At 37.4% G+C, this 72,089-nt stretch overlaps 1 protein-coding gene and 1 long non-coding RNA gene across 9 annotated transcripts; one reads left to right on the top strand and one right to left on the bottom strand.

Annotated features, from left to right (window-relative positions):
• Positions 1–22,335: 22,335 nt before the first annotated feature.
• LOC107787479 (ethanolamine-phosphate cytidylyltransferase) lies at positions 22,336–30,971 on the bottom strand. 4 transcript variants are annotated; one of them, XM_016609060.2, is made up of 10 exons: positions 30,839–30,971; positions 28,997–29,419; positions 27,131–27,366; positions 26,494–26,663; positions 25,774–25,845; positions 25,211–25,278; positions 24,706–24,826; positions 23,718–23,783; positions 23,453–23,575; positions 22,336–22,688 (listed from the first exon to the last, which is right to left on the bottom strand). In XM_016609060.2, exons 2-10 carry the CDS (start codon positions 29,347–29,349, stop codon positions 22,617–22,619), a joined length of 1,281 nt encoding a protein of 426 aa, XP_016464546.1. In that variant the 5' UTR covers positions 29,350–29,419; positions 30,839–30,971; the 3' UTR covers positions 22,336–22,616. The 4 variants fall into 4 exon arrangements, with proteins under 4 accessions (XP_016464546.1, XP_016464545.1, XP_075081584.1 ...); XM_016609059.2 differs by lacking the exon at positions 30,839–30,971 and adding an exon at positions 30,651–30,836; XM_075225483.1 differs by lacking the exon at positions 30,839–30,971 and adding an exon at positions 30,532–30,555.
• A 4,558-nt stretch (positions 30,972–35,529) lies between these two features.
• On the top strand, positions 35,530–45,801 carry LOC107787478 (uncharacterized). Of its 5 annotated transcripts, none has more exons than XR_012696775.1 (5): positions 35,530–35,622; positions 36,592–37,591; positions 39,530–39,623; positions 40,115–41,727; positions 45,583–45,801. It is a non-coding gene; the product is annotated as an uncharacterized LOC107787478 (long non-coding RNA). The 5 variants fall into 5 exon arrangements; XR_012696772.1 differs by having other exon boundaries at positions 36,592–38,656; XR_012696774.1 differs by lacking the exons at positions 40,115–41,727; positions 45,583–45,801 and adding an exon at positions 38,587–38,656 and having other exon boundaries at positions 39,530–39,820.
• Positions 45,802–72,089: the final 26,288 nt, after the last annotated feature.

The raw sequence follows: 72,089 nt of genomic DNA, 5'->3' as shown, positions 1-72,089 counted from the left end.
GAAGGTAGGCTCCCCAAGTGTTACTGTCCAAAAGCTGCTCCGGAATCTGCACATAGTGCAAAGTATAGCATCAGCACAACCGATCCCAGGTGTTGGTAAGTGCCTGGCCTAACCCCGGCGAGGTAGTGACGAGGATATGACTAGACTCCAGATAAACCTGTGCAGTTATATAATATACAACGGAAAATAAACAGGAATAAACAATTAATATGGGAGGGGTACATGCTATGTGGGAAATATCAAAATATCAAACAGTTATATAACATCTGTATGTGCACTTGTGCTCAAAATATTATAAAATGTGATGATTATTGGGTGTATCTCTCTAGGTGAGGTTGTGAGTTCAAATCATATGTCAATCTTGTTATTTTTTTCTTCTCTTTTTTCTAGAACTAGACGCCAACGGGAGATGGGCGTATCTGGTATTATTTTTTGCATATTAATTAAGTACTTTTTTTATTTCTTTTTTGTTTGGTTTATTCTTCAAATATTTTGTACATTGAAATTCCTATTCTTGCACCAGGGATCAACACTTAGCCCATTTTTATTTTCACCGACGATGGATTCTTTGATACGTCACATTCAAGGGGAGGTGCCTTGGTGCTTGTTATTTGCGGATGACATAGTCTTGATTGATGAGACGCGAGGTGGCGTTAACGAGAGGCTGGAGATCTGGAGACATACCCTGGAGTCTAAGGGTTTCAAGTTGATCAGGACCAAGACAGAATACTTGGAGTGCAAGTTCAGCGGTGTTACCCAGGAGGCAGACGGGGATGTAAAACTCGATACGCAAGTCATTTCCAGGAGAGAGAGTTTCAAGTATCTGGGATCTATAATTCAAAAGGATGGGGAGATAGATGAGGATGTCACACACCGTATCAGAACAGGGTGGATGAAATGGAGGCTTGCTTTCAGTGTCTTGTGTGATAAGAATGTACCATTAAGACTTAAGGGTAAGTTCTACAAGGTAGTGGTTAGACCGACTATGTTGTATGGGGCAGAGTCTTGGCCAGTCAAAAACTCCCATGTCCAGCAGATGAAGGTAGCGAAATGAGGATGTTGAGATGGATATGTGGGCATACTAGGTTGGATAAAATTAGGAATGAAGTTATTCGAGATAAGGTGGGAGTGGCCCCTGTGGAGGCAAAGATGCGTGAGGCAAGGTTTAGATGGTTCGGGCATGTTAAGAGGAGAAACGCAGATGCCCCTATCAAGAGATGTGAGAGGTTGGCCTTAGGAGGTGAGAGGAGGGGTAGAGGTAGGCCAAAGAAGTCTTGGGGAGAGGTGATCAAGCGGGACATGGCGCAACTTGAGATAACCGAGGACATGACTCTAGATAGAAGGGTGTGGAGGTTGAAGATTAGGGTAGAAGGTTAGTAGGTAGTCGTGCATCTCCCTTTGTCTTCTCTAGCTCGATAGTATTAGCGCTAGTACAGTACATTTTTTTCCTTAGTTTGCTATATTCGCATGTCTTGTTTCGTTGTTACTTGCCATTGGCATTTCTGTAGTTTGCTAGCAGTACTTTGTTCATATTCTCGTCTGCTGCCTTGGAAATAGTTTTCTAAATATGTTATTTTGCCACTACTTGTTATCAGTAACCCTTTCATATTATCTGCTGCTATCTTCGATTTAGTTTTCTAATTAGTGTCTTGTTATTACTTTCTACCAGGGCTTCTCTCACCTTCTTTAGCCAAGGGTCTATCGGAAACAGTCTCTCTGCCCTTCTAGGGTAGGGGTAAGGCTGTGTACATCCTACCCTCCCCAGACCCCACTTGTGGGAGCACGTTGGGTTGTTGTTGTTGTTGTATTAAAATTCATATTCTTCTTTTATCACTATAAAATTTTATATGATTAAACAAACTGTGTATATTAAAACTAGTAGTAGTGTATGATGTAGCATAGTCAATAGGTTCAATTGATCCCACTATTTTCAACATGGAAAATAGATATAAATGTGAGAAAGTTACTATTTTAAAAAATTGAAGTTATAATTCTAAAAGTGTAATGGGTGCTCAATCGTAAGAACTAAAGGTTGAACCCATAAAATTTATATTCTAGATCCATCTCTTCTTAGTAATACACCCATCCTGTTAAAATTCTGGATACGCCTTTGAATATATACGTCAATGTCACGATCCGGATTTCCCACCCTCGGGAGTCGTGATGGCGCCTACTCGTAGAAGCTAGGCAATTTTTTTTAACTCTTTCAGTTTTAACCCTTTTTAATAGTCTGAATTAACATGTATCCAACATTTAGATATTAACGATAAGTGAAATCAAGCGGAAGACTTAATCTAATATAATAACCACGACCAGTACGATAATGACAACACGCATCTCTACTAGGAATTCGGTGTCACAATATCATGAACGGACTAAGATTACTACAACAATTGTTTTAAAGAAATACAATCTATCTCGAAATCTAATGAAAACAGAGTACATAATAAAGTAGAAGAGAACGTCGGGCCTGCGGATGCCTGCAGGACTACCTCGGGATCTCTGGCTGCACTGAAGGCAGGCTCCCCAAGTGCTACTGTCCAAAAGTTGCTCCGGAATCTGCACATAGTGCAAAGTGTAGCATCAACACAACCGACCCCATGTGTTGGTAAGTTCCTGACCTAACCCCGACGAGGTAGTGACGAGGCTAGGACCAGACTCCAGATAAACCTGTGCAGTTATATAATATACAGCGAAAAATAAACAGGAATAAACAATTAACATGGGAGGGGTACATGCTACGTGGGAAATATTAAATCCAGCAGAAACTTAAGAGAAATATGAGAGAACAATTCAAGATTTACAACAAAACCAGAATAACACTGTTGCGGCGCGCAACCCGATCCCTATCATTTAACACTGTTGCGGCGTGCAACCCGATCCATTTATATCACGGTTGCGGCATGCAACCCGATCCAATATAATATTGTTTCGGCATGCAGCCCGATCCAACAAAACATTGTTGCGGCATGCAACCCATTCCAACATAACATAGTTGCGGCGTGCAACCCGTTCCATATATTGTATTGTTGCGGCATGCAACCCGATCCAACATAAAATTGTTGCGGCGTGCAACCCGTTCCCAATATAGTATTGTTGCAGCGTGCAACCCGATCCAACATAACATTTATATACCTTTAGCAACAACCATACCAAGAGTCCCGACAAGGGACCAACAATAAGCTACACTATCCCGGCAAGGGATTCGACAGTAAAAGTAAATACGTCCCGGCAAGGGAAAAACAGCTATAACCAATCTTAACCCAACTTCTACTCATCTTAGCTAACACCAATACTCAATCATAAGTAATTTCCATGAAAACAAACTTAATCCTTGCTTAATATCGAGAATCATCAATTAAAGCATCCGTAGTACTATTTAAGAACACAAAATAAAGTGCAATTTAAGACTCACGGTCATGCTCGACACCAATGTATAGATACTCCCTACCATACCTATACGTCGTACTCAACAAGAAACAAATAGAAAATAGGCCACCACTCTTAATCCCTCAAGCTAAGGTTAGATCGAACACTTACCTCGAACTTCCACGGCCAACTCAAGCCTCAAACACCGCTTTTCCCTTTGAATTCGGCTCCAAATCAATTATATCTAGACATAATCGACTTAATAACATTAATAAACGCTAAACAATCCAATTCCAATGCTTAATTATAGCTTTCCAATCATTCTTTCCAAAAAGTCAAAAATTGACCCCGGGCCCGCTTGGTCAAAACGCGAGGTTCGGACAGAAACCCGATCACCCATTCACCCACGAGCCCGAATATATAATTAGTTCCAAAATTCGACCCCAAAACGAGGTCTAAATCACAATTATACAAAAAGCCCTAAGTCTACCCAAATCCCTAATTTTCTACCCTTAAGAATATGATTTTAAGCCTAGAAATCTAATGGGTGTTAATGAAAATTGAAGAAAATGAGTCTAAGATTACATACCTATGAATTGATGGTGAAATCCTCTTTCAAAAATCGCCCAATTTGGAGTTTGGAAGAAGAAGTTATGAAATTTTGATTAAATCTCGATTTGGCTTCTATTTTAAAATCACTGGACATGCCTTCATCGCGTTCGCGATAGGCCTGTCGCGTTCGCGAAGAGTTGGGCCTAAGTGACCTTCGCGTTTGCGACATTGGGCTCGCATTCGTGGAGCTTTGACTCCTCGAGCCTTCGCGTTCGCGGGCCAGTGGCCGCGTTCGCGTAGCACAAAATTCCCTTCCCCCTCCCCAGGCCCAAATGCCTTCGCGTTCGCGAAGGGAAACACCCCCAAGGCTTCGCGTTCACGTCCTGTGCCTCGCGTTCACATAGAAGGAGATTTCCTTTAGCCTGACTAACCCTTCGCGTTCGCGAGAGTCCTTCCGCGAACGCGAAGAAGAACACACCAGCACACCAGAAAACTGAAAACCTGCAATCTTTTCCAAGTTCAAAACCTTCCGAAACCCATCTGAAACTCACCCGAGCCCTCGGGGCTCCAAACCAAATATGCGTACTAACTTAAAAACATCATATGAACTTATCCGTGCGATCAAATAGCCAAATTAACCCCCTAAACAACGAATTAAACCTCAAAATCAATGAAATATTTCAAAACTTCTTAAAACATCAAATTTTGCATTTAAGGTTTGAATCACGTCAAACGGATTCCGTTTCTTACCAAACTTCACAGAATTATCTTAAATCACATATAAGACCTGTACCGGGCGTCGGAACCAAAATACAGGCCCGATACCAACATGTTCTAATCAAAATTCATTTCCAAATCCTTTAAACAATTTCAGAAAATAATCTTCTTTAAAAATTTATTTCTCGGGCTTGGGATCTCGGAATTCGATTTCAGGCATACGCTCAAGTCCCATATTTTCCTACGGACCCTGGGAGACCGTCAAATCATGTGTCTGGGTCCGGGTCCGTTTACCCAAAACGTTGACCGAAGTCAAATTAATTCATTTTATAGTCAAAATTTACCTTTTTTCACAGATTTTCACATATAAGCTTTCCGGCTACGCGTCCAGACTGCGCACGCAAATCGAGATAATGTTAAAAGAAGTTTTAAGGCCTCGGAATGGAGAATTCAATTTATCACCGTCAAATTTCTCAAAGATTGTGAGGAAATAGCTCATTTTTGCTTTTGATTGAAGGTAATTGTCACAAAGACTTTATTACATCTATCAAGTTTTCGTTGTCATGAAATATTCGGTATGTGAACCTTCAGTAGAATATTGAAAAGATGGTCTGCGTAGCTCAGTTTTCATGATAAGACTCTTTGTTTTCTGTAACCTTGAGAAGCAGAGTCACTCCACACAGCTATGTAAGAGCCAGGTCCTATTCATAAAGTTCGTAGTATGATTGTTAATGTCCTTTCTTGGGGACTCAACTCATCTTCTCTAATTAATAGAAACATGTATTATCAGTTACAACTCTTATTAATCGATATTATCTTCTTCATAATTTTAGATATTTCATAAAAAATAAATATGATGAATCCTATATGAATGTTTAATATCGGTAGAAACCTTGGGCATAAATCACTCTATAGAGTCTTAATGTCCGTAGAATCCAATGGCATAAACCACTGTATAGAGTCTTGAGTGCCTTAAACAATAATATGTTGGAAAAATCAAGATGTTATCTATACATGTTCAGTTATGCTTCAGTGTTGTTCATTTTTTGTAGTGTTCGGGAGATATTAAATCATCTTGCTTCATTGAGATATATGGACACCAGCTTCCCCTCAAGTTTTCCTTGTTTTGGTGTGCAACTTAAAACAAGAAAACAGAACTTCTACCATTTTGAACTAAATCTTGAATAAAGGTAATTTGATATGGAAGCAGAGAGAAGTTGGTGTCTTGGTGATGTGCAAACTTGGAATTCCTCATTGAGTAGAGATAAAGACACGGATAAATTATTCCATTTCAAGGTGCGTCGTTCCTTTACGTGCTTTGGAGTTTGAAAAAGCGAAAAAGATAAAAAGTAGGATTACGAGGTTAATTTCACCTATAGTCACTCAACTATGTTTTAATTTCACTAAAGTAACTCAACTATTTTTTGTCACTTAAAAGTAACTAAACTTTCACATTATTACTTAAAAGTCATTTTGGCTCAAACCCCTACCATAAATAGGACATGACATAAAATTTAGTGAGAAAAATCCAAAAGTAAATGTCACATAAGCTTAAATGGATTATACTCACTTTAGATCAATTTCTTTCTTAATGTGATTTGACTCATAACCCAAGTATTTTCCATAAAAAAAATATATTAAATTTCACATTAGTTTAAAATGATTATCCTATACTACATAATTCTTGCCTTTTCTGTTACATAATGCCCATTTATATTATTCTATACTAAAAAAATTCTTATCTTCTTTGTATGCCACATCCGAGTCGTTTTATAATTTTACTGAAGTTAAAATACTACTATTTCTAACTCACATAACATATTTATAATTTTCTAGTGAAATTAAATAGTATTATGTTCATCTTGCATAACATATTAATGTATCATAAGCATACAAGAAGTCAAGAATAATAATAAAGCTAATAAGAGTCTATTTTCACAATGAATATGCAATCACAGACAATCTATTGCAATTGTTTAGGCAAAAGAAATATTGTATTTGTACGATAAAAATCCCACAAAAAATCACAAGACCTAATTTTATTAGGGGTGTGTGTTTTTTCCCCCGTTGAAACCCATTTGGGTTATGAGTTAAATCACATTAAGGAAAAAATAGATCTAAATTTTAGATTTTTCTCATTAAACTTTATGCCATGTCATATTTATGGTAGGGGTTTGAGCCAAAATGACTTTTGAGTGACAATGTGAAAGTTTAATTACTTTTAAATGACAAAAAATAGTTAAATGACTTTAGTGAAATTGAAACATAGTTGAGTGACCATCAGCGAAACTAACCCTAGGACTATGCTACTCTTTTAAGTTGAAGTATGCTACTCTTTTAACCCTAGGACTATGCTACTCTTTTAAGTTGAAGTATTATTGTTAAATATTATTTTCGCATCAAAAATGGCTAAAATTTAATTAGTTTTGGAACAATAATGTATTTTCAAATTACAGTTGTAAAAGTGGTTATTGTGATATTTTCAATGGAAACACATCTTCGAAGCCGAAGGGTGTTAATGTGTAAAAATAAAGAAAAGGGCATCTTTCTTGATTGCAGAGAGGCGAGAGAGGTATGCGGAGCGTGGAAGTACGAGCTGCATGTGGATAGGGTTAGTGTGATGAGATTCTTAGCTATGTGATTAATGACTCACAGTTTTTAAAGGCTCGACAAACTTGTGCCGTCCTTCGAATAATTTACGCCACGAGGTGATGAGGAACAAATATGTGTGGAATGGTAAAGTTTTTCCTCCTAATTATGTATTATCTCAAGCTCTGAACTTTTATAGTGAGAAGGAATCCTCCTACATGGAACCTGAAAATGAAATATTGATGTAGCTATCTTCCTTGGTTCAGAGTGCAACGGAGTAGGGTTGTTGTATATGATTTAGCGGATCACTTTGTAGTTGCAGCTTCTTTGATGTTTCAAGACTGTGTCAATCCTAGCATGTTGAAATTAGGGGTGTGTTTTGCTCTCGGTTGGTTGTTCAAATATTTTGATGGTCCAGGTATAGTTGAATGTGGTACCCACGAAATTGTGCTTTCCTGCTACTCGTCAAGTGAAGATTTTACAAAGTTCCGAATGTTGTTATATGATAATCATTTTTTGTCAAAGAGAAATTCTAATGTTCTTTTGGTTTGGGTTAAGAGGCAAGCAAATGTAGTTGCTCATGGCCTTGCAAGAGAATCTAAAAATTATGCTAGTCCCATCTGTTGTGAGCATATTACTAGTTTTATTATAAACTTGTTGGTGCCTGATTCAATTTATTAGAGATGTTCGTTTGAGTTAAAAAAGAAAAGTGTATATTTTTAGCTGCTCCTAAAAATAATCGCCGATAAAATATATATTTTCTGATATATGTATATTATACACAAACAATATTCATATTTTATATATTTTGTAAGGCCCCGAAAAATTTCGCTAAATAATTTAAGATTTCGTGGTGCCAGGTAGGCTAATTATAACATTTACGTGCTATTAACATGATGGACATCAATTGGATTTGGTAAATATGTGAATAAGTCATATAATACGTAAATTGGGGTCCAAGGAAAGGTCTAAGTGTAAGTCAAATTGAAAATTTTCATAATAGGCTAAAATTCCAAATGAGTTCGCGCAAGTATACACTTTGGACGAGAATATCTAAATATATATAAGGTTTTATATGATGAACAACCTATCAAATGAAAGGTCTTCGAGTCTAGTTTCTAACGCCTCAAACCGTTTGTCATTTGGACATTCCTACGCAAAGTTATGAACAAATTACCAAAGGCTGGATTTGCAATCAATGTTGCGATCGCAAAACGACTCTGCGGACCGCATACGGGTCGTATAGTGAAGCAGAGTCGGGAAAAAATTAGGCTGTCGCATATTGATTATGTTGTCGCATAATTGATTATGCTGTCGATTATGCTATCGCATAATGATTATGCTGCAAGTCTGCTGTCGGGGGTCATTTTTGGAAATTTTCATATCCGAACCCACTTTGATAAATAAGCTTTGGGGCTTCATTTGAGGCTATTTTATACTAAATCTAGAGAGATATGAGAGCATTTTAGAGAGGGAAGGAGGAAGCCTAACATTATAACCATTCAATCTTTCATCAATCTTCAAGAATCAAGGAAACCAATCACAAGATCTTCATCTAAGAGGTAAGGTTCTATACACTAGATTTTAATTTCGAGTTTTGGGTATAAGATGGGTTATTGAGGTATGATTCTTGGGTGTAATAGTATTATGTATACATGCATATACAAATTAAGTTTGTGGAAAGATTGTTGAACACAAATAAGTAAAGATTGGGTTGGGGAATGAAGAAAATCTTGTAGAAGAGCTTTGAAATCAAGATGCACAACTAGTGTTTAATAAAATGCTCAAATAAGCTGAAACTACCTAATTTGTGTTTGATTTTGTTATGTCTCAAAGTAGATTGGGATGGAAGTAAATCGATTTTGCCTAGATTTGCCATACTCTTTCCAATTCTTATCCATACTTTTTCTAATTTTATTGCTTCTACGTGTTCCTCCATGGCAGTTGAAGTAAATCGATTTTGCCTAGTTTATCTCGCTTCTTCTAGTTTATCGCCTGATTTGATGACATGAATCTGAAATTGCATGTGATGAATATAATATTTGTCATTGAATATTTTGATGCTTGAATCTGGTCATATAGGTTGGATTGAGTCTTCTTAGTGATAATTTTTGTTTTTGTGCTTGATAACAAGTTAGATTTGTTAGAATTAATGATATGCAGAATAAGAATTGGGACGTGGGAATTGGGGTAAAATACATGGACCATTAGTGTTGATTTGCCTACATATTTAGGAGTTGAGCTAGTTTGGTTTAAATACATGAAATAAGAATCAAAAGGAACTGAGCATGCTATGAATTTTCCTACTTAGTTTACTTTTACCTTTTCTTACTTACTCGCTAGGAATATGCTTAGGCCGACCACACCTGGATAGGCAAACTTTAGGATTTTTGTTAGTTTTGAGGTGAGAGGTAGTTCCCTTAGTTAAATTTATCCGGGGAATACCCCGAAGGATTTGTACATATTTTATTCCGGGGAATGCCCCGAAGTAAATGTAAATGAAGGCCAAAGACCGAACGGTTCGAGAAAGCATAGAATAATATTTTATTTTTTCTTTTATTTTTGTTTTATTAGGTGGGGACGACATCGAGCCTCTTTTGATTGTTTATTTTCTTTTTGTGTGTTTTTACCTCAATTTGAATATCTTAAAAGCCAACTTGATCGAGTACGCAACCGTACTAGTTACGGGACTTAGGGAGTACCAAACAATTTCTCCCCGAGTCAAATGAACCCCTTTACCCGAATCTCTGGTGCAGACTTAGTTTTGGAGTCTCAAGTGGTTTGAAAAAAAAAAATATTTTTAAAAAAACGGTGACCTGACACACCGAAATCAAAGTCAGGTGGCGACTCTGAAAAAATCCTTTTGAACACAATTTTGTCACTTTTCAAATTTGAAAACTCTTTTGAGCTTTACAAAATCTTTTTATTATTTTAAGAGGGTTAGTGAGGTGCAAAAAGGGGTGTGACATCTCTGGCGACTCCGCTGGGGAGTTGCAGGTTCGAGCTAGTACTTGATCTTGTTGGCTTTTTAGGATATTCGGTTGAGGTTTTTATGTGTTTTGTTTGCTTTATTCGATTTTTATTTTGTTTATGTTGTTTTATTTGCTTTAGCATAATATACAAGAAAAATCAAAAAAAAAAAACCTAAACCTAGAAATTGGCATCAACCATTTTTTTTACATTTTGGAGACCTTTCATCTTCTCAAAACACACAAGAGAAGGCAGTCATTCATCAGATTTTGAGAGGAGAAACAGAACGCTAGGCTCCTTCTTCTTCATGGAACTTTGGATAAAACCCTAAGAGCTTCTTCTTCACCCTAAGCAAACACCCATGAACGTTCCCTCTCTATCAGTTTGAGAAAACCAAAAACTAGCCTCCTCTTCTCCACAACGCCATTCACCACCCCGTTTCTCGTCGTCAAACAACCTTCACCACCCCTCACCAGCCATGCTACTCGCCGAAACAAGACCTTGCCGTCAACTAGCCCTCAAACAAACTACGAACACCCCTAAACAGATTCTCTGACCCTTGAACACCCTAAGCAGCGACCTAACCCCACCAACCTGAACCAAACAACCATCTCCATTCCAACACCCTTCAAGCAGCGGTTGCTGCTTCTTCGCACCAAATACCACCACAGTCGTCACCCTCAACCCCATCTCCACCCATGCCGACGTTTAACCATAAGACCAATTATCGACCTTTCTATCTCTAATGCATGCGGCTGTCTCCAGCCCAAAACAAACGAATCAGTTAAAAAAAAGTCAAAGCTCTGTTGAAATTTAGTCGAAGTAGCCGTTCGAAGTGTGTTTTGAGAAGATGAAAGGTCTCCAAAATGTAAAAAAAAGACTGATGCCCAACTTCTAGGTCTAGGTTTATTTTTATTTTTCTTGTATGTTATGCTAAATGGGTGTCTAGGTTTGGGATTTTAAGTTAATGAGTTAAGAGATTGGTTTAATTGGGCTACAAGCAAGACTAAATTAGTCAAAAAAAATTAATTATATTCCCTCCTCTTTTTTGTATATAAAAATAATATATCAAACAAGATAAATTATTAAAAATACTACTTAATCTTACTTAAGAAAACAACTATTAAAATAACATTAACCGTTTAAAGCAAACCTATTTTTTATTTTTTTTTTCAAGATTAAAAATGACTACAAAACCTTAATGAAACTATTTTTTGTAATTTTTGTTTTTTGTGAGAAAATAAAGTAAAAGGGTCAAACCTAATTAAAATTGCAATGTTAGGTCTGAACTAAATATTTAAAAGCTAAAATGTGTAAAAATTCGGGGAGGGTAAAAAATTACATGTCTACACTCTTCAGTTGTATTTAGAGGCTCCGTAGACAGGTTGTGGGTGGTGTCGGGTATTGAAATTAAGATAGAGATATTGATATTTGGCAAAGATGTATAAAACTTGTTATATTTTGAAAATTATGAACGAAGTTGCTAATGGAAATGAAATGGAAATCGTTAATGATATATTTACAAAGTATGATTAATGGAGTTCATCTCCTCTTTATTCATGAATTAGTTTGGGTAGAATAAAATTTAACGGGCTTGCTCAATCGGGTTTATTCGGTTGAGCGCCGGTCTCGCTCCTCGATTTTTGGGGCATGACAAACTTGGTATCAGAGCCTAAGGTTTTAAAGTGTCCTAGGATGTCTTGGAGCCATATCTAGTAGAGTCCTTCTTATCGGTGTGTTGTCGACCACATCTATAAGTTGGAGGCTATTCAGATATTTAGGAATTTCACCCTTCTTTGATACTCCAAATCGTGCGGTAGAGCCCAAGATAGGGAGCTAATTTCCTTGCTATGTCTTATTCTCAAGATGAGTAATCTTGATACCATAATCCATGAGTTTGAAGTAGTAAGGAGGGAATGACCCCACCATTGAATCTGAGGGAGATTGCCCAAGAGTTTGTTAGGAGAATGTATCGAGCCATGGAGGGATTGGTAGAACTTGTTGCTAAAAGGAGTACCCTTGTTCCTATTAATGTCACTGCACCTCCAGATCATGTAGTATATCAGTATGTTACCAATGTATGTTACAGATGTGGAGTCAGGGTGCATCAGTTAAGGCATTGTCCCGCCAATCTAAAGTTACCAAGTAAGTCACTCCTTGCTATATCATTATGAGCACCGCACGGTTTCCTTTTTGTATATGTGCACCTATATTGAAGAATTCTCATAAACACGGTCTTAACAAGATGTTGAATCACAAAACATTGCATGTATCGACTCTTTGAACGAGACGTATTATTCATGAAGCCTCCTGATCACAGTTCTCTTACTTACAACCCATTATGGAATTGAGCTCTATAATTATGTTTTTGAAGTGAGTTATAACACTATTAATACTTCTCATTTTCTTTCCTAAATTCTAAACAAGGGACTATACCCGATAAATTTCTTACAACATCTCTTAATTTAAATGGACAACATCTACTCACTTATACCTATGCATGCACCGTCGTAAAGTTTACTTATGTGGTGTCAAGTTCCATGTAAAGCATCACATTGTTGCGATCCTTCTCGAGTAACTCTTTTACTCACTGGTGTATATGGATTCTATGGTTTGAACAGTCACTCTACTCTCTTTCGAGTATCATCACGAAACCTTCTCACTGTCAAGTAACATAAGAGCATACATCAGCACCTATCATATGAGTGTATGTCAATCGAAATGGTCACTGTGTCTCTCTGAAAATTGAGATCCTCACATCTCCATCATAGGAAGATCTTGTGTCTCCATCTTAGTATAACTTTCGTGTCCACGTGGGACATCCCGCAGTAAGTAGCCCACTTTGTTCCTAGGATTATGGTCGCGCATGACGTGGTCTTGTATTGCTGTTTGGGAGATAGTATAGCAGAGGCATGTCCAGCTCATAATAAATGTTTATTTTCTCTTTATACCTCCACAACATGCATTAATTGTGTTCCTTAGTTAGTGAATTCATTGTGCTAGTTTCCCAGCATCTGTTCGATAACCATGAGAGAACGTGCCCTTCTATGTGTCACTATAACACTTCATTTCTCATGAGGACCCTCAATAGTCTCTTTGTCAAGACCAAATGCGTCTTTGGGTTTTATCATAACACAATGCCTGCTTCTCATATTTTCCTGTCTTTCATTAGCATCTGGGTATTTCTCAAGTCAAAATCCATGGAGAACTCATCATGAACATCCGCAAACCTTCCATGATTATTTTATGCTATCTTATTGGGTTCTGTTGTCTTTACACACTCGACTTGTAGAATCATTAACTATGTCATTGTCATGTGTGGGGAGTTTTGCTATCCTTGGCATTCCACCTCCCTGGGTGGATTGGAGTTTTAGTTGTCTTTCTCCCCGGAGCATCATGTTAACCATTAGAACCCCTCTATCCAATACATGATTTCATCCCAATACTAAGATGTCCTAGCTATGTGGTCTCACTCGTGAAAGGTTGAGATTAAATACATTCAGATTTTTGCACATATCATGAACATATTGATTTGGAAGACAAGTTGTCGTATCTTTAGTTCTCTCATATAGGATCAACTATCAGGAAGGGTTAAGCTATTTGAAATATGATAATTTCATAAGTGTTCAACTTCTTTTCATCCTCATGGGCTTGTAGCATAGATTTCTTGTGTCAGTTAACGTTAGGGGTGTAATTCAACTTTATTTTGAAACCCATATCGCATTCAAGGTGCCAGAGTATTCTCATTCTTGATAAACGGATTTTCCCTACACTCCAAGAGATGACTGGGTCACATACTTGAATATTCCTCCTTAATGATTCCTATTGCCAATGTACTAGTTACCCATATTGCCTCATTTGTCTAATAATTGATGTCGTCTCTATGATTAACCATGTCAGTATTGTTAGTAGTAATCTTCGTGTCTCTTAGCATATAACCTCATGAAATACTCTACTCAGCACATTAATGGATTCCTGAATAATTCCAGCCTGATCTTGAACTCCGTTGCTCCTCATTGTATTAAATATATTGGTATTGAAGGTTCAAACATGTCAAAGAAGAAGTATCCCCGTGTGATAACATATATTCAATCGGTAATTTTTATGGTTAGTTTGTGATAGCACATCTTAGAGTAATTATTGAAGGTCATCAAAGTTTTAGCGTGGGTGTTCGCATAGAGATTTAGAGTTTAGAAAGGTGAATGGGCTGTTCTCAATATTTTCCCCCTGAAGATGTTACGTGAATTGATAATGGAGGTGAAATAAGTGTAGTTCACATTAGGCCACGCTATGAGTATGATGTTTCCCCATCATTGTTCTTCATGTAATCTGTGTTTTCATATGTCTATGTCTAAGAATGTAGTTGAAAATCCCTTATGCATCATTTCGGTGGAAATTACTGAAGGTGGAGGTAATGGATAGTTGGCCTATGAAGGATATCTATTTGCCATCCTTGTTAGGTAAGTTTGGGGGTAGAGATTGTTTCCGTGAATGTGTTATGGCGAAGTTTGTAAGTATAAGAGGCCACATTGAAGGCCGAGAGTGTTGTGGAAATAAGGTATTTTCTCTTGATTGTATAGCAATTGGTTTTAACTTGAAAGGTACCTTAAAGGTATTAGGATTTAGGAATGTGCAGTTTATGTCCAGGTATCCTTATGATAATGTAGTGCTTGTAATGCTAAGATTAGTATTATTGATATATACATTGTAGTGCTTTGTCTAGTTGTGGATGTATTGTTAGGACGATTTTAGTGATTCTCTGGCAGGTGGATAGGCCTAGTTACAAAGGAGACTCTGCCGAAATTTCTGAAAAATTTGGGAGTTAGTCAAAATTTAGGGACTTGAGGTATGTGAGGAAAAGAGATATATTATATTAAGCGCTTGGAGCGGACTCTACTCCTCATTCGAGGATGAATGATCCTAAAGGGGGAGAATGTAAGGCCCCGAAAAATTTCGCTAAGTAATTTAGGATTTCGTGGTGCCAAGTAGGCTAATTATAATATTTTACGTGCTATTAACATGATGGACATCAATTGGATTTGGTAAATAAGTGAATAAGTCATATAATAAGTAAATTGGGGTCCAAGGAAAGGCCTAAGTCTAAGTCAAATTGGAAAATTTCATAATAGGCTAAAATTCCAAATGAGTTCGCGCAAGTCTACATTTTGAACGAGCATATCTAAATATATATAAGGTTTTATATGATGAACAACCTATCAAATGAAAGGTCTTCGAGTCTAGTTTCTAACGCTTGAAACCGTTCGTCATTTGGACATTCCTACACAGAGTTATGAAAAAATTACCAAAGGCTGGATTTGCAATTAATGTTGGGATCGCAAAATGACTCTGCGGACCGCATACGCATCGCATAGTGAAGCAGAGTCGGGAAAAATTAGGCTGTCGCATATTGATTATGTTGTCGCATAATTGATTATGTTGTTGATTATGCTATCACATAATGATTATGCTGCAAGTCTGTTGCCCACATATCGATTATGCTATAGCATAATTGCACCATATATTTGACTTCGGGGGTCATTTTTGGAAATTTTTATATCCGAGCCCACTTTGATAAATAAACTTTGGGGCTTCATTTGGGGTTATTTTATACTAAATCTAGAGAGAGGTGAGAGAATTTTAGAGAGGGAAGGAGGAAGCCTAACATTATAACCATTCAATCTTTCACCAATCTTCAAGAATCAAGGAAACTAATCACAAGATCTTCATCTAAGAGGTAAGGTTCTATACACTAGATTTTAATTTCGAGTTTTGGGTATAAGATGGGTTATTGAGGTATAATTCTTGGGTGTAATAGTATTATGTATACATGCATGTACAAATTAGGTTTGTGGAAAGATTGTTGAACACAAATAAGTAAAGATTGGGTTGGGGAATGAAGGAAATTTTGTAGAAGAGCTTTGAAATCAAGATGGACAACTAGTGTTTGATAAAATGCTCAAATGAGCTGAAACCATGAATATCTATCTAATTTGTGTTTGATTTTGTTATGTCTCAAAGTATATTGGGATTCTAGAATTTTCGGAACATTGTAGTAACATAAGGAAAGCTCTATTGAGGTATGTATGGCTAAAACCCCCTCTTCTTAGAAATTAAGCTCCCATGGTGTCCATGCAAATATTGTAAGTCCGAAATTTGATTGATGTAGTTCTTGTTATTTCAAGAAAATTGGTGTTGCAAGAATATATGTGAAAGGTGTGTCTCAATGTGTATGCTATTCTTAGTAAATTGAGGATATGTGAAGAATGTGAACTATGTGCTAAAATGCCTAGATTCCAAGTCAAGTTTAAATTGTGATTATTATGCCAAACCATGTGAATTCCTCTCTATGCTTACAACTTGAATTGCTCTTGTATGTGCTCATTATCTTAAATTGCAAGGTTAATATTGAAAGTGATGTGAAATGTGAGTTATGAAATATGGTCTAGTGCCAAGTATGATGTGATAATTGTGGCCCCAAGTGCCGACGAACTGATATATGTGAAATAAAAATTGAAATGAGATGATTGATAGAAAAGGAAAAACGTCTTGGTAAGACAGCCTAGCCGATCGGGCCGTGATCTGACGTCATGCCACACGCATGGTGGTATTGTGCTGATATTGGAACCAGAAAGTGAGAATGAAATTGTGACTGAGGTACATGTCTCAAATGGGGCAACCTAACCGATCGGGTCGTGATCGGACTCCGCGCAAGAAAGCGGTGTTATTGTGAATGATGATGCAACAGTATAAAATGTCCCAACCTAAGGCTATGGCAATTATGTGAAAGCTATGTGATCCCTTTTATTTGATGATGTGGTGATTGTTTAAAGCTTTTGTTGATCCTTATGATTTATTTATTCTTGTGTGGATGTTCTTTCTAATGAGATGGTATTTAATTATACATATTAGTACTATTCCATGGTACTAACGTTCATTTTGCCGGGGGCACTACATCTTTGAATGGATGTAGGTGGTTCCATAGCAGAAAGTGTTGGTCGCATCTAGCGGCGCATCCTCTTTTCAGCCGACTTGGTGAGCCCCACTTCATTTCGGGGTCCTGTATCATCTGTTCATCATGTACTTGTATATTGAGGTATAGCCGGAGCCTTGTTGCCGGCATTTTCATATTTCTCTTATGTTGTATTTAGAGGCTTCGTAGACAGGTTGTGGGTGGTGTCGGGTATTGGAATTAAGATAGAGATATAGATATTTGGCAAAGATGTATAAAACTTGTAATATTTTGAAAATTATGAACGAAGTTGCTAATGGAAATGAAATGGAAGTCGTTAATGATATATTTACAAAGTATAATTAATGGAGTTCATCTCCTCTTTATTCATAAATTAGTTTGGGTAGAATAAAATATAACAAACTTGCTCGATCGAGTTTATTCGGTTGAGCGCCGGTTGCGCTCCTCGATTTTTGGGCGTGACAATTTTTTGGCTAGCTAATGCAATTAGTTTCGATCGACCAACAAATTCTATATTTTGCCAAAAAAAAAGGTGAAATTAAAAAATAGCCAGATTTACAACTGGTAATTGAAAAATAGCCACAATTTTGAAAGAAATCGAAATTTAGCCACTTTTAATATAAAGATAAAATATGAACAAAAACACTCTTACATAATATGTTGAAGTTCAAATTATCCACTCTTATCCAATGCCAAAAATGGATGTAAGATACGATTTTTGATGTGTCGATGGGCATTTGTATATGGTTGGCTCTCCATACGAGAGACGGCCTCAATTAATTGACATATTTGAACTAAGGGTGTTTAACAGGTGGGTCGGGTCGGGCTGGGTTGGGATTTTTTGGACCCGTACGGGTTATGGTCCGGGCCGATTACGGGTTGGGGTTACCGAGTTTAATGGGTTCGGGTTCATCCGGGTAAAAATTGAACCGTAAGGGTTATGGGTTGAGAGGGCCGGGCCGGGTTTAGTGTATTTTTTAATTTTTTTTATATTTTGTATAACTATTGTAATTTATATTAATACTTTGTATTAATATAAAGAATACAAGGAAGATGGGAAAAATTGCACTTATAAATTGCAAGTGCTACATTTATTTCAAAATTCAAACTTACAAATTGAAAGGTTTACATTTAATAACAAGTAAATTAACCAAAAAAGAGTAAATTCAAAGGTTTTGCATTGCCTTAGTAAGTTCTTCATAATCAATATGAACTGAGTGACCTTCTTCTAGAGTGTTAAATTCAGATGGGTTACCATGTGTTAATATATCTCCAAGTTCCACGTCTTTTGGCTATCAACATCTTCACGTCCTTGATTTCTTCGTTCCGATCTAATCCAATCTCTGAAACATACTAAAACTTCCAAAGCATTGCTTCCCAATGACGGGTATCTCCAAGTTGTTGTCTTGCTTGGCTAAATGCACCCTCTGATGCAACAATTGAAATTGGCATATTCAGCACGTCCCGAGCCATAGCGAAAAGAACAGGAAATTGCTTTCCATTCTCAAGCCACCATCCCAATGGTGAAAATTCCTTTGTGTGAGGCTATTTTTGCTTCTGCAAGTAGAATTGAAGTTCATCAATGTTCCTGCTACTAGTTTGAGTGTTAGAAAATGTAGAAAAAATATTAAAACTATCAAGGCCTTCTTCATCATCCATAGTAGCAGAAGTGGTACAGTGCATAGTGGGATTAGCATTGCCTACATTAAGAGCAACGTCATCAATTACATTTGCATAATAATTATATAATTGTTGTAAATATTCATTTAGCCTGTTCATACAAGTATATAAATCTAGGGTTTCAGTTGGTCCAATCTCCATATAAGTATATAAAACATTCATTAATTGGTGACAATCAGACATCTTAATAGAAGGATTTAAAACAACACCAATTAAGTAAATCGGAGGAATTGGAAAGAAATATTTTTTGAATTCTGCTTGCATTTTTTCAACAACATCCCTATATTTTTCTTTCTTCTTAAATTCAAAGAGTAAAAAAGAAATTTCAGCTATATGTACTAAAGCCACAGTAATAGTAGGGTAATATGCTCCAGAAAACTCAACAGTAGCTGTATAAAATTTATATAAAAATTTAACAACATCATTAATGACCTCCCAAGTAGTAGTTGTTAACATACGATTTGAATCAGTACAATGCGCATTAACAACTTCAGTTATTGGGAATCTATATTTGTAGCAACATTTTAAAAATATATATATATATAATTCCATCTAGTAACAATTTCTTCTGGCATGAATCTAGGTTTAAGGTTATACTGGACACACTTATTCTTAAATTCCTTTATTCTAGATTGTCTATTATTTCCTTGAATAACACCAACTGCTCTTCTAACATGAGTAATCTCAGTTAAAAATAAATCAAGGCCACTTTTAACAATTAAATTATAAACATGACATGCACATCTAACATGAAAAATTTCATCAAGAGGTGGTTGCAAATGCAGTTTTAATATTGAAATTGCAGCATTATTGTTAGAAGCATTATCAAAAGACATACACAATATTTTTTGCTTGAGATTATAAAATTCAACAACTTCACAAATAGTACTACTTATAAATGCAGCAGTATGACTTTGATATTCATCATATTTAAAAGTGAATAATACGTTTTTGCATACAAGTAGTATCATCTATCCAATGCCATGTAATTGTCAAATAATCACTTTCATTAACAGCATGACCAATATCAGAAGTTAGAGAAACTCTACAAGGAAGGTGGCTAAACAAATAACGTATATATGTTTGATATTGTCCATGAAGTCTAAAGATATCAGATCTACAAGTACTTCTAGGGATACCTTTAAATAAAGGATTGTAAATCTTTTGAATATATATAATAAGATATGATAAAGAAGCAAAAGAAAAAGGTAGACAACCCAAAACAATCATTTTTGCTAACTCCTCACGATCCTTCATTTTATCATATTTCACAAGACCTCCAGTAGTAGGGTTTAGAGTTGATTGATTTCCATCTCCATCAAATCCCCATTCTATAGGATGCTCAATTCTCATATGTCTACTGAGTGTCCCAGTCCCCCCTAATTGTCCCCCAGTCTTATGTTTAAAAGTATCATTACAAAGTTTGCATTTAACTCTATCAATACCTTCTATTTCCTCAAAAAAGATTCAAACCTTACTTCTTTTTCTACGATTACTAGTCGGGGCCACAGGTGGTCTACTACTAGCACCACGACCACCACCCCTGCTAACAGCTTCAACACTACTAGGTGTAAGTGGTATCTCATCTTCCATTTCTAATTCATTATCATCTATACCAAAATCTTCCTGCAATTGTTCATAATCTATATTATTATCAGGTAATGTTTCAGGAATATTTGGAGAGGTATTTAAACTACTACCAGATACTGAAGCTGAAGTACTACCTCTTTTTTTATTTCCCTGATTAGTAATTTTGTTACAAACTCTTTTTGCAGCATTAAACATATTGTAAAAATTTAACTACTAGCAACAAAATAAATAAATATGCAAATAAAATAGTAAATAAGAGAAAGAGTTGGACGGAGTGCACCGAATTCGGCAATAGTTGAGCACTTGATGATTTCGCAACTCCAATGTTACCACGAAGAAACGTCAATTGTTCCAATTTTGAAGTTCAATTGTTCAAACTTCAAAAAATAAATACTACGATAAATTAAATTCCAAAAAAAATAGCCAAATAGTTGATTGCACTTTAATAGGTGAAGAATGAAGATTGAAGAATGAGAGAATATGAGAATTGAGAGATGAGTGAAAAAATGAGGAAGAGGGGAGGGGGAGGGGGGGTGTATTTATAGTTTTTTAAAGGGGGTTAATTTTTTTTAAAAAAAAACAAAATTGGGCTATTTGTGCAATTCACCCGTTGGGCAACGACCATTTTCTGAAATGGACCATTGCCAACGGTCAGATCTGGCCCAAATTTTAAAAAAAAATTAATTTTTTTTTATCGTTAAACCGGGTCGGTTAACCGGTTTACGAACACTGTTCACCTAATGGGTTGTACCGATCCGGGTAACCGGTATTTCAAATGTGAACGGTGCAACCTGCATGTCCCCCTTAACCCAGCCCAATCCGTCCCCCTTGTACCGGTCTGGGCCAGTTCCGCTTTTAACCGGTCTGGACTGACCCGGCCCGTTTAACACCTATAATGTGAACTGGGAAATGACTACTCCTCTTGGAGCCTAAACTCTAAAGTATCACATTGATCTACAAGAAGTTGTAGGCTCAATTGTACCAATGGTTTATGTTACCAAATTAAGCCCAAGAAATTTCTCTCTCAAATTTATTGTGCTTTCAATTATGGCAAGAGAAGGTTATCAGGAACCACATTTGGCCCTCCTCATACGATGCAACGTTATATTAATCAGTAAGATCATACTTGCAGCAAGATATGCAAGTTGCCGTTACGTTCTTTTGCTGTGAAATGGCTATCCTGCAATTCTTCAAGGAAAGTTTATCATCTGATTGAGAATCCGTTTGCAAACTTAGTAGCATAGACCAAGGGAGAAATTCAAAAATAGCCAGATTTACAACTGGTCGTTCAAAATTAGCCCAGTTTCAAAAGTAATCAAAATTTAGCCACTTTTCATGTAAAGATAAATCTGAGCGAAAACACTGTTCAAAACTCGAAAAATACGCCAGTATATCATATTGGAATTCCAGTATAAGTATGCTTGAACTCCAACATATTATACTGGAGTTCCAGGATAAGTATGCTGGATAATATGACGGAGTTCCAGTAAGTATAATTGTCCAGTATAATATACTGGAGTTTGGAGCACCGGTGCTCCAATCTCCAGTATATTATACTGGAGTCAGCAAAGTATACCGGTCCAACATAATATGTTGGAGTTCATACACAGGTGCACTGAACTCCAGTATATTATGTTGGACCGGTCTTTGTTGCAGCAAAATAGTGGCTATTTTTCATTAACTTCGTAAACGCTGGCTATTTTTAAATGACCAATCTGAAAAATGGCTATACCGTGCTGTTTTTACTTAGACCAATAGTTGTATAGGAAATGTGTCTTGACACTTTTGTTGCTCTATCATATTCACAGTCATTGGGCATAATCACCACAAGTAATAAGGCATAATTATGTACAGTCGACTAATCAAGCAAGGTTTGCTAATAGAAATTGGAACTCAGATTTACTATAGAATAAGAATAGAAAATTTTCTTAACTTACAAGAATCAATATGAGTTTGAGGTTAGCAAATTAGTTCCAGATCTTCGGAATCACTCCCGTAGATGATTACAACCCAAAAAGAAAAAAAAATTAAGAAAAAAATCTAGATCTCCTGACTATGAATTTTCTTGTTATATATCTTTCAAATACAAATACAGGACGAACTACTTTGAAAAAAAGCAGCTTCGCATAAGATTTACAAGTCAGCTACAAGATGTCACACTGGGACTGTAACGTAAAACTTAATCGCCTGAAACATACTGTTTCTCTGCATAATATTTTTTCTCGCTTGCTTCCTTTTTGGCATTTCTTTTCTGCACGGGTCATCGAGGCATCAGTTATTCACCAAATCCCAGTACCTTTTTCACGTGATTGTGCGAAACTAAATGCCTAACCAAGAAGAAACATGTATCTAGCATGACTAAACTACAGCTTGTCAAAGGTATCTTTTCTAATTTGATGAGGTATCACAAGTAACAAACCTTCGTTTTAGTTGGAAAAAAATTTAAAAAGAAAGGGAATTCATAGGCTCATTTTTCAGTATTGTCATTTTTGTTCAATCAAAGGGTAGATCTGTGAATAGGTGAAAAACACCAGCTATAATGTTCTATTTTTCTGCAGTAATGGTTTATCTAAACTAGCAAAAAGAAAGGGCAGCCCGGTGCACTAAGCTCCCGCTATGCGCGACGTCCGAGGAAGGGCCAAACCGCAAGGGTCTATTGTATGCAGCCTTACCCTGCATTTCTTCAAGAGGCTGTTTCCACGGCTCGAACCCGTGACCTTCTGGTCACATGGCAACAACTTTACCAGTTACGCCAAGGCTCCCCTTCTAAACTAGCAAACTGATCACTAAATAAATAAAGATAGGTACATAGTCCCTGATAACCACAGAAAACTTGAAGATAAATACAGATAGAGTTAGTTGAACTTAAAGATGAATCTATTATGAGGCCACCTTTTAATTAAGTAGTTAAAAGAACAGTTAGTTGACTTCCTTCCGTCTTATTTTCTCTCCAAGTGCATGTAATCGATAGGTGCATATTACCGACCAAGTAATAAAATGGGTAATGCCACTTACCACATATATCTCGTGGTTGGCAATGATTCTTTGAGCAACCGAAGTGGTTGTAATATCTTTAGGGCTCTCAATTACTCGGAAGATTCCCATGTTTTTAGGTACTGCATAGGGATCATGTCTCTCCTGCATCAGCCAAAACATTTCGTCAAGAACATGCTTCTATATTTAATGCCTTAGCAGTTTGGAAATATTCGTTCTATTTTTTTTTATCGATAGATGGAAAATGTTATTCATTGTGCAACTATCAAAATATGCAGAGACTTACTCCTGTAGAAGAGTTTCTTTCAGAAACTGTCCCATGTACAACCACAGAAATGTTGAAAGTTGTTACCTGCCCATGCCAAAAAAAGGGGAGAATAAATTAGTGACCAATAAGAAATGTAAAGTACTTTGTTCCTCCTTGCCGGTTAAAGAGCAGGGATGAGGGAAAAATGAACAATTTAATTTCAACAAAAGGACATGACTCATTAAAACAGAAAGCTCATGTGCAAGAACGGCAAAGAGCTTCACCTCCTGAGGTTCTTATTTTATCTTGTTGCATTTTAAAGTGTTTTTGTTGAATGTTTCGAGCAGTATTAGTGACCTACAAGCTGTAAAGAAATAGGCTTTCAGCTATAGCAGAAATACGGTGATGAACCATATCTGCTGTGGTATGGTGAATCAAGGACTGAGCATTACACAGTTCTACAGGATTAATATGATTCTACAAAAAATTGGAGAATTCACAACTAGTATACAGGTAAAGGGAGAGTACGAACTCCCAATATAACAGGCCATCACCCTTGCCTACATGAGAATGTAGAGATTTTTAACAACATCCCAAAGTTTCAATTGTTAAGCTTGAACTATCAGTTTACGAAATCTTTTTCCCTTTTCTGCCAATTTATGACAAAATCTGAAGTGTGTAACAGTTTATACCATGGTGCAAATACTTGTTTCCCGAATCTCTAGTTTGCCTTCCTAATGAATGCTTTTCTCCAAAGAGTACTGGATTACTTTTATCGCCGAGCAAAGGGTCAAGCACACATAGCCAAGTGAGTCATAAACAAAAATTTCCCCATTTCCTTCTTTTTCATCAATACGAAATCAACAAACACAGAAGAAACTTCCTTTTAAAAAGAAAAAAAGGGACAACAAAAGCAGCAGTTTTGCTTGTCTTTTGTATAAACTATAAATGCAATTAAATAGATAAATCTAAAAGAAATAGAAATAAGAGAGAAAGAACACATCTAGGACGTTGAAGCAAGCAATACCATATCCTGGGTCACTTCCCAAGGGGCACCAATAATGACCTCATCAACATAGCGGCAGGCAAGTACACTAAGACTTCGCTCGTGCAGATTCATCAGTGGATACTGATGTCCACGAAGTTCACTGCAAGAAATAAAAATTGTTAATTCTCTATAATTCCTACTCATAAAAAGGTTGGTTAAATGAGATAACCACAGGCTCTGAAGGAGTACTGAGAAATTTTTCCGAAAGTCATAACTAAAAAGAAACCATGGTATCTAAACATGCATGAGGAAATACAGAGACAATCACACGCTCAAAGTATCTTGATAACATGAAGAAAAGAATTTTCTTGTACTTCTAATGTTAACGAATAAGGTTTCATTAAAAATATAACCTCAGAGCTGTTCAATTGACATTGCAGTTTGCCCATTGACAAATAAAATTAGGGTTGCCACTTTGAAGGATGTTATTGGAAAGTATTAGAGTCAAACCAAGAACAGGCAAGTAGTACTAACATGAACATACCTTATGGTCTGGTCAGTATAAACTCCAACTAAAAGAAAATCTCCAAGCTGTCTGGCACTTCTAAGAATCTGAGTGGGAGAAAAAGAGTAACTTATTCAAAAAAACTGTATGCTGATGCTGAACGAGAAGACACTCTTTTAATGAACTATGGAGCACAATAAAAAAGTGAATGACACTAAAGTTAGGTTACAGACGAGAATTTGAAGCTTAAGTATATCATCTATAAGAGGCAAAAGAAAAAGATCAATAGTTAAGTATACCAGTAAACATCTTCTACTATTATATAATGAGCTTTGACAGTTCAAAAGAGTTTATTGCAATTAATATAAAATGCTACTGGTAATTCTCAACATCATTAAGGATCATGACTTATACTGCATCTTAACGCATGAACCTTAGCATTAGCATCCAAGTAGAAGAAAGAAACTTAACAGACAGTTCATAAATCATTCAGAGTAACAATATCACAGACATATTTATAAAGGTGAAAGCCACACATAAGATTGCACAATGTATGCATAATAAAGCTTGACAATATCAAAAATCCAAAATTAGAGATTTACCTCAACATGACCAGCATGAAAAAGATCAAATGCACCATCAATATACACAACTCTAGCATTTGGCCCAGGCCCCTAAGAATAAAAAGGTAGGAGAATATTTAATTGTATAGCTCCCAAAAAAAGGAGAAACTCAAACAGAAATAATTGCAATGAGACAGAAAAGTGAGACTTTAGTGTTTTCTGTAAATCACCATGAGCTAACAGGAAGTAACTTTATCACCACTTTTTGTTGTTTCAACTTCAAAAGTGAATTCATTTACTCAAGCATCGCCAGATCTGTATGATATCCCATATGAATGAGATTGAGGGTACATGGTTGGCTGTTACAATTATTAATACATGTTAATGGAACAAAATTTTCTTTTGCCCGAAGCATAAAGGAACTATTATCTCCCAGAAAACACCCTAGTCAATAGTACCCAAGTTAACATTATGTTTTCTGATTCATCAACCCCATGAGCGAGGCCTTCATTCAACATAAAATTATGCTAGTGTATGTCTATTCATATATCATATGGGCCGACATTTACAGAAGCTTTATCCTTGATCACTGTGAAGTATAGATTCAGACATAAAGGCTCCAACAAAATTCTAATTCTACAACTAGTCTTAAATTGACACTCATAATGTTCAAATTGGAATCAACTGGAAAAAGGAATAATAAACTTAATTTAGCATGATGCCTCACAAATAATAAGTAGAGAGTACAGCTTGTGGTACCTTTCCATTTGAAAATTGCACAATTCGTCTAGATGTGGGCAGAAAACGAGATATCTGATCAATCTTCGCCATTTTTTCCTCAGCATATACACCATTCATATTATCATCTCCAGGGAGAGATGCTTTGGTGCTATCTTGAGAAATACTTTTAGCAGATGAAAGAATCCTTCCTACAAAACATGATCAGAAAATGTATGAGAAAAACAAAAACATACTCATCGCTCCTACGACATGGTTCCAGGAAACATTTCCTTTTCTTCATTTTTTCAGGATGTTTCCTGAACAGTCTCTTTGATATATTTTCATTTGCTAGTCTTGGGAAAATCATTTGATTCTAAAAAGTATTCTGAAAAACCACTATACACAAGTCTTCTGATATTATCAGCTGTATACACACTTAGGCCTTTGTACATTGTATACATATGTAAGCACAAAGTAAAAACTAGGGGTGGGAGAGGAAAGAGTTTGCAATTAAACTATCTGAGGTGGGGGAGAGTCCATTGTATACAGAGCACAATCTTGTAAAGGATCAATATGGCATATATCTGGAAAATTTTAGCTATATTAGCTTAATAGATTGGGTGATGTGCTTACGCATCAATACTTAAACTGAACTAGAATAGGAAAGATATAGTACCTACAATGTCTGTGCTAGAGACACCTTCAGTGCGTTTAATCTGCTTGTACCGACCAGCTTGTTTTGCTAGGGCATAAGCATCAGTTCCATCTGGAAGTAGACAGGGATCATCACCGTGTATAATGTAATCAATCTTATGCTCATTAAACAAACGGTTCATAAAATCCTCAGTAATTGCATAAGGAGCATTGGCAATTACTTCATCCACCCACTTCAGCCCACTAACAAGGGCAAGTCTGCAAAAGATCTTAAAATTAGACGACATTTTAAGGTCGGGGAAAACTGAAACAGTTGAATTGATGAAATGAAATAGCATTACATCAGGAACACATAAATAAGTGGCACTAAATTCTTTGTCAAGTAATTGAAGTGAATGGTAAATTATACTTGAACTTCTATGAATTAAAAGACATTTACATCTTTACACACGGAGCCAATAGGCATAAATTGTAGGAAGAAACTTCTCTCCATAATCCACTTTATGTCAAAAAACTAGTTTAGGCTCATCAAGAATAGCAAGGTCAAGACTTCGATGGACAGTGCTGGTAACAGGTCATCCATCAACTTACATCCTGAACAGGGCCAGAGACCTCCAGCACAGATATGGTGCTGGGATAAAATGCATAAGGGATGGGATCTCAAAGAGTATTTGCTACTCATTGAAGAGATTGTCTCAGTTTCTGCCTTTGCCAAAGGACCAATAGACAGAGCTAATTAGCCACCAGATCAATGCAGAAAACGACGATAGGGGGTGTTAATTATGACATTATTTCACAATGTTTAGCTATCATTATTACTCAAATAAGTGGAATCTTGAAAAATATTACGTATTTATAGTCAAGATCATTTATGGATAGTTAATGAGGACTTGAATCAGTGCGTCTAGTTAATACATCTTAATCATGATAACAAATTGTTACCAGCATGGCCATAGCATGTCATCCTACACTAAATGTGAGATTGTCCCCAACTCAGTACCAACTTTACTATGATTTCTCTTAAGAAATGCAATTGGCTCGTGTATTCTATAATTCTCAGTCTTGGTTCAGTCCATTGCCGCCAATCATATTGCATTTTAACAAAACAATTTCAGCAACTAAATTCGACCTTTATGTAGAGTGGATTTGTTCTTCAGCTATCCTATTCAGGCAGGGTGGAGAAGAAAGAGGGAGACTAAAGCGCATGTTCTCTAGTCCACAGTAGATTAGATTTTAAACCTTCATGTTATATAAAGGTGAAGCTAACACTCCTAAGGTAGATATTGAAAGTACAGCTCTCTACGGCACCATCTGAGCAAATAAGGCAACAACAACAACAACAACGGCCCAGTATAATCCCACAAGTGGGTCTGGAGAGGGTAATATGTACGCAGACCTTACCCCTACCCCGAGGGACAGAGAGGCGGTTTCCAGGAGACCCTCGGCTCAAGAAAGCAACAAGAGACGATATATTAGTACTTTCAATAGACTCATAATAAAATAACATAAAATAATATAAAATAACAGCAATATAAAAACTATAGGAAATACGAAAAAGATGGAAGGTATAATAATATCCAGCAGATAAAGCCCTGCATCAGTAGCTGACCAGTAGCATCCTAAGACTAACTCCTAACTGGCTAGTCTCACTCTCGTGCGCCGTAGAAATATTCACAACTTTCCCCTAACCTACAACCTTAATGCTCGACCTCCACAATTCCCTATCAAGGGCTCATGTCCTCAGTAATCCTAAGTCGCGCTATCTGAACAAATAAGGCATCAGACAGAAATTTTATGCATGAAACTATTTTTTGTTGTACAAGACAATTTGCATATAAGAGAAACAAATATAAAAATCTAATCCATGAAAGATTCAACTAATCAATACCTTTCTTCCATGCATAAAACAGGTGGACCCTTATTAGCTACAATTTCTTCATCACTAACAACTCCAACTACTAACTCGTCTCCCAACGCTTTAGCTTGTCTTATCGCATTTGCATGACCATAATGCATTAGGTCAAAACACCCATCCATATAAACACGAATACGTTTCTTCCCACGCTTCTTTTTACGGAGGATACTCAGATTGGGTAAAAGGTGGGGTAGAGTAGGAACACTGATCCCTGTAAAATAGCTAGTAGATACCCCGAGCAAGGCTGCAGTTAGCATGACTCCACCAAAAAGCCTGGGGTAGTAACACAGCCTTTCCCCGATCCAGCTATTGCTTTCAAAATCCATTGGCCTCCTCCCTCTAACTTCTTCCCCAGGGTCCTTTGCGGACCTCTTCTGCAAAAGAGGAAGAGAGGCCCTGCAATAAAGAGCAACAACCATCTATTCAAAAGCCGAAAAGTAAGTCGTAGAAATAATCTGCTCATAATAATCCCTATCCAAATTCAGAAACATAACATTTCACAATAATAGGTTATGCTGGTTAAAGGATTAAATATGATGGAAGGGTCAATTAAATAAGCATGTGAAAAAGGACCAAATATCAAATGTTGGGGGTTAAAGTACCCAAAAGATGCAAACTCTATTGCTAAAACATCCAATTTGAACAGAAACAAGAAAATTGAATAAACAGACAGCAAGCATGGGTGGAGCCGGGGGGCAGAAGCAGGTTTATCTGAACCCCCTTCGCCGAAAAATAACACTATATATACGGTCAAAAGTATTTTGTTTGTATATATAGTAGATGTTGAATCTCATTAACTTCTTCGTATGTTTAATTCTGTATATTTCAAACCCCTAACTGAAACTAGCTCCGAGCGAGCACCAAGATGAGCATGAAACAAAAGTAAACTACATGAATTGCATTCGCTCAATAGAATCCCTATTTCAATCTTTTTTGCCTATTTCAATCTGATTTCAGAAAACAATTTCTTAGCTACAATAGGTTATGCAGTAAAAAGGATAAAATTAGATGGAACAGCCAATTAATAAACATGTTCTGAAAGCACCAAATTACACAAGTAGGGTGAAGTATGCAAAAGATGTGAACTTTATTGCTATAACAGCCCAAAATTAAACAGAAATCAACAACATTGAATAAACAGACATAGCAACCAGAGGTGGATCTAGCCTTTTCAGCAGGTTGAACCGAATCCACTGCCTTATAGATCGAGTTTAAGCAATGTATACGTATAATAGACAGTATCGGCACCTAATTCACTGTCTTTATATCTTAATTCTGCCTATGCAACAAACACTAGCAAAAACATTCACTTTGAGGCTCATACAGAAATGCCAACCAAGACAAAAAAAAAGAAGGTATTAAGATCTGGGTAATGTATGATAATCAAAATATGTCCGTATTCCATTCAAAACAACAACTTATATTCCATTCAAAACAACATAATGCATCACACACAGATAACAGACACATGGAATCAAGATAATGAACCAAATTGCTGAAGCACAAACCACGCAAATTACAGAGCTAAATCCAGCTCAAGATTCATAGAGTAATTCAAGAAAAACGAAAAAGTTTGCAAAATAATAAGAAAAATTGATCTTTTTAATTAAAAAAATGGTGGGGTAACCTGAAGCCGGGAAAATAATGGGAATTGAGAACTTCAAGAAAAGTCAGGAATTATATTGCTCTTGCAATATGCGTGTTAAGGGGTTCGTTGATATGGTGTAATTTACGTTGAGGTTAACGCCACAACAGAACAGAAATCTAAAATTCTGCAGAAGAAAAAGGAGGGAATTTGTCAGATAGAATATTCACCTTTTCTATTTCTCCCTTTATTCTCCTTTAAATCTTAATAATGGTAAAGGTGATTCACAAATATCAGCAAATTTTTAATCCTTTTTTTTTTCCCTCCTGTGTGGTAACATTTATTAATATGTCTCAAATCTTTTTAATAGATGTTTAATTTGGTGCTTTAGTTTGACAAGGAAAGAAAAAAGAAGGGTCGACATTTTCTTAGGACTGTTAGATCTCATGTTAGTCATTTTCGCAGTTTAAGTGTATGATTTGTCACCTGAAATAAAAAATTGGTCCTAGTTAACAAGTCATACGTTAAATGTGAGGCAACAAAAAAGGAAAGAAAGTCATTTACTTAACCTATTAAACAATTGCGTGAAGTAGTTCATCGAAGAGAAAGAGTCGAGCCAGTTTTTTTCTTTTTCTTTTTACGTTTTGAGTAATTGAATCTACTCCCTTTTGGTTGTTTGGTGTATAAAGTGCCAAATGTAAACGGCAATATCGAATACATTTAATTCTAAGCAAGTCCGGATTGATTATATAAATATTTTTAATTTCATTTCATATTAATATTATACAAAAAAAAAAAAAAAGTAAAGAGTACCAGTGTTAGATGTAAAATTTAAGGGGAAAAATTGGTACAAGTATTTTTCAGAAATGGATTTCTATTCTTAGTTTTAATTTGTCAGAGAAAACTTGCCCGCATATGATTTATGTACCAAACTAATAAGAAATGGCGTGTACTATCAGTTACATGAATGTGTATCATTTAATCAGGAATTAAATTAAATAAGAATATAAGAGAAGTTCTTATAATAAACATTTTAAGATTTATAGTAATGAGTACTTGTGATCAAGGAAAGAAAATTAAAATAAATTTGAACAATGATAACCATCCTACATATAATTCTTTTTCTTAAAAAATATTATGCATAAAAATACCACTTTTAATTGTTAATATTAACTTCGATAGTTAAATTAAGTGTTGCATATAGTTGTGAGGTCCTTTACAATTTGTTGTGCTTATGTATAATTATTATATTCTTATGAAAAAGAATTTTATCGAGAAAATCTGTTGAGAAAATATCAAAAGTTTATATTCATGACATTTATATTCTTTAGTGGATCATATGAGAGCTCAAACAGTTGCTTGAAAAACTACTGAAGTTGTTTAAATAATTCAATAATTTTAGTTTAATTATTTTTTGACATACTCTTCTCAAAGTGTATAAGGATCAAAAACCTTCTTTCACAATGTTTTTGGGATAATATTTCTCGATTCATTTTCTTACATATATCTTAGCCCATCTTTCTATTTTATCATAAGGTATTCTCAATGGGGGGAGGGGTTGCTCTTGTGCTAAGCAACCTCCACTTCCAACCAAGAGGTTGTGAGTTTGAGTTTCTCCAAGAGCAATGTGGGAAGTTCTTGGAGGAAATGATACCAGGGGTCTATTTGGAAACAGCCTCTCTACCCCAGGGTAGGGGTAAGGTCTGAAGGGTGAGGAGAGGGCCGGAGACGGGTCAATGTCAACCAGATACCAAAGTGAGAAATAATTCCACTGGACTTTTCTTCTTTATTCTTCTAATTAGGGGTACAAAGGAAACTGACAAACCGCACCAACCCGATAATCCGAGTCAAACCGAGAAAAAAAACCCGACTATGGTTTGGTGTTGGAAAAAAAATCCGACCATAATTGGTTTGGTTTGGTTTTAACTAAAGAAAGTCAAACCGAAACCAAACCAACCCAACATTATATATATAGAAGTTTTAGATATATTTGATATATAAATATATTTATTGTGATGTAATTTATAAATATTTCTTAAAAAAAATCATAATTTTATCTTTTAAGGTTGGAGTTAGAACTTTTGATTGTTCCAATAAGTTTTATAGCCATTAATATTAGTAAATTAAATAATGCTAACAAAAGTCCAAACCAAAATCAAATCAATACTAATGCTAAAAAAAAATATTCCATTCAATAGTCAATACTAAGACGAGAATGTATTGAATATTTATTTTTTGTTTTGCAATAATTTAGATAAAAATGCATAACCTATTTTTATCTTTTCTTTAGCGTTTAGTAATGTAATTAATGCTCCCTTATTAGTCTACTTACTTTAGCATGACTTAGCACTTTTAGATTATGTTTATTTTTATTATGATTTTTTAATTAGAAATATTCTTATTACATAATTTTATTGTCTTTATTGTTGAATATTTTAGGATAATGCCATGACACATCTCATATTTTGTATTATTTTCTTGGAAAATACTTTATATAGTTGTATTTTACAAGGATTAAAGAAATATTTTGAGTACAAGTTATATGTTTTGTTCTACGAAGATTTTACCGGAAAAAAACCCGAGAAAAACCGAGATTGAAAAACCCGAGTTTTATTGGTTTGGTTTGGTCTTTAGATTTAATAACCCGATACAATTGATTTGGTTTGGGAATCGTAAAATCCGAACCAACCCGACATATGTATACTCCCGCTTCTAATCCTCTAGAGGTTCCCCGTTCCTTACATCATCTAGATTGCATGTGAGATAATCATTTCAATTTTATATTATTCTCTCTCACTACACCCGACAAACAAGAAGAAAATATGGATTCTAGTTAGTAATTAACAAAGTGGGTGGAGAGATTTCAACATAAATTTTAGCAAAAGCAAAAAAATATTTGACAATTTTTCTCTTATGCCCAAACTTTACATTTGTGCCGATGAAAACTAGAAAGTATCATTTGATAATAAACAAGGAGCAACAATCTTTTGACTGGAACACCAAAATTATATATATATATATATATATATATATATATATATATATATAGATAGATAGATAGATAGATAGATTGGATGCAAACAAATTAACGAATACACATGTCCATGAGCATGAGACATGGTGCATCAGCGACAACCCCGTTGGAGTCCCTTCCATTGTGTTATTTTGTAATTTGTTAATCGTTAAGTGGGGTACAGACAAACCAATTAAGTACAGGGTGGCCTGCACACATAAAGAACTGAACACGTACACTTAAATGTATGTGCAGAATGTGAGAACGTTTTATTTTGTGTCGCATACAATTGACACTAATTGTATGAGGCTCATTTTTATCTTATAAATTTGTGGATCTCAATCTTAGACTTCTGGGTCCATATAAATCTGAGTCTACAAAACTGTGAAACAAAAAAGTTACCTCATACAACTAGTGTCAATTGTATGAAACACAAAATAAAATTTTCCCCGAGAATGTCATCATATTCAAACTCTCTTGGACCAGGGACAAAATTAATTGATTTTTACAAATAAAGTGACATTCCTGTAATTATCATATTCATTTCCATTTTGTCGACATGGTAAAAATAATAATAATAATAATACTATAATTTTATTATTATTACTATTATTATCCATAATCTGATGATATTCATTTTAAAAGGTTATCATCGCCGAAGCCAGTCTACTTTCTTGTTCTCTAATGATAAAAATTCGTTTACTATGAACTTTCTCTTGCCACTATGTCTATTTTAAGCGGATCATTGCCATCTTTGATATGGCACACCCTCCATCCCACTTTGTCGAATAATATTTTCTTATTAATTCGTTTTAAAATGTATGATATATTTTTATATTTCCTTATCAGCTCTTTTGCTGTGAATCCAAAGGTCATCTTATGTTTTAGAATTTGATTCGGTGTTTCGAAACCTTTAAAATCTCATTTTTACCCTTTTCGATTTGCGTGCGTAGTCCGGACGTGTTTCCTGAAAGCTGATAAAAATAATAATTTGTGTCTTTAAAAGTTGATTTAGTTGACTTCGGTCAACGTTGTGAGTAAACGGATCCGGACTGTGTTTTGATAGTTCCGGTGGGTCCGTATCGAAATATGGGAGCTGGGATGTATGCCCGGAATCGAATTCCGAGGTCCCTAGCTCGAGATATGAATTTTTGATGAAAATTAAATGGTTTTAATAATTTGGTTAGTGTTTGATCTCGTTGGTATCAGACACGTATTTTGGTTCCGGAGCCCGGTACAGGTTCATTATGTTATTTAAAACTTGTCTGTGAAATTTGGTGAGAAACACAGTTGGTTTGACGTGATTCGGACGTCCAGTTGTGAAAATAGAGATTTTAAAGCTTTCTTGAAAATTTCATTCAATTTGGTTCTAAATTCGTAGTTCTAGGTGTTATTTTGGCGATTTGATTGCGCAAGCAAGTTCATACGAAGTTTTAGGACTTGTGTGCATGCTTGGTTAAGAGCCCCGAGGGTTCGGGTGAGTTTCGGATAGGTTTCGGGATGTTTAGAACTTAGAAAAATCTAATTTTTTTTTTTGGCTTCGGCTGATATCTAGTGTGTCCTTCATCGCGTTTGCGGAGGTACTCTCTCGAATGCAAAAGGTAAAACGAAGGTGTAATAACCCGAATTTTAATATACTTAATAATTGTAAGATTGGAAATTACTTTTATTTATAGCTATTGGGTCATAATACTAAATTAGTAGAAGAGAGTGTATTATTTTATATATAAAATTTTGCATTAAGTAAGTGGCTGGTGGGCTAATTATACATTAGAATTTAGAAGTACGTAACTTTAGCCATTGGTCATTATTTAATTAAAAGTTTAACGGGTGGGCCAAGCCCACACTTTTAATGTCCTCACGTGACATGGTCCTAGAAAGAGTTAAATATAATAGGGTTTATATCTGATAAGAAGAAAATATTAACTGAGAGAGGAGATTTTTTCCGAGAAACTCACGGGAGGCGTAAGGAAGATAGCAACGCAAGACTTACAGCTTCAGGTATTGAGACTATTCCATTAGCATAAGCTTTGAATATATGTGGCTACGATGTTCTGATTGAGAAGGTTAATGATGTCTATATGAGTTACTGATAAGATAACAAATACTCCCTCTAGTTCACAATAAGTGACCAATTTGCTTTTTTATTTTGGTTCAAAATAAGTGTCCAGTTATGTAATCAAGAAAGAATTCAATTTGTTTTTACAAAATAACCCCTATGTACAAAATAACTCCTCACATTAAATGTTTAATTAGGGGTAGTTTAGTCATAGTATGTATTTTTGTATAGAATTTAATATTTTCTTAATGGACGTGCTAAAAGCAAATTGGTCACTTATTATGAACCGGAGGGAGTAGTAAATAATGATAAGATAATGAATAACTGAATTGTATAATTGTCACTTAGTGAACCCTTCGTAGAAGAAATTTGATTAGTCTAGTACATATATGCCTATTCATATTCTTACAGTGGTGGATTTAATTGAATTTGGAGAATTTAGTTATTATTTAACCTTATGAATAATTATGCCAATGATTGGAAGCATTATGATTAAGCAAGTAGTTATTTGGTTTTTAATTGGATGTAAATATATAACCAAATGAGAAATCGGCCAACATGTGCATCAGTTCTTAATATCAATATTAGTACTACTGTTTCCGTTTTGTTCTTATGTTTAGGCAAATTCTAACTTTTACTCCAGTTATTATCATTGGACTTCAAGTATTACTTTATAGGATTTGTAATTAGATATTAAGTTTAGAGTATTACTTATTAGGAATTGTAATTAAATATTGAGTTTAAATTGAGATATTGGAACATATTATGGCCTCAAGAGGGTACTTACTGCGTAGAATATTATGATTATGATTCAATTCTAAGTCTGAAAGTTCGGGATATTGAGGTTTGATCCCAACTAGTCAAATTGACATTGTTAATCAATATTTTTGCATGGATTGCGATCATTGGAGGCCGTTTGGGTAGTTTTCTAGACGTTTCAAGGTTGAGAAATTTGGCATTGGCGAGGTAAGTGAAACTTTAAGCTTTGATACTTGCTTTACTAAAACCCGTTTTGAAAGTGTGTTTTCTCTGCCTGGTCCATGTGTTGGGACAAGCGTGCGCTTGGCAGAGTCGGTGGACTTAGACTAGCCGCAAATATATTATTTTATGAAAAAAATAATAATATTTTTTTATAAGTTGTTTGATAGTGTGATATGGCTGTGCGCCATGAGGTTGAGTTTTATAGTTTGATACGACTGTGCGCCATGATATTGAGTTTGATACGAGCTGTGCGCCATGATATTGAGTTTGATACGGCTGTGCGCCATGATATTGAGTTTGATACGGCTGTGCGCCATGATGTTGAGTTTGATACGGCTGTGCGCCATGATGTTGAGTTTGATACGGCTGTGCGCCATGATGTTGGGGCATTGTGTATGCCGCCGCTATATATTTGGGGCATTGTGTATGCCGCCACTATATATTTGGAGCATTGTATATGCAACCGCTATATATTTGGGGCATTGTGTATGCTGCCGTGATTGATTTGGGGCATTGTGTATGCTGCCGCTATATATTTGGGGCATTGTGTATGCCGTTGTAATAGATTTGGGGCATCGTGTATCCTGACGTGGACTCGTTGGGTGTTTGGTTAATTTCCTACACTGCCGTTAATGACAAGTCCTTAGTGTAGATTGTGTTGAGATATATATAGTATTGTTGTTGAATAATTGTTTGGACCTTATAGAGTAATTATATGATAAAAGAATTTATGTGCATATTATTTGTGTGCTCGTTGTGTGTTTGTATTTTCTAACACTTGTTCCAGGGGTATTCAGAGTGGCGGGTCGATGATCTTACTGGGTTATATTTATGTATAACTCACTCCTTACCTTCATGTCCATGCAAATACTATTGGTGAAGACGGAGCTAGTAGCCGACGAGTTTGCTAGAGTTGATTCAGTTATTGAGGTGAGCCGCCGCATTGTTCGTGGAGGCTGCCCAAAGAGTCTTTATCATTTATTCATATGGGGTCTTTTGTAATTCTCTTAGATGCTCCATGGTCTAGTGTGCGATTTGGGCTAGAGTTTAATCTTATATTTTGAGATATTAATTATTCGTAATAGTTATCAGATTATTTGGATACTCATTAATTAATCAAATGCTACAAATTAATGGCTAAGGTAAGAAAGTATGGTTCGTCTGGCAGGTGGTGTTAGCTGGGTGTCAGTCATGTCTATGGGGTAGTTTGGGACGTGACAGAAGGGCATGGTATTTTCTTCTTCGCGAACACGAAGGCTTGGTCGCAAACCCGGAGCATTGGGGGCATTACCCTTCGCGAATGCGTAGCGTAAGGGACCTAGGGGAGGGGACAACTGTTCTTCTACGTGAACGCGAGCACTGGCTCGCGAACGCGACGGCCAAGGGGGAGCAACCTTCACGAATGCGTAGGTCTTTGGGCGACTGCCTTTCGCAATTGCAGCAAGCCCTTCGCAAACGCGAAGAAGGCCTGGTGCCTGAGACTTAAAACAGACCAGAAACGGGATTTTCTCAAAATTTCATAACTCTTTCATTAGAGCTCGACCTATGAGCGATTTTGAAGGGGGAATTCAACATCAAATCATAGGTTTATACTCTTTAACTCATTTTCTTCTATTTCTAACATCACCTACTGAATTCCTAGCCCTAATTTTTGTTCATGGTAGAAAACTAGGGATTTAGGAAGAATTGAGGATTTTTGCAAATTGGGGATTTAGACCTCGATTTGAGGCCGAATTTCAAAACCAATTGTATATCTAGGCTCAGGGGTGAATAAGTAAATGAATTTTGGTCCGAAACTCGAGTTTTGACTAGTAGATCCGGGGTCGATTTTTGACTTTTGGGGGGAAAGTTTGAGAAATCTAAATTTATGCATTGTAGTTTATTCCTTTAGCAATAATTGATGTTATTGAGTTAATTGTGGTTAGATACGAGTGGTTCAGAGGTGGATACTAGAGGAAAAGCGGTAATTGAGCATTGAATGGTCCGCGGAGCAAGGTAAGTGTCGTGGTTAACGTTGGCTTGAGGGATTAGGTCTTATTTGCCTAATTGTTATGTGTTTGAATGTTGAGTACAACGTATAGGTGAGGTGACAAGTATCTATGCGTTGTTTTTGAGTCATAGCATGCTAGTGAGTCTTATTAATAAAATTTTAGCTTTCTGTAATCATATTACCCATGCTTAGACTAGTTTATAGTTATGTTGATCGTTCTTATCATATGTACGGATTTGGTATTGATTGAGTATTGAGTCAAGTTCGAGGTTGATATTGTGGAACCAAATGTTGAAGTAAGACTTGTTGTTGTCATTTCTATCTCCCTATTATTATTGTTCCTTATTTTGGTGAGAGAGAGTGTTAATATACTAAGGGTGATGTCGTGCCATATGTTGTGAGTGCTAATGCACGACGGGTGATGTCGTGCCATGTTATGAGAGAGTTAATACACGAAGGGTGATGCCGTGCCATTCTTTTTTTATTTATATGGTGAGGTTGAGAGTAAAAGCATGAAGGGTGATGTTGTGCCGTTTCTATTGATTATCTGGTGAGGTTGAGAGTAAAAGCACGAAGGTTAATGCCGTGCATTTTCCATTACTGTGTTTACTTGTTTTTACTGGTTCAAGGTGTATTAGCTGCTCAAGTTTCTTTACTGTTGTGATTCTTTATCTTATAATCCCCTCAACATGTCCCCCCTCCCGATATTGCATGTCTACCTCTTAATTGCGGTTATTTTATACATACTTTGTTAAACTGCACAGGGTTATTATGTTTGTGTCCTGTCCTAACCTCGTCACTACTTCGGCGAGGTTAGGCTCGGCACTTACCAGTAGATGGGGTCGGTTGTACTGATACTACACTGCACTTCTGTGCAGATTTTAGTACTGGCCTGAGTTGACCTCGAGTTTAGCAGTTGGACTTGATCGACAAGAGACCAAAGTAGATCTGCTGGCGTCCGCAAACCCTGGAGTCTCTTTCTAGACTTGTCACTTTATTGTTTCTTTCTTCCAGAATAGTGTATTATCTTTTAGACTTTGTATGTAGTAAACCGTAGTAGCTCGTGAGTTGTGACTCTGGATCCTAAATGCTTCAGCTACTTTGGGTTTTATAATATTCTGCAAACTCTATTTAGCTTAATTAAATTCTATTATTAAAAATTTGCTGAAGTTGATTTTGTGAATACTCTAACGTTGGCTTGCCTAGCAAGTGAAATGTTAGGCGTCATCACGGTCCCAAAGATGAAAATTCCGGATTGTGACAAGTTGGTATCAGAGCACTAGGTTGCCTAGGTCTCACAATTCACAAGCAAACTTAGTAGAGTCTTGAGGATCAGTACGAAGACGTCTGTACTCATCTTCTAGAGGCTATGGAGTTAGGAACAGTTTCACTTCTATTCTTCTCTGTCATGCGATTTTATTCTATCATTGTTAATTAAACTCTTCTATTCTGTTCTCTCGCAGATGGGAAGAATACGCACCGCATCTTCAGTTGAGCAGCAACCAGAGCCCCCAGTGGGAGCTCCTACGAGGGGCTGAGGTCGAGGCTGAGGCCGTGCTAGAGGCCGAGGCAAGGGCAGGGCTCAACCCAGAGCTTGAGCAGTAGCACCAGTAGCAGAGCCTCAGGTGGAGTTTGATGATGAGGTTCTATCCTAGACTGTTCCTGCCGGACCAGCTCAGGTTCCAAAGGGGCTCATCGCCACCCCAGTACTTGAGGATGATTTGGTCCGTCTAGTGGGCCTTATGGAGAGTGTTGCTCATACCGACACATTTTCTGTGGAACCCTCCGTCTCTCGGGCTGGGGGAGGAGTCCAAACTACCGCTACTCACACTCCGGAGTAGATGGCTCCCCAGTTTCAGACTCCAGCAGCTCAGCCAGTTGGGGTAGTTTCGCCAGGTGTTGCAGTACAGACCGGTGACGGATCAACTATATCTTCTGAGGCTTGTAGAGATTGGATAGGTTTACCAAGCTTTTCCCAGTTCACTATGGTGGTATATCTTCAGAGGACCCCCATGACTATCTGGACAGTTGTTATGAGGTGTTACGATTATGGGGATAGTGGAGACCAATGAGATCGACTCTGCTGCATTTCATCTGTCGGGTTATGCCAAGAAACAACGGAGAGATTATATATTAGCCAGACCAGTTGGGTCGCCGACTCTTACTTGGGACGAGTTCTCTCAGCTATTTCGTGAGAAGTATCTTCCTATCACTCAGAGAGAGGACTACCGGAGGCAGTTCGAGCGTCTGCAGCAGGGTTCTATGATTGTCACTCAGTACGAGACTGGATTTGTGGATTTGGCCTGTCATGCTATTCTTCTGCTTCCAACCGAGAGAGAGAGAGAGGGTGAGGAGATTTATTGAGGGGCTTGCTTAGCCTATCAGATTGCAGATGGTTAATGAGACTGGGAGTGAGATTTCTTTTCAGGCAGCAGCCAATATTTCCAGGCAAGTCGAGATGGTTCTAGCTCAGGGGAGTGGTCAGGGATCTGACAAGAGACCTCTTCATTCTGGCTGATTCAGTGGTGCCTCGTCTGGAGGCAGGGGTACTTTTGGTAGAGGCCCTCCTCCCAGGCCGTTTCATTCAGCACTCCAGGCTTCTCACGATGCTTCAGGTGGTCGTGGCCCTCATATGCAGTATTCCGATCATCTAGCCTACAGTGCACCACCAGTTTTTATCAATGCACCTCCACTCTAGAGTTTTCAGGTTGGTTACTCAGGCCGCTAGGGTCAGTTTCAGGGTCATCATCCTCAACAGTCGAGATCTTGTTATACTTGTGGTGATCTGAGGCACATTGCTAGATTTTGCCCTCGAGCATCGAGTAGTTCTCAACATCAGGGTTCTCGTATCATGGTCCAGGCATGGGTGTTTCACCGCCTGCTCAGCTAGATAGAGGTAGGGGTCAGACAGCTAGAGGTGGAGGTCGAGGCATTAGAGTTGGAGGCCAGGCCGCTAGAGGTGGAGGCCAACCAAACATGGCTCGTCCTCGAGATATAGTTCAGAGTGGGGCCCAACCCCAATGCTATACTTTTCTATCCAGGCCTGAGGCTGAGTCATCTGACGCGGTTATCACAGGTACGGTTTCTGTTTGCAGTAGGGATGCCTCAGTATTATTTGATTCGGGTTCTACTTATTTGTATGTGTCATCCTATTTTGCTTCATATTTGGTTGTGCCTCGTGATTCTTTGAGTGCTCCAAATTCAAATTCGAATATACGCCCAAGTCCAAAATCACCATACAAACCTATTGAAACCATCAAATCACCAATCTGAATGAGTTTACTAAAAAGTCAAACCTTGGTGAACTCTAGCAACTTAAGCTTAATGAGAGTGTCTTAAATCACTCTCAAACCTTTATGAAGCCAAATCAACCATCCCCGCAAGTCAGCAAACAACAAACAAACATATGGGAAGTATCAAATATGGGAAAAGGCTCAAATACACAAAATAATCAATCGGATTATTACAATTACAAAACCCTCGGGCTGCTCCATGTAAATCTCCTTATTTAAATCACCATGAAGAAAAGCAGTCTTGATATCCATCTGCTCAACCTATAAATCTGGATTCGCCGCCAAGCCTAGAACCACAAGAATAAAAGACATCTTTACAATATGGGAGAAAATTTTATCAAAGTTAACTCCTTTCTTCTAGCCAAAACGCTACTAGAAATCCGGTAAAACCCGATCAACTTAGGTTGGTAATGGCCAATAACCGTCCAAAACGCGACCATTAACATGTGGCCAGTATTTTGAAGGTCGAAAAGGCATACCGACCAAAGTTGGTCAAAAATTACCGACCAACTTTGGTTGGTCAATTAAAATAATAAAAAAAATTGCCGAGAAAATCGATAATTTTTTCCGACCAAAGGACCATATGACAATTTAATAGGATTATCGACCAAAATTGGTCGGAATATTATTTTATTAATTTAATTTAACCGACCAAGCTTGGTCGGTGTATTAAATATATTAATTTTTATTACCGACCAAAGTTGGTTGGTATTGAAAAATATTTTTTTTAAAATTTAATTTAAGAAAACCGACCAACTTTGGTCGGTAAACTTGACTGGGTAGGCAGAAAACCGACCAAAGTTTGTCGGTAATGTTGAATTCTGGGAATTCATTGTACATAACCGACCAACATTGGTCGGTAAACTGCAATTTTTTTTTTAATTAGTAACCGACCAAGGTTGGTCGGTTTTCTAGGTTTAATTTTGGCAGAAAATGCCTGTTTTAGTAGCTACACCACTTGCCAAATCAAAACAGCATACCAATACCCCCAGTTCAATTCTAACAACCACCAAATCACCACAAATCCAATCAAAAAACCCGACAACAACGACAACAACAACCAAGCATCCAATAAATACTTTAAAACTAACAAATTAAAGTTCAATTGAACATAACAATCCAAAACCAAGTTAAAATTAATTACAACAAGTTCAAAATTGTTCAATCTAATTCAAAACTGGTTCTATTAGTCTAGTTCAAAGTATATAAAAGTATTGGTCTGGGGATGTTTTCTACAACATCATCAGCACCGTCTGATGAACTTTCATCTACAAGACGGTATAGAGCACGGTCTTGTGGAGGACGGGAAGAACGATCACGGGGAGGACAGGAAGAACGATCACGGGGAGGACGGGAGGAATGATCATGAGGAGGACGGGAGGAACGATCACGTGGAGGTCGAGCTCTAGCGATGACTCACGAGACCGAGACAACGGAAAAACTCTAGTAGATAGGAGAGTTCTGATCTGAGCTTGCATACCAAGGAATTGAGCATCTCTAAGCCTTTCTCTTTCCTTGGCCGCTTCTAGCTCAAATGTAAGCTTTGTCACTGTCTCCCCCATAGCCGAGAGGCTCTCCCTATTAAGTTCCTTGCCTTGCGAGGAAGTCCCTATTCCTTGCATTCCACACCTATAGCGATGGAATTTTTTCGTAGGAAGCCCGTATACTGTCCTCCATTTTGGACCGCCAACAACTTCCAACCATATTTCGTTCAGCATCCTCGTCCGAAGGTTGGATTAGCTCGCCCGATTCACCAGATGGATGACTACAAATGAATTCCTCCATGTTACTTTGGTAGCGATCCTACATTATTTTAAATTAAATTAGTATTTAAAAAATTTATAAAAGTAAATTATAACACTTAATTTGAGTGAGGAGTTATGAAAATTTGGAGAAGAGATGTAAGAGAAATGGGGGGAATCAGCTTAAATTTCAGATCTAATTTCATAATTACCAACCAAAGTTGGTCGGTATATATTAAGTGTTGACCGTTTGATTAAAAACCGACCAACTTTGGTCGGTTATTTAAAAAAACTAATTTTTTTTGTGTTTTTATTTCTTAAAATATTATAAACTATAAAAAAATTATTATAAACTATAAGCATTTATTTTATTTATAATAATTATAAACTATAAGCATAATCTTTATAAATAATTATATTGACTAGTTACTTTTAATAAATTATAATAACATCTATCTAAGTAAACTTTCTAAGTTATAATTAAGTATATGAGTAATTTCACACACACACACATACACTATATTGTAATTGATGATCAATCGCATACATTACTACGTACGAAAAATTTATCAATTGATAAACCAATATTATTCTATTTTAAATATGTTTAGTCGTTAATTTGACCTATTAACTCATTTACTTAATGCTAATAACTTCTTTCGTTTCTTTAATTTGTAATTCATATATATATACATCATGTCAAAGATGTTTAGTATTAATTCTTCTATTTTTCATTCGTTCATCACTAATAATGCATGATAGATTAATCGATATAGGCCGAGACATTTTGTTTTTAATATTAATCGATATAGGTCAAAACATTTTGTTTTTAATATTCATCGATGCATCTAAGTAAGTTATAACTAGATGAATCAATTTATAAATAGATATATTTGATGATAAATTATATATACTAATTAGATTATTGCTTCTTCACAAGTCTATCCCTAAAAGAACTCGACCTCGTGGTTCTAGCGCTTCATGTTCTTATATATATACAGCTATAACTATATATATATGTGATGACATGTTTGACTATATATATATATATAAAACGCACGCTTCGTTGTACTACTTTAACTACATATATAGCATGTTATAGTATATGTTAGTGTATTCATCCTTTGTATTACAAAAAAAAGGTTAACGGATTACATTTATATTATTTAGATAGTAAATATAAAAGTGATTCAAAAGTTTTACCAATGTTGACCTAATAACCGACCAACTTAGGTCAGTTATTTTCCAGAAAATAAAATATATCGACCAAAGTTGGTCGGTAAATGCTTCCCCCGCATTAAATTCTTTAAATTTTATAAAACCTTTTAAATAATAATATAATTAGTAAAATTTAAAAAATTAGGTCCATATTACCGACCAAAGTTGGTCGGTAATCAAAAAGTTTCTTTGACTAAGCAAGTCTGACCAGCTCAGTCAACTTTTTGACCAATTTACCAACCAACTTTGGTCGGTATGTAATTTAAAAAAAAATATAAAATATTTTTTTTGTAGTTTCCGTCCATGTTGGATGGTTTTTGGTCGCTTTTTTTGACCGACCAATGTTGGTCGGTACAACTTGGTCGGTTTTTAGCGGATTTCTATTATTGAAACCTTTAACAACTAATATCTCCTTGTACCTACGTGTAGAGGTATGTTGATCTTACTTTTCTCTAAAAATTTATTTGTTTGATAAAGCTCTCTTACCTTACGGCAGTTTCACTGACTCATATGTGACATTCTCATGGAACGACTTCATATTATCTTTTGTGGCTTCTACATACCGATCTTTGTGAGTATCTTGCATGACTTCGTCATAACTCTCAGGTTCTTCCATATTAGTCAAAAGTACATACTCATGAGGAGGATAACACATGAATTTTTTCTTCTCTTTTGTAGGTATTCTAAGAGAGGTTTCAGGAGCATTCGAAGTAGTTACTTGAACAGGAATTGGTTGTTGATTAACTAAAACTTCATTAATTGGAGCATCCATAATATCTGCAGCTTAATAATAATTTTGATCTTGATCACTCTATTCATTATTGTCTTTGGTTTCTTTATGTACAATAGGTGCCTTGGTAATAGAAACTGATCAATATCAACTAAGCTCTCTTTACTTTGGGAATATATCTTCTTGGCTTTATTAATATATTCAATAGTCTGATCTTCAAAGAATAATGTATCACGAGTCTAATGAGTTTATTACTAACTAGATCATAAAAACGATACCCAAAATCATCTTGCCCATAACCAATAAAGATGCACTGCTTAATTTTGACATCTAGCTTCTATTTCTCATCTTTAGGAACATGCACACAAGCTTTATACCCAAAAACTTTCAAGTGATCATAAGAAACATCTTTGGCAAACCAACTCTATCTGGGACATCACCATACCAAATGTAGGAGACAAATTGATAATATAAGTGATAGTGTTAAGTTCTTCCACAAAAAACTTATTTGGAATTGTAGTCTCTGAAAGCAAGCATCTAACTCTCTCAACGAGAATTCTATTCATTTTCTCTGCCAAACCATTCAATTGAGGCTTCTTAGGTGGAGTTTTCTGGTGACGAATTCCTTGTTCTCTGCAACAGTTATCAAACGGACCACAATATTCACCACCATTATAAGTGTAAATACATTTGAATTTCCTCCCAATCTACTTCTTGATTAAGGCCTGAAATTCCTTAAATACGCTAAGTGCTTTATCTTTAGATTTTAAAGGGTATACCTAGAGCTTACGAGAATGATCATCAATGAAGGTCACAAAGTAAAGTGCACCACCTTTTGACTTAACTTTAAAAGGACCACATAAATAAGAATGTACTAGCTCTAATAGTTCAGGCTTTATGAAATGAAACCTTTTTCTGTTTGCCAGCTAAACGATGGACACACCTTTTCAGCTTTATTTGTTTCATTCCAGAGAGCAAACTTTTCTTAGTTTCTTAGCCAAACAATGTAATCCCCCTCTCTCTCATATGACCTAGTCTTTTGTGCCACAATTCTGATAAATGTTACTTTCTACCAGATTTATGGAGTCATTAAGAATAGAACATGTACCGGTCATGACATGGAATCCCAACCTCGGGGCTGTGATGGCGCCTAACATTCCACTTACTAGGCAAGCCAGCGTTAGCTAATTACTTAACTTGTTTTAACAATTTAAATCAAAATATTAATAATAAAAAACTATAATAGTCTGAAATAGATATGATAAATACCATGTAGAGTAGTCTAAACATATTCCAAAAATATGGAGTCACGAATACATGAAAATTCTAGAATTCTACAGATAAAGTCTGAACGAAAGACAACTGTTTGAAATAAGAAAAAAAAATAAAGATAGGATAGAAGGGGACTTCAGGGACTGCAAACACCAACAACTCTACCTCAAGTCCCCAAAAGCAGTTGAACCCGAGTAGTCTCCGCTACGCGCCACTGGGACCAACAACAGTATCTGCACAAGAAGTGTAGAAGTGTAGTATAAGTACAACTGACCCCATGTACTCTGTAAGTGTCGAGTCTAACCTCGACGAAGTAGTAATGAGGTTATGGAAAGTCATTCACAAATAACCTGTATGAAATAATAATTAAAAAATAGAATAAAAATAAAATAGTAAACTCAAATAAACGGACCCGAAAGTCAACTACTAGATGGCCCCAGAATAACATAATCTCACATCCCACATCACAATACCGAGATTAACTCTACAGCCACAAACAACTACAACACATCAAATCCGTTACAGCATGAAACCCGATCCCATGTTTCAGCACAATATCTTTTACAGTGTACGTCAGATTTCCAATATCAACATCATATCATTTCTTGTTCTGTTGCGGCGTGCAACCCAATCCCCCAATATCAATACCGTTGCAGCGCGCAACCCGATCCCCCAATATCAATTTAACAACATAAATAACTCAACACCAATATTTCCATAATATCAATACAAAAAGAAATGAAACATGTAAAACAATAAGAAACTACCAAAACAAACGAAGAATAACCAACAATTCGAAATCCCAAACCTTAGCAAAACAATAATACCAAAATAGCTAAATGACTCACATAAATGAAATAACATAATAAAATACTTCAAGTAATATAAGAACGGTAAAAGAAAGTAGAACATGATTCAAGGAAAATATACAATTTATACAATTAGAAGTATGTAGCAGGTAAACAGATATTGGGTGAGAAATATACAAATCGAAACAAGTAACAATAAAACAACAATGACAGGTAAGAACATGTAGCAACTAAAACATGTAACAAGATATAACATAGAATAAAGAAGATATGGAAGTAAATAACTCAATCCCGCATGTTTTAACCCTACGACGATGCATATACACTCATCACCTCGCATATACGCCGTCTCTCCACATAATTCACATAACAAGTAGACCAACAAGTCCTAATTCCCTCAAGTCAAAGTCAGGCACAACAATTACCTCTTCCACAATCAAAGCAACACTCAACTACGACCTTTCCTTTAGAATTAGCCTCAAAACCAGTCAAATCTAGCCAAATATGATTCAAATAATTCAAAAAAAGCTTTAGAAATTACCCATGAGTGAAAAAGATTCAATCTTTAATGAATTTGGAAAAAGTCAACAAAAGTCAACCCTGTGCCCGTTTGTTCAAAACTCGAGATTCAGATCAAAACCCGATTACCATTCACCTCCCGAGTCCAGTTAAGTGATTTGTTTAGAAAAACATCCTCAAGTTGAGGTCTAAATCTCAATTGTTTAAAATCCCTAAATTCTACCATGGAATTAATAGATTAAAGGTTAAAAATCAATGGGTGATTTTGGAAATACATCAAAACTAGTTAAAAATCACTAACCAATGAAGTGAGGATGAAATTCTCTTCAAAATTTCCTTTAGGCCGAGCTCTAGCTTTCAAAAATGGTGAAAATTGTCAAATCCCCAACTTTCAGCGCTTTAAATATCTGGGCGTCAGGTGTTCTTCGCGTTTGCGAAGAGCACTGGCCCGGTTCGCAAGGTCCTCTTCGTGTTTGTGAAGGCTAAATTCCCTGCATGCCTTTGCGTTCGTGAACCCTGGTCCGCGTTCGCGAAGAGAAACCACCCGCCTTCCCCCGAGATCACCCTAAGGCATCACGTTCGCGAGATGCCTGTCGCATTCGCGAAGGGTAAGACCTTCATTGAATCCTGTTCTCGACCGACCCTCGCATTCCCAAAGAACAACCAGCCCCAGCCCAAGTTTCCCCTTCACAATCACGAGAGAGCTTCGCGATCGCGATCGCGAAGCACAATGCACCAGACACCAGAAACAACTGTTTTACAAGTTTAAAATGGTCCGAAGCCTATTCGAAACTCACCCGAGCCCTCGGGGCTCCAAACCAAACATCTACATAAGTTTAAAAACATCATATGAACTCACTAGCGCGATCAAAACAACAAAATAATATCCAGAACCACGAATCAGGCATCAAAACACATGAGATTCAAAAGAAAACTCACCCGAGCCTCACCCGAGCCCCTCGGGCTCCAAACCAAACATGCACACAAGTATAATAACATCATACGAACTTGCTCGCACGATCAAAATACCAAAATAACACCTAGAACTACGGACTGGTCATCAAAATGAATGATATTTTCAAAGAAACTCAAGAACATGCAAATTTACAATCGGACGTCCGAATCACGTCAAATCAACTCTGTTTTGCACCAATTTTTGCAGACAAGTCATAAATAGTGAAATGAACCTATACCAAGTTCCAGAAACGAAATTCGAACCCGGTAGAAACAAAGTTAACCTACGGTCAAACTTAGGATTTATTTAAGCCATCAAATTACTAGTTTTCAACAAATCACTTTAAATCAAGTTAGGGACTTCCAAATTCGATTTCGGGAATAAGGCCAAGTCCTAAATCATGATACGGACCCACAAGGACAAACAAAATACTAATCTGAGTTGGTATCCACAAAATATTGACCGTAGTTAACTAAAATGAGATTTACGACAAGTTTTCACCTCAATAATTTTTGAAAAAAAGACACGGACTGCATACGCAAATCGAGGAAGGCTAAATGGAGTTATTCAAGGTCTCAAAACACAAAAATGAAGGTTAAAACCCAAAGTGACTTATTTTGGTATCCATAAAATATTGACCGTAGTCAACTAAAATGAGTTTTATGACAAGTTTTCACCTAAATAATTTTCGAAAAAAAGACACGGACTGCGTACGCAAATCGAAGAAGGCTAAATGGAGCTATTCGATGTCTCAGAATACAGAAATGAAGGTTAAAACCCAAACTGACTTATTAGGTCATCATATTCTCCACCTCTAAAACAAATCTTAGTCTTCGAATGGACATAGAAAGGTATCTGAACTGGTAAAAAGTTGTGGATATCTACTCTTCATGTCCAACTCGGACTCCTCTATGGCTGCCTCGATCGACTGACCTTTCCACTACACTCAAACTGAAGGATAAATCTTAGACCTCAACTTCCAGACTTGCCGGGCTAGAATGGCCACCGGCTCCTCCTCATAAGTCAAATCCATGTCTAATTGGACTGAGTCGAAAGTTAACACATAGGACGGATCACCGTGATACTTCCAGAACATGGACACATGGAACACCGGATGGACTGCTAATAAACTAGGTGGCAATGCTAGTCTATTGGCCACCTCACCCACTCTCTCAAGAATCTCAATGGATCCGATATACCTAGGGCTCAACTTGCCATTCTTTCCAAATGTCATCACACCCTTCATGGGTAAGATCGGAGCAGAACCCTCTCTCCAACCATGAAAGCAAGATCTCGAACTCTACGATAAGCATAACTCTTTTGCCTAGACTGAGCTATGCGAAGTCGATTTTGAATCATCTTGACCTTTTTTAAGGCATCCTGAACTAAATCGGTACCTAACAACCGAGCCTCTCCCGACTCGAACCAACCAACTGGCGAACAGCACCACCTCCCGTACAATGCCTCATAGGGAGGCATCTGAATACTCGACTGGTAGTTGTTGTTATAGGCAAAATCTGCAAGTGGCAAGAACTGATCCCAAGAACCCAAGAAATCCATAACGCAAGCGCGAACCATATCCTCCAATATCTGAATAGTGCGCTCGAACTATTCGTCCATCTGGGGGGTGAAATGTTATACTCAACATAACCTGTGCGCCTAACTCTTCCTATACGGCCCTTCAGAAGTGCGAGATGAACTACGTACCTTGATCAGAAATGATGGACATGGGCAAACTGTGAAGACGGACGATCTCACGGATGTAGATCTTAACTAACCGCTCTGAAAAATAGGTAACTGCCACTAGAATGAAATGTGCCGACTTGGTCAACCTGTCTATAATGACCCATACCGCGTCGAACTTCTTCTGAGTCTGTGGGAGCCCAACAACAAAATCCAAAGTAATATGCTTCCATTTCTACTCAGGAATCTCTAGCCTCTAAAGCAAACCACCAACCTCTGATGCTCATACTTTACATGCTAACAATTCAGACACCGAGCCACATATATAACTATATCTTTCTTCATTATTCTCCACCAATAATGCTACCGCAAATACTGGTACATCTTGGCGGCACCCGAATGAATGGAATACCGAGAATTGTGGGCCTCATCAAGAATCAACTCACGAAGCCCATCCACACTGGGCACACAAATATGACCATGTATCCGCAAAACCCCATCATCTCCAATAGTAACCTACTTGGCACCACCGTGCCATACCATGTCCTAAGGACAAGCAAATAGAGGTCATCATACTGATGTTTTCTAATGCGCTCATACAAAGAACACTGAGAGACTGTGCAAGCTAGGACACGGTTGGGCTCCGAAACATCTAACCTCACGAACTGATTGGCCAAAGCCTGAACATCTGATGCTAGATGTAGACATGTGATTTTTGACCCTCCCCAATATTTTTTATATTTTAGCATGTAAATATTTAATTTAGGCATAATATAGCTATTTCAGCTATTTTTAACTTCTTTACTTTATTTTCGTCATAAAAATGGAAAATTACAAAAAAATATATTTTTAGCTTACGTATTTTTCATAAATTTAAATAAATATATACAAAAATAGTACTTATTTTTATCTTTATATAATTTTGAAAATAAAAAATATATAATAGTTTCATGTTAGCCTTTGGCATGGGGTAGTATTTTTATCTTACTTTAAAATGAGTCAATTAAGGTGTTGGATCATAATTTTAAGAGTTTTAGAACCCAATTCTTGGCCCAATTCGGATTAGTCCATTAAGCCTAGGGACCCTTCTAGACTCTTCTTTGGAATAAAAAAATAAATAAAGAAGACCCTAAGGACTTAACACAAAAGACCTAGGGACTAATGGGCAAAATACACAAAGATACACCTAAACCTAGACTCTACCTATAAATGAGTGCTTAAAAAAAAAGAAAAAAGGCTGAACGAAAAAGCTGAAAAGCTGCGCAAGGAACGACCCCTCCCCCCCTCGGATCGTCTTCTCCGACCCCCCCTTGCCTGTTCATTTTTCTTCAGCGGTTTGAATAGAAAACGACCCCGACTCCATCTTCTCCAAACGACCCCCCTTGAGTCTTCTTCTTCAGTAGCATAAGCCCAAAACAATAACTCCTCGCTGGAAAACCAGAAACCCACTGCCCTAGCCAGGAGTTTTGTGCGTTACCACTGCTTTGCCATATTTTCCGATGAGTTTTGAGTTCGTCGAGGTCCCTCTGAAGATCGTCTTCTTTGCAGCCCCTGAAACCAATAACACCCAACAACGAAAAAGGCAAACAACGCTGACCACGGTTGCTTGAAACTCATCGGAAAAACGATCCTCAACAGCTCGTCGGATTTACGAGCTCCAGATGCAGCCTCTGAAACCAACGACACACAACAACCAACTCCTCCATAGCTGCGAAGCTCCATCACCAACTCAAACAAGAAAACAACCACGACACATGTACACGCTAAAAATAGTGAGGAGTTCACAAGCTCGTTTAACACTTTTTCGGCGAGTCTCGAATTTTTCTGGTCGAGTTTCGATGACTATTCTGCTAGTTCCTTGTCGAGGTTGAATCCATCTTGGAGTTCGTTTGCGAGATCCGGACAGTTCCATATATTGAAGTGTCGGGTTCGTTGAGGTCCCTGGTGCAATATTTCCATTTAGTCGTTGAGTCGGAGATTCGAGTTTGCCGCTGAGGTCGTCATCGAGTTTTCCGGTCAGTAAAGGTCCTGCTAGAATCGCCGACGTATGTTCCGGTCGGGCGCTGGTCAGTTGTTGGCTTTCCATTCAAGGTCCGTTGGGATCCTTCTCACTATTTTAGATTCCTCTGTACTAGAAGACTTCAGTTTTTAATTAAAAGGTCAGTTCCTTCCTTCACGGCATTACTCCATTTTCGAATAGTTTTGATGGACTTTGCTGGTGCACCGCTGCTCCATTTTCATTGATGCTTGTTTTAGAATAACGCATATCATTAGTAGTGTATGCCTTAACTGCTGATGTTTGGTTGTTTCTGTGAATTAACTTTTGTTGTGTGGAACCAGGATAAGTATACGCCTTAACAATAATTTGAGACGTAGGTTTAATGTTTAAAACACATAAGAGCGATAAATAGACTATGAGAGATAACGACGAGACTGTTCTGTTTAGATTAAATCACATTAGTTTGGATTTGTGTCATAGTTTAATTACATATTGGTCTAATAGGTAGAAATGACCATTTCTGATAAATTGATAGCATAAAAAAAATAAGTGCGTAGTTGTTTTAGGCGCGCTATTTAATAATTTACTTTCCTAAACTCGGGTGCGCATTTATGTGACCCAAATCCAAATCTCAACAATGTTATATGAAATGTGTTGCGAACTACGGGTGCATTTATGTGACGTGGTTCGAGACATATTTTAAATGACGTTGCAATCTTCCTAAAAATGAATAAAAGCGGCTAATAAGTTAAAATGGCACCATATGATAAAACATGTATTAAAATCATATAATAGGCCAAATATAACAGTTGAGCGACCTCACTAGAACCACGGAACTCGGGAGTGCCTAACACCTTCTCCCGGGTTAACAGAATTCTTTACCCGGATTTCTGGTTCGCGGACTGTGATACAGGTCATTCTTTCCTCGATTCGGGATTTGAACTGGTGACTTGGGACACCATTAATTATCCCAAGTGGCAACTCTGAATTTTTAATAAAATGATCCCGTTTCGATTGTCACTTTAAGTTGGAAAAAACTCCTTTATACACCCTTCCGGGGGTGTAGTGAAAAAGGAGGTGTGACAGCTCTGGCGACTCTGTTGGGGACAAGAACCCAGAACTTCTGGTTCAGGGTTCAGGGTTCAGAATTCGAGCTTAGATGAATTGTTATATTTGACTTTATCTATTATCTGATTTTATTACATAGTTGGGCCTAATGTGCTAAATGTTGCTTTTACCACTTTGATATTATCTGAACTGTATATAAACTGTTACGAAACCCTTATCTTCTCATCTTCGGGGATGTGCTCGCTGGTCGAGACTCCCTATCCTGTTAGTGTCATACCTTGAAATAAGAAAGAGGCTCGGACAAGTTACTAAGCCGGATGGCTTTTTGGTTCCCGGTACGTAGCCCCCTCCTCGGCTCGAGTTGTCTGCTGGGTACACAGTCTAGAACATATACCCAGGTTTTGAACCTAGAATAACTTAGCCTCATGCCGGATCCCTAGTAGGAACGCTTTTTCGCATCATGTGCACTTGACTTAGGGGACTCAACACAGGGGTTGGGTCCGTCTAGGACAGGTATACCCCAAAAATAAAAGACCATCCTGATGCATCTTATGTGCTACATGTTGCATTTATTCAAGGGTAAAAGGGTCATTTGGCAGACCAATGATAGCTGAGGGTAAATGAAGAAATGAAAAAAAAAACAATGAAACAAGAAAGAAGAAAGAGAAAAAGAAGAAAAAAGAGAGGGTGAAGTGTGAAGATAAAGCGAGTGGGGCCTAATTATGTTTTCTGTTACATTTTGTTAAGAGTAAAAAAGAGAGCTTGAATAATTCAAAAGATTTTTGTACTTTTTCATCATTTTCCAAAAATCAAAAAAGGTGAAAAAGAAAATAAAAAAAGAGTTTACATGTTTCATCATTTTTCAAAAAAAAGAGAAAGAAAAAAAATATATTTTCTCTAAATTAGTTGTTATTTTTATTTCTCGCCCGTATCCTATCTGCCCGAACTACGCATACCTGATTCTCGTATTTTGGGAAGTGATACGTAGGTAACCCACATAGGGTCCGGTCTTCCTATTAAATCTTAGGTTCTTGGCTTTGCGGAGTCATAGCCAAAATTTGCACTTCTAACCACCTTTTGGCCAAATAAGCCATTTTGCAAAATAGCCTCAATCATGTCTTGCATGTGTCTTAGGGAATGTTATTGTCTCACATAGTGCTAGTTTAAATTTTCTCATACAGGTGTGGATCTACTTACTAGAGTTTGAGCATGACAGATACCCCAGGATCACTGCATTCAGAAGCTGCTCGAGGAGCCATTTTATGTTTTGAGTCAATTGTTTTTGTTTTATTTTCTAGTCATGTATAGTAGTATTTAATCTTTTAGGTGATGTTAGAGTTTGTAATAGTCAGGTTAAGTTTTCCGAGTCTTTTGTTATTGTATTTCTTATTTTGTATGTGGAAATGTGTTACAAGTCGAAAATCCAGAAAAAAAGAAGAAATTTTGCGTTTTTGTTATAAGAAATAAAAAAAGTTCTCCTTTGAGATTGTTTTTCCTTGAGGCACTAGGACTTAAAATGAATTGTTTTTATATTTCCTCTACTATATTAGGACCAAAATTCAAAAAAAAAAAGAGAATTTTCTTTTAGTACTTCTTTAAAATTCTTCTGTAAGGTATTAATTCCAAAATCCAAAAAGATTTTCTTTTGAGGTGTTTCTTGGGGAAATTATTGAAAAATGAAAAAAAATTATTATCTTTTTTTATTAGAACTTTAAGATATTGTACATAGAAAAAACATACTTTATCCTTTGTTTATCATTAGAAATTCTTCTTTAGACAATCAAAGTTGAAATCCAAAAATATTTTCTTTTATCTTTTTCATTGCTTGTTTCGAAACTTTGCATCAGAATATCAAATGAAAATTCTAAATGTTTTTCTGTGGTTCACTCTTTAGATTTTCTTCCTAAAAAAAGGAATCAAAAATATCTTTCTCTTCTAGAGTTTTTCCTTAATAGAGTATTTGTTTTAAAGAAAAGAAAAAAATCCGTTAAGCTTGAGTTTAAAATAGGTTATAGAACATTAAGTTTAGAAAATTCAAAAAAGATTTGCTTCATTTATTTCTCTTTTCTCAACAAAGTAGTCATTAAGGTAAAAAGAAAAGAAAAAGAAAAAGAAACAGAGAACGTTAGTTTGTTTCCTTTTTTCCTGATCTTCCCGAACTACGCAAAGATCTGATTCATGCGGCGTCATGATACGTAGGCAACCTACATAGGGTTCGATCGAATAATTTTTTTTATTTTTTAAAAGAAAAGAAAAAAAAGAAAAAAAAGAGAGAGAAAAAGATTGTGAAATTATGGGAGGTGAGAATTGAGAAGGAAGAAAAGAGCGACAATCAAAAAGGAAAGGGGAAAGAAAATGAGCGAGCTAAGAAGTGCGAGGAAAGAAAAGAAAAGAGAATATTCAAATGGATAGATTGGGATGATGCCAAGTGACCTTATGACCCTCGAAGTTATTCTAGAACCATTAATTGTTGCTAGGTGCATTGCACGCAATGTGATATTTCTGGTGTTAAATGCCCTAATGCTAACGGGATGACCCCATTTTGTTCCTTTTGATATCTTCATAGTAAAAAGGTGGTTGGTTTGTGGTCCTCGAAGTAGTAACTCCTCTCCACAACATAGTCAAAAGGCAATGGCAGACAACAACAAAACTGAGTTGGTTGATACAGGTGCCCAAAAGCAATTGGTTGAACAGGACAATGAGTTGGTTGAAGAGGTGAGGATGTTAAGACAACACATAGCGGACATGTATCAGGCCTGGATAACTGGGAAGGCACCATCCCCGCCACCACCTAGATTCCTAGATGTCGCCCTTACTCAAGCTCCGAACACAATGCCAGATGATCCTCCATACTCTCCAGATCTACCCGTTTATCACAGCTTTCCCAACCGTCTTAGTAGCTCTATCACTCATCTTCCAATTACCTTTCCCAAAAATTGCCCTCCGGTCTTATCCACCATCCCCAACAATGAACACCCACTCAAAGCTCATGATGCCCAATATTACCCCTCAGAGGTTGCCCACAAGGTTCCCAACTCATACAAGCAGGGTCCGCAGGATGGGCCTCATGTTGTAAATGAAAAGTTCACAGGAAGACAAGGGCGAGATGAGATACCCAGGAGGCTGAAAGGCATAGAACAATCCTTAAAGAACAAACAAGGAGGGGGAGACCAGGGTAGCATGGCTTACAAAGAACTGTTTGTGTCCCCTGACGTTCGCCTGCCCGCGGGATTCAAAGTGCCAAGATTTAACTTGTATGATGGGTGTGGAGATTTGGTAGCCCATTTGAGGGATTATTGCAGTGAAATGAGAAGTGTTGGCGAGAAAGATGATTTGTTGATGGCGTACTTCAGTGAGAGCCTGACTGGGGCAGCTTTGGAATGACATAATCGTCAAGATGTTGGTAAGTGGCCTATATTAGGTGACATGGCTCAAGATTTTGTTTGATACTTTCAATACAGATCGGGTGTTACCCCAGATCGCTCCTCCCTATGTAAAATGGAAAAGAAGCCGGAGGAAAGCTTTAGGGAGTTTGGGCTCAGATGGAGGGAGCAAGCTGCTCGAGTCAATACCCCGATTGGTGAAGAAGAAATGGTCGAGCTTTTCCTACAAGCCCAGAGGCCCACCTACTTCAGTCATTTGATCCCGGCCCTGGTGAAGCCTTTCAAAGATGTGTTAAAAATAGGAGAGCTAGTGGAAGAGGGAATCAAGTTAGGCAAAATCATGAGTTGTTCGAAAGACATTCAGAACACCCCAATAAGCTTGGGTGGAAGAGAGAGAAACAGAAAAGATGATCCAATGGGCTTTCCCGATCAATAGTTCCAGCCTCGACATCGTCCCCATGGATATCCTTATGCACCAGATGATCCTCTCCAATGCCACTTTTCTCCACAGAACTCCCAAAGTCGTACATCACTCTCCCAGTACCCAGCTCCACAAAAAGCCTATCTACCCCCACGAGCCTATCAAAAACCACCTGGATCAGGTTTCTGGCCCAGTCAAGCCTTTAAGAATGAGAGGTTACAAAAGAAGAAAATATTCACTCCATTGGGAGTGTCATATGCCAGTCTGTTCTAGAGGCTAAGGTAATTGGACATGTTGCCGACCCAGATAAAAATGCCAAACCCTCTTCCAAAGAAGTTTGATTTTTCTCAAAGGTGCGCCTATTGCTCAGATGCCCCGGGGCATGACATAGAGAAGTGTTGGAATATGAAGAATGCAATTCAGAAGCTTATTGATGCAGGCGATATTGTCGTGCAAAATCCAGATGTAGCAGACACTAGCCAAAGTCCATCGCTTGTGCATAATGAGACGCATATGGTGGGTATGGTTTATTTTGAAAAGGAATGTGAGAATTCTTCTGGGAGCCTCGGAGGTCCACGTGCTACTAAGCTTTCATCGCTATCAGAGGTTGATCCTAAGAACGAGCAGGCAAAGGGAACCCAAAGGCAATCCGTTAAGAACAATGTGATGGAGATGTATGAATGTCCTAGTATTGTTGATGCAGAAGTCAGAGGCTAAGATGTTGAGTTTGATGATTGGAAAGACGCTCTTTTCTTGGTTAGCCAGGGAGGAGTTTTTGATGGTTTATTTTGTTGTCATTTCTACTTTCCGGGTTATTTCAGGGTTGTAATCCGGATATTGTCTTGTGACTTAAACCTTTCTATCCTTTATTTTGCCTAGTTTGTTTAGTCATAGTAACCTGTTTAGCATTGTCTAGGTTTGTTCTAGGTTCGTAACCCCAGTTTAGTTTGTTTGTTTTGTTGTCCAAACCCTTTCACCATCTGTCTAATGCAATTTTCTATTTTCTGTGATTTCTAGTCAATTTTGTTTAGTTCTCTTTTCTTTTATAGTTCTTTTCCTGTTGACTCTAGTAACATGACATGCATGCGTAATTCTCAGCTTGGTCTTAAAAGGTTAGTTTAGTCATGAAGCTGAATGAAACAATTTTGAAGATGATAGGGACATTTGAGGGAAATAAGTAAAGGCATTTTAAGATCACTTCAAGCCCGAATTGTGTGAAACTAGGGGCAGATAGAACATAAAAATACATTATTGAAATGCATCATGCTGCATCGGGTGAAGATAACGACAAGTTTGCCCCAAATTTGTAGGGGGCCATTTGTGGTAGTGAGAGTGAGAGTGTTGTCCAATGGTGCTTTGTATGTAACAGATGTAGAAGGTGAATGTGTGGATATGGTCATCAAGTCTGGCGCAATCAAAAAATGTTACGAACGTTTTCCTTCGTTTGTTTAATTGTGTTGTTTGCATTTGGCATGTTTTGAAGATTAGAATGACGAAGACATTTTGTTCTGCTATCTAAACACCTTATCCTTCGTTACCCCTTTGAGCCTTGTTTATTTTCTTTCATACCCCTCTTTCGGAATCAGCAGCAAAGATCAGAAACACAAACGTGAAAGATAAGTAAAAGAAAAGGAGAAAAGAAAAGAACGAAAAGGGAGAGAAGAAAAATGAAAATCGGAAAAAAAAGGAAAAAAAAGAGAAAGAAAAGAATGAAAAGAAAAAAAGAGAGAAGAAAAACAACAAAAAGAGAAAAAGAAAGCAAAAAAAGAGAAAGAAAAGAAAGAGAAAAGAGAAAATCACAACAACAAAGTAATTTCTATGACATGAACTATGTTCGACCTGATTCCTTTTAAGGATACGTAGGCAGCCTCACGGTTCAGTCTCATCAAAATAAAAATCCAAAAGTCCCCAGGCAAGAAACTGGGGCAGAAGTTGTAGTTGTTGTAAGAAATCTGGTTCGAAAGTTGTAATTTTAAACCCATTTTTGATAGGTTTTGAGCCTTTGATACCCTTTCTTTCTAACCCCATCCAAAAGCCCACATTAAGATCCGAAGAAAGACCTTCCGATCAGTCTTTGAGATATTCCAAGTCGAGCAAATAGAGGTGATTCATATCAGGGGCAACACTGTGGTCCAAGAAGGAAAAATAATGAAAATGAGAGAGTCTTATGGGTGAACCTCACAGGCACCGTAAGGCGACGAGAGTTGAGAGAAATAAAAATGAGAGAGTCTTATTAGTGAAAACCTTCACGGGCACCTTGAGGCGACGGTAAGTTGAGAGAAAGAACAGAATGAGAGAGGCTTGATGGTGAAAACCCTTCGGGCACTACAAGTCGAATAAGGATTATGAATCAGATTGGATAATCGGAGCATTGAAGTCCAGTTTCACGGTTCAGGGGTATAACAAGAGTTGAACATCAGACTTGTTTGACAGATTAGGCCACTTAATCAACATGTGCATGTCATGGTCATTAGAGTTGGTAACCTCATCTGATAGGTTTCTACTTGGTAGTTTTCTTGTTAGGAATCATCTCTTTCCTTTGTCCTTTACTCTGTTCCTTTTGTCTTGTTTACTTCCTCTTCCTGAGTCTGTTGGTCAAAATAAGTGAGAAATGACTTCAAAATATGCCACCAGCTTTCCAATTGCACAAAACGGGATCTGGCCAGTACATCAAAATGGCATAAGTTAGGAAAGAACGACAAGCGCACTGAGCTGGTAACAATCAACATGCTTTGGGACCTTTGTGAAATACAAAGGTTTGGTACACATCAATTCAGGAACAATGCAACAGATGGAGGGTGCTAGGTAAACAGATCAAAGGTATTTCTGGTGAAACACGAGGGTTTGGTGCATATCAATTCATGAACAATGCAACAAGATGGAGGGGTTTGGTGAACGGATCAAAGGTATTTTCTGTGATAAGATTGACAAAAGGTGTTTAATCAGTGACAAGCGAGGTCCTCCGAGCAGAAATCAAAGTTATCGTGGCAAGTGAAGGAGCAACAGACCTCAAGGCAATGCCAGTGGGTTAAGTCAGGAAATAACAACATGCACATTGAGTGGACGGTAATTGACGTGCTTTGGGATTCATGTGAGACACAAAGGTTGGTAAATGTCAGTTCATGAGTAATGCAACAGATAGAGGGTATTGGGTCTGAACGAAGAAGAGTTATTTTCTATGATAAGGATAACAGAGAAAGTGATTAGCCAAGGAATAAGCAAAATCTTTGAGTGGAAATCGGTTATCATGAGAAGTGAAGGAGCAACCGCCCTCAAAGTGAAGGTTACAAACCAACCACCGCATTTTAAATTGACAAGATTTTTCTTTGATTTGACACAGGGGCAGAAAATTTTGTTTGTTTCGGAGAAACCCTCCGCAAGGAAAAGCAAGTACCAGACAAGTTTGACCGTAAACTCTCAGGACCTTCCTGGAAAATGTGGCCTAGTTTAAAATTCAAAACAATCATGAGTAGTATAATCTAGCATAAATGTACCACAAAGGAATATAAGTTGGTTTCGAAGTTTGCATATTTAAGATAGGATTCAATTAGAAGTTTTCAGGACCCTCTTGTAAAATGGGACCTAGTTTAAAAATTGAAACAATCATAAGTAGCATAAATGTATCCCAAGGAATATAAGTTGGATTCAAAGTTTGCATGTTTAAGATAGGATGTAGTTAGGAGTTTTCAAGACCCTCCTTGATAATGTGATGTAGCTTTAGTACTTTCTTAGATAACAATACTTAGCATAAGACGTACCTTTAGTAGATATAATTTAGCTTTAAAATTTTCATTTGACTTTTGAGTTTCAGGACCCTCCTGGATAATGAGGAGTAGTTTAAGACCCTCTTAGATAACAAGATTTAGCAGAGGTCACACCTTTAGAAGATATAACTTAGATTTAAAATTATCATTTAATTAAGAGTTGTCAGGACCCTCCCTGGATAAGGGGACCTCGCTTTCAAATTCTTAGTAATATTTGGTAATATGATTCAGTTTAACACTCGCATATGTGCCCAGCTACCAAACTGGGGCAGAAAAGTTTTCTTTGTTTTTGTCTATTTTGATGAAGTCAGGAGCCCGCCTGGAGAGCAGGGAATACATTTCAAGTCAGCAGTCAAGAACCCGCCTGGAGAGCAGGGAATGCATTTCAAGTTAGCAGTCAGGAGCCTGCCTGGAGAACAGGGAATACATTTCAAGTCAGCAATCAAGAGCCTACCTGGAGAATAAGGGAGTACAATTCAAGTTCTAGCTTTCAAGTTCTTATTGATATTTGGTAACATGATTTAGTTTCATACTCACATCTGTGCCCCGCCACCAAACGGGGGCAGAAAATTTTCTTTGTTTTGTCTATTTTGCTGATGTTAGGAGCCCTCCTAGAGAGTAGGGAATACATTTCAAGTTCAGCAGTTAGGAGCCCGCTTGGAGAGCAGGGAATACATTTCAAGTTCAGCAATCAGTAGCCTGCTTGGAGAGCAGGGAATACATTTCAAGTCAGCAGTCAGGAGCCCGCCTGGAGAGCAAGGAATACATTTCAGTTCAACAGTCAGGAGTTTGCCTGGAGAGCAGGGGATACATTCAAGTTCAGCAGCCAGGAGCCCGACTGGAGAGTAGGGAATACATTTCAAGTCAGCAGTTAGGAGCTCGCTTGGAAAGTAGGGAATACATTTCAAGTCAGCAGTCAGGAGCCCGCCTGGAGAGCAGGGAATACATTCAAGTTCAGCAGTCAGGAGCCCGCCTGGAGAGCAGAGAATACATTTCAAGTTCAGCAGTCAGGAGCCCGCCTGAAGAGCAGAGAATACATTTAAAGTCAGCAATCAAGAACCCACCTGGAGAACAAGGGAGTACAATTCAAGTTTTAGCTTTCAAGTTCTTATTGATATTTGGTAATGTGGTTCGTTTTACACATACATATGTGCCCAGATACCCAAACTGGGGCAGGAAAATTTTCTTTGTTTTTGTCTATTTTGTTGAAGTCAAGAGCCCGCCTGGAGAGCAGGGAATACATTTCAAGTTCAGCAGTCAGGAGCCCGCCTGGAGAGTAGGGAATACATTTCAAGTTCAGCAATCAGGAGCCCGCCTGGAGAACAGGGAATACATTCAAGTTCAGTAGTCAAGCATCCACTTGGAGAAAAGGAAATCATATCAAAGTACAATTCGAGTTCAGCAATCAGGTATCCACCTGGAGAAAGGTAAAGGATCTCAAATTACAATTCAAGTCAATAACAAAAGGAGCTCGCGGCAAAAATGCAAGTCAACAGTCCGAGGTGATCAACAGAAGTTTGTCACAATAAAGAAAAAAAGAGAGAAAGGCAAGAAGTGAATCCAAAGGCAGAAGTTGATGGAAGATGTGAACTGCTTAAGACATAGTGGAAGTCACAAGCACTACATGTCCGGTCTTGATCCAAAAAGCTGTAGAAGAACGAGCTAGCACCTGCAGCTAGCAAGCGCCAAGGTTCAAATCTAAAAGTCTGCATGAAGAACCATTCAAGACTCAAGATCAAGCTTCAGAAGACTTATAGATAGGAATCTTGTAACTCGTGGTTGACAGGTTTAGTTAGTCTTTTTCATTTGATTTTTTTGATGTAATAACAGGAACCGCGGACCGGAACCTCGGTGGAACGGCACCTCGACCGGATCTCCAACCCGACATACTCCATCATCTCACTCACCTCTGAACTACACGTGGCCTGATTCCTTTATAGCCAAGGATATGTAGGCAGCTCAGATACCAGGGCTCGGTCACATTCCCCCTTTCTCTTAGCTTTAGTCTCTCCCAAATAAGGGTCGGGTCAAAAATCTATCTAGTCATTCTTTGTCCAAAAATGCTTCTCGTTTCCAGTCAAAGAGGGGCAGCTGTAGACATGTGATTTTTGACCCTCCCCAAGATTTTTTATATTTTAGCATGTAAATATTTAATTTAGGCCTAATATAGCTATTTCAGCTATTTTTAACTTCTTTACTTTATTTTCGTCATAAAAATGGAAAATTACGAAAAAAATATTTTTAGCTTATGTATCTTTCATAAATTTAAATAAAAATATACAAAAATAGTACTTATTTTTATCTTTATATAATTTTGAAAATAAAAAATATATAATAGTTTCATGTTAGCCTTTGGCATGGGGTAGTATTTTTATCTTACTTTAAAATGAGTCAATTAAGGTGTTGGATGCACTTCGGTTGAGACTATTCCCTTTTTCACTTAGAGGGAAAGCTTTGGACTGACTTTAAAGGCTTCCAACCATTCCATCACTACTTGGGATGAGTTGACGGATAAATTCATTGCAAAGTTTTTCTCGCCGGGCCACATTGAAACCTTGAGGGATGAAATCTTAGCTTTCAAACAGGAGCCCAACAAACCACTGCATGAGATATGGGAACTATGGTGAAGGAATGCCCAAATAATGATATGACTGAGGCAATGATACAATAGACATTCTACCGAGGCATTAAAACAACAAATCAGTGCATAGTGAACCAACTCGCTGGAGGTAATTTCATGAACACACTGTATGATGAGGCTAATGCAATATTGGATGAGATATACATCATCCGCTTGGCAAAGTAGAGCCAATGTGCCATAGGGTGACCCCACGGTCAATCACTTGCACAAAGAGCTCCATGATCATGGGCAGGAAATAGCAGAACTGACAACAACAATGAACCAGCTAGCAAAGGCACAATTACAGCAGGTTCAAACTCCACGACAAGTAAATGCTATGGAGGGTGTCAACATGTTAGTAAACAAAATAAGACAAAGAGGTCAACAGAACCAAGGGAGTTCGGATCAATATGACCAAGATAGTGGTGAGTTCCAAGATGATGGGTATGATGAGCAGAATAAAGAAGTGCAATACGTGAACAACTATCAGCGCCAAATGGGCAATTCTTCTAACCAACAACAACAATAGAGATCCCAAGGAAATTGGGGAAATCAACAACAATAAGGGAATAGTAATTGGGGGAACAACAACCAAAATTCAAATTAGGACAACCTGAACAATCAGGGTAATTGGATTGGCAACAACAACAACTGGGGTGGAAACAACAATCAGGGTGGTTGGAACAATAGCAATCAAAGAAATCGGGGGTAAGGCTTTCAAAGGCCCCCCATGTATCAACAACCGAAAAATCCACCCCCATTTCCATCCCAAGTCCTAGTTCATCCAACAATGAAATGGGGAGAATCAAAATGATGTTTGAATAGATGATGAAAAAGAATGCCGACTCTGATGCCCAGTTAGCATCCCACAATACTTCAATCAGAAACTTGGAGGTTTAATTAGGCCAAATCTCACAATCCTTGAATACTCGCCCTAAGAGGGCTCTACCTAGTGAAACGGTAGTCAACCCGAAGGGTGGGAACAATACCGGGTATGCAATGGAGGTAACTACAAGAAGTGAACGAGGCGGTGATGTGAATGCCTCCAAATAAAAAGAAATTTTGAGTGATGAAGTTGAGTTGCGAGAGGATGATATCCCTTTGGTGGTTGAGAATGTGACTGATGAGAACTTGAATGAGGAAGTGAGGATTGATATCCAAGATAACGAGGTGGAAACTCAAAATGACGTTAACCTGTCTAGGGAACACATAATAGACATGCCGGAAGCAGTTGTGCCTAAAGCCAAGGCTCCTTTGCCAAGGCCACCTCCATCTTATCCTCAAAGGCTAGCAAAACAGAAAAATGAGAACCAGTTTTAGAAATTTATTGACATGATGAAGAGCTTATCAATTAATATACCTTTGGTGGATGCTCTAGAACAAATGTTGGGTTACGCCAAATTCATGAAAGACTTGGTGACAAAGAAAAGATCCATGGACTATGAGACCATTAAGATGAATCACCAAGTAAGTGCAATTGTGCACTCGATGTCTCCAAAGTTTGAAGATCCCGACACTTTCACCATCCCGTGTACCATTGGGAGCGCTAATTTTGCAAAGGTATTGTGCGATTTGGGTGCAAGTATCAATTTGATGCCTTACTCCATGTTCAAAACTTTGGGTATTGGGCAACCGAGGGCTATTTCAATGAGGTTGCAAATGGCGAATAGAACTATGAAGAGGCCGCTTTGTATTGTAGATGATGTTCTTGTTGTCACGCCCGCTTTTTTCCCTCCGCGGAGAGGAGTCCAGGTTTCGACATTCCATGTGGTGTAATGACTCATTTCCTTTCGGGAATTGGGTATTTGAAGAGTCGCCACCTAACGGATTATGGTGCGTTAGGGCACCTAGAGTGATTAACTCATGTAACTATTTTGCATTACGAGAGATTAGGGTAAGGGCTCGAAGTAACCTCGAGGGGAAGGTGTTAGACACCCCTCTTGGTCCACAACTATGGGTCCCGACTGAACTTATATTTACAAATTAGTCCATACAAATAGCTGAATCAAATAAGTTGCAAGTAAAGCACGTTGGATAATTCATGTAGTAAGATAAGGTTTAAACAAGTTGTAGAAGATAAAAGCTTTGAATAGAGAAAGGATTAGGTAAAGAGGGGTCCTAGGTTGTTTGTCCTATAGGATCACGCCACGCGATGTCCGGTAAACACTCTTCGACGAGGGGCTACATGTGACATTAATGCATAGTCATCATATCCCATATCTAACCCTTCCCATCCCCTATTGGTCATGCAAAGCGAGTATTTTGTCACTGACTCTCATTGTGTGCTGCTACCCGTCCCTTATTAACAGTCCTGGAGGAAATTAGGACCTCTACCTATAGGTGGTTCTAGACGTACCCCTAAGGCTTTAAAGGCAAAAATCTAAGGCGGCAGTCAAAAAGCATTTAGGACTTCCACATAATGGGAGCAATTAAGAGGCTCACAATTCCTCCTCAAACAAACATACAGGCAGCATGACTCAAACACAAGTAAGGTCTTTATTAATCAAAGTCCTAAAGTAGGATTTCTAAGTGATTATGCAGAAATAGACCACTTTCAGATCCAGAAGTTATAACCTAGTAGTTGTCTAGAGACTCCTCTTTAAAAGATTATCACAATCAGAAAAGTTGAACGACAAAAACAGTTTCAAGGAAATGCAGATTTTGAAAATGCCCTAAGGCTTGCCTATATGCAGCATACTGTGTCTATATTAATGCAGAAACAAACAGGTTTACAAAATAGACCCTTGTGATACCTATAGGAAGGATATCTATTAAGATTAAAGCAATTTTGAAAGAGCTAGTTTCAGGAAATGTCATTGCTTAATAAGACCAATTTTAAGAAGATGAACTAGGCGTAGTGACATTGATTTATCAGGCTAATTAGATTATCAGACATAATTGCGAATAGAAATTCCTATAGGCATGGTATCTAGGCATATTATTGGTTTTAGTCAATTTGCAGTAACATATGAAAGGTTTATGACAACTGAATTAGAATTAGATCCTATAGGCATGGTATCTATACTTGAATTGATTTAAGACACGATTGTTTGAAAACCTATGAACATGACTTCGAAAATACAGAACCTTAAGAACATAATTTCTACTTGATGCAAACGACATTGGAAGTGGAAACCTATAGGCATGATGTCTATTATGCAAACGAAATCAGATTCAACAAGAGTAAAACCCTATGAATATGTTTTCTATAGAGTAAAGCAGGCAGATTTGAAAGTAAAGCCCTAAGAGCAAGATTTCTACCCATATTACCCCACAAAGTACACATCTACCCACCCTCTCCAAATATCTATTTACAAATTATTACAGGCCAATAACTGAATTACATAAGTGAAATGGAAAATCAAGAAGCTATTCTATAGAGAGCTTGCAATCAGACCCAAGTTTCCCAAAGCCTCCAATGGTCTTACAAGCCTAATTTCCATAGACAAATTAGAGTCTAGGTGCATCAAAGTTTTCTAAGTGTCTCAAGGACCCCGGGCAATGCTTACACCTAGACTTAGTAACTAAGCATTGAACCGGTGCAATGTGGAAAGGCCAGCTTTAGTATGCCAGAGTTCAGAGGGTTCTCAAGAGGATCCCAAGGCAGTACACATACTAGAGGGGGCATAACTTATTAACTAAGAGTAAAGTGGAAGTGCAGGACACAGGTTGAAAGAAGTCTGTTTTGAACGCAACTAGTAAAGTAATAGAGGTTGTTTGAAAGAGGTTGGAGTGGTAAACAAAATCAAGCAATATTCAGAATCCAAATGAACTCAGTAGTCACACAGGGGTCAAAGGGTTTGGGGATACACAAATAATTGACCGCAGACACATAACCCCAGCAAGGGGTCTTAGGACTGGTTCAGACATGCTCAGAGATAGTTGACACTGGCATAATCACAAACCAGTCATGAGGAGCATAAACACATAGAGGGGGATAAGGATTTGGGATTCACAAAAATGGTAAGTACACGGTAGGTAAAACAGTTGTCCATGCATGCTTTGAATCATATAAAGGAATACATTGATTTAAAGGGAGGGGAGTCATACTAGCATGCTGATAATATAACCTAACTACAGACTTCACAACAGAACCACGAGTAAAATCAAGCTAGAAATAAAAGAAACTGAAACAAGAAGAGAAACATGTTGTTGTTGAGGCTTTAAATTAAACTAGGACATACCAGTGAAGATAGAAGTAAGCAGAATGAAAGAACCACAGAGCACAGAGGATTAGCCTTGGATTGCAGTCGGCTAATAGTAGCAAATAGCACAAGAGAGGGGGAAGAACATGAATTTTTAATAAGAGAGGACTTTTTGAAAAACCAAGTGTCCGCGTTGTTTGTAAAAGACTTAGAGTATTTATAGTTGAAAGTAGGTAGTGGAATAAGGTAAAAATCATAGCAGTATGCTAATTTAAGAACTCAGAATCAATCAATTAGAGAATCAAGGAAGCTCTCCCTTAAGTTAAGGGAATCAAGATCAAACGGAAAGATGCAGTACCATATAAGGCAGGAAGAAGAATCAGTGCATGATTAAATAACGAAGGAGTCAAGGTTCATTAGGCATAAAGTAGTCAATTAGGACCAAATTCAGAAAGACCCAATTAAGGAAAGACTAAGTAAAACAAAGTACCATAGTAAATAAGGTAATGAAATCAGTCAATTTAAACAGACGAGTAGAATTCTAGGGCTTTGAAAGAAAATCTTTCAGTTACCATCAATTAAGGAGAATCAAAATCAATCATGGGGAGTCATGATTCTGTCTTCTCAATATATAAATAGAGACGAATGAACAGGAGTAGCAAACAGACAAGGTAAACTATATAGACAGAAAGAAACAAGAGATGAGAAAACACAATCATATAGAGGTAATATAAGTAGGGTAAAGATTCGATAGAACATATGCGAGGCATGGTGAGAAATTAACAAGAATTAGGTAAACAGGATAACACATAGAACCAAAGCAAAGAAAATCATGCTAACACACAGAACCAAGGCAAAGAAAATCATGCTAACACAAAAAAACAAAGTAAAGAAAAATCTTTAAAAATTAGGACTTTTAACAGAGTCGAGTTAAAAAGCAGTAGGAACATAAAATCGTCAAAATAAGCAAGGAAAATGGTTTAATCATGAAGAAATCGATTGGAATAGGTGTATAAAGAACTCCGAGAAAACCCTAGTTTTTAAAGAAAGTAAAATGGTTTAAAAAATGAGGATCTTTCAGAAGAATTTCAAAAATAGGCAAATCATAGAAGGAAATAGGCTTAAAGCATGAAAATAACACAGATCTGAGAGATTCATAAGAGGGTTAGGGTTTCAAAAGGAAACCCAAATAGAAATCAAAAGAACCTATTGTAACTTCAAATCATAACACATATGGTGTGATTTTGCCCAAAATCACACTAGAGAAACCTCAAACAACAGAGTCGGAAACCCTAGTTCCAAATCGACATGTCCCAGGACCCTTGAAGGCCTTAGAGATGATGATCAAGGTGATGAGAGACCCATTGGAGGCTTGAGGTTAAAGGAGGTAGCCGGAGATGACCAGAGAAGGAGGGGATTGACGGAGTTTTAGGGTTAGGTTTGAGAGAGGAGAAAATATGAGAGCATCTGAAGGCGACGCCTTTGGAAAAATGACTTAGGGTTCGGGGTCGTTTGGAAATTAAAAAGGAAATAAGGAATAATGGCTGTTGATCTAAAAGATCAACGGCCAGGATTTATGATGGCTTGGGTCGGGTAGACGTGTATAGGGTTTGGGACGGGTGATTGGGTGTGAAATTGGGCTGGAGAGGGGTCCGATTTAGGCTATAATTGAAAGCCAGATTTGGCTATAATTTAAATAGCCAATTTCCCACCTATTTAGTTTATAAAAATAATAGGTAATTTCTGAAAAATAATTTAAAGTGCTAAAATGATTTAAAATATATAATTGACATTTTAAAAATATAGGGACCAATTTTATGCATATAAAATATAACTATACCTTAAAACGGGCTAACATTGCAATTATATGCAATTTAGCTTAGAAAATACTAAATATAATTATAAAAATGCATAAAAATTATACTAGCTATATTTTGACATGAGTATAGAAATTAAATAAATAAATTATCAAAACAATAATTTTGGAAATAATTATTGGGGATTTTATGGATAAAAGGGGAGAAAATAAATCAATTTAAAACCTTAAAATTATGGAAAAAATAAAAAAGCCTCGTGCATGCTTATATATGCATATATATGCTAGTTTGAAGGTATTTATGCATATTTAAAATATATAGAGAAAAATTGGGTATCAACACTTGTTCGGGTGGACAAGTTCATTTTGCCCGTTAATTTTGTGATCTTGGATTGTGAGGTAGATTATGAGGTTCCGATCATATTGGAAAGATCTTTCCTTGCAACTAGGAAGGCCTTAGTTGATGTGGAAGCAGGGGAACCCACCTTCCGGGTGGGTGATGAAAAACTGTTCTTTCACGTGTGCAAGTCAATGAAGCAGCCAAACAGTACTGAAGTGTGCTCTTTCGTGGAACTTGTCACGGAAGTGATAGTTGATAATACTAGTGCAATGATTAATATGGAGGATCCTCTAGAGGCGGTATTGCTGAATCTTGATGTAAATAAGGATGACGGCCGGGTGGAGTGTGTCAATGCATTACATGGAATGGGCTCTTACTCTTATGAGCCTCGGAAGATCTCTTTGGATCTTGAGAATAGGAAGACTCCACCAACAAAGCCCTCAATCGAGGAACCTCCCATGTTGGAGTTGAAGCCATTGCCTCCACACCTCAAGTATGAATTCTTAGGCCCTAGTTCAACTTTGCCAGTTATTCTTTCTTCTCGTCTTACTAACATGCAGGTAGATGCCACATTGGCGGTGCTCCAAAAATGGAAGAAGGCAATTGGATGGACTTTAGCTGATATTTGGGGGATAAGGCCTGCCTTTTGCATGCATAAGATTATTTTTGAGGAAGATGCCAAGCCCTCCGTGGAACATAACAGGAGGTTGAATGAGGCTATGCAAGAAGATGTGAAAAAGGAGGTGATCAAGTGGTTGGATGTAGGGGTTGTGTACCCCATTTCGGATAGTTCTTGGACTTTGCCGGTGCAGTGTGTGCCGAAGAAGGGTGGTATGATCGTGGTTACCAATGCGCAAAATAAGTTGATTCCTACCAGGACTGTCACCGGATGGAGGGTGTGCATGGACTACTGCAAGCTGAATAAAGTGACCCGCAAGGATCACTTTCCTTTGCCTTTTCTTGACCAGATACTAGATAGACTTGCTGGGCGTGCCTTCTACTGTTTCTGGATGGGTATTCTGGGTACAACCAGATTTTGATTGCTCCGGAAGATTAGGAGAAAACCACATTCACGTGTCCTAATGGTACCTTTGCCTTTTCTAGGATGCCATTTGGGTTGTGTAATGCACCGGCTATATTCCAGCAGTGTATGATGGCCATATTTACCGACATGGTGGAGGACATTTTGGAGGTGTTCATAGATGACTTCAGTGTTGTGGGTGACTCGTTTGATGAATGTTTGAAAAATCTTGATAGCGTGTTGGCCCGGTGTGAAGAAACCAATCTTGTGCTTAATTGGGAGAAATACCACTTTATGGTCGAGGAGGGCATTGTCCTCAGCCATAAGATCTCAAAGCAAGGCATGGAGGTGGACAAGGCTAAAATTGAAGTGATCTCAAAGCTTCCTCCTCTTAAATCAGTCAAGGGGGTTAGAAGTTTTCTTGGGCATGCGGGGTTCTACCGAAGATTCATTAAAAACTTTTCTAAGGTAGTGAATCCATTGTGCAAGTTATTGGAAAAAGATACAAATTTCATGTTCAATGAAGAATGTCTGAAAGCTTGTGAACTCCTCAAGTACAAATTGACAATCACTCTCATTATCACCGCACCCAATTCGAGCTTACCTTTTGAGCTCATGTGTGATGCAAGCGATGTTGCGG

This window comes from Nicotiana tabacum, chromosome 11, assembly GCF_000715075.1.
Source record: "Nicotiana tabacum cultivar K326 chromosome 11, ASM71507v2, whole genome shotgun sequence".
Lineage (NCBI taxonomy): Eukaryota > Viridiplantae > Streptophyta > Magnoliopsida > Solanales > Solanaceae > Nicotiana > Nicotiana tabacum.
This window is presented reverse-complemented; position numbering and strand designations above follow the sequence as displayed.

Bases quoted from the DNA above. Each gene is read 5' to 3' on its own strand.
- LOC107787479 (XM_016609060.2), bottom strand. From the start codon at position 29,349: ATGGATTTTGAAAGCAATAGCTGGATCGGGGAAAGGCTGTGTTACTAC. The intron at 25,279-25,773 runs GTAAATCTCTAA...TCTCCCACTCAG, and splicing joins TTCATGCTGGTCATGTTGAG to ATTCTTAGAAGTGCCAGACA. The intron at 22,689-23,452 runs GTAAGTGGCATT...TGACCCGTGCAG, and splicing joins CCAACCACGAGATATATGTG to AAAAGAAATGCCAAAAAGGA.